The sequence below is a fragment of the Indicator indicator genome, chromosome 2, assembly GCF_027791375.1.
Source record: "Indicator indicator isolate 239-I01 chromosome 2, UM_Iind_1.1, whole genome shotgun sequence".
Taxonomy (NCBI): domain Eukaryota; kingdom Metazoa; phylum Chordata; class Aves; order Piciformes; family Indicatoridae; genus Indicator; species Indicator indicator.
Window position 1 is genome coordinate 12,055,641 of NC_072011.1, and position 60,948 is coordinate 12,116,588.

General features: G+C 41.5%; 2 protein-coding genes across 2 annotated transcripts in view; one reads left to right on the forward strand and one right to left on the reverse strand.

Moving 5' to 3' along the window:
* The window catches only part of TBPL1 (TATA-box binding protein like 1), a 5,679-nt gene extending 2,193 nt beyond the window's left edge, over nt 1-3,486 (forward strand). Inside the window, exons 4-6 of the mRNA XM_054398165.1 lie at nt 1,303-1,406; nt 1,498-1,592; nt 3,416-3,486. Coding sequence (XP_054254140.1) covers nt 1,303-1,406; nt 1,498-1,592; nt 3,416-3,486 — 270 coding nt within the window. The remainder of the gene's footprint in view (nt 1-1,302; nt 1,407-1,497; nt 1,593-3,415) is intronic.
* A 6,885-nt stretch (nt 3,487-10,371) lies between these two features.
* On the reverse strand, nt 10,372-42,763 carry SLC2A12 (solute carrier family 2 member 12). The gene is made up of 5 exons (XM_054398890.1): nt 42,640-42,763; nt 33,462-34,784; nt 15,007-15,129; nt 12,424-12,556; nt 10,372-10,468 (listed from the first exon to the last, which is right to left on the reverse strand). Exons 1-5 carry the CDS (start codon nt 42,761-42,763, stop codon nt 10,372-10,374), a joined length of 1,800 nt encoding a protein of 599 aa, XP_054254865.1.
* Nucleotides 42,764-60,948: the final 18,185 nt, after the last annotated feature.

The window sequence follows — 60,948 nt, forward strand, 5'->3', positions numbered from 1 at the left end:
GTCTACTGTGTTAAGTGCAAGTTTGAGCTTCTGTAATTAAGGAGAGGGGGAAGGTGCTTCTGCACTGTCAGGTGGCAAGGCAGGAAATAAACCAAATAAAATACTTTGGACATGAAACCCCTCTTTTTTCTGATGGGAGGTTAACATTATCAGGCACACACCACCATTTGCATTTCATAGTTAAGGCTGAAAAACAGCAACATGAATGACTTAAAATGACACATTTTATTACCCTAAAACTTCCTGGCAGTCAGTTGTGCTGTTTATGGACAGGTAGTTAAATAGACACAGTGCCTGTCCTTTGGCAGGCAGGGGCTAGCTGTGGTTGTAGTAAATAAAGGCAGTTGTGACAGGCATCCTGGTAATGCTGCATCAGACCCAAGCAGAAGTTAGACACTCTTATGAATGCACACATGAAACCTAGCCCCTTGAAGTTGGAATGGAACATTAAATCAGTGAGGTGAACAGTGCTTCCAGGGTTTGCACAGAGTTTATAATAAAAGTGAACAGTTTAAGTGGAACATGCTTTGAAGATGAAATTGATAGTTGACCTTTTATAAGGATAAATTGCTTCTGCTGGTAGTATCCCTCTAAATAAAGTTTTGACTGAGGAATGGTCATTTTAAGTTCAGGCAATCTCAGAAAATGAACAAAAGTTTCTTAGAGATATCGCCAGCACTAACTTCTTGTTGGTTTAGGAATTGTCTGCTTTATTGTCATCCAAAATGGAAGTGATAAAGAATAATTGAACGCCAGTAGTTCTAGCTGGGTTTCAGAAAGTCATGGAGTAGAGAAACAGCTTGATGTACTGGCCACTGGAAATTTGAAACAAAATAATTATCACCCTTTTTCTTATTCATTGGGTTTGATAAAATGTTATATAGCAATAAGGCATTGAAGAAGTTTTCAAATTGTGTAGGATTCTTGTAACAACTAAGTTTAAGCTTTTTCTCTGCTTATTTCAGTGTTTCGTGAGCTATTTAATTTAGTTTGTTTTTCATTTGGAGGTGTTTAGTACAGCAATGTGAGCTGTTTCTCTCTCAGGCTGTACTATAACCATGTAATGTAACAGTGTAGTATCTACTTCAACAGTTACTGTACCAGAGAAGGATAAAGGAAGCAGTTGGAGTCTGTTAAGTACTGTTGAGATTCCTATTTGAAATAAATCAATTGCTTTTTCATTTTGAAGTGTCAGCAAAATAATTCTAACTAATACGCTTCTTTTTTTTTCTGCATCCCATATCTCTGCCTTTCTGTAAGCTGAATTTCTAATGTCTTTTTTCCCCCCTCTCTTTTGAAAAGGTAATTTTCACAGATTTTAAAGTTGTGAATGTTTTAGCAGTGTGCAACATGCCCTTTGAGATCAGATTGCCAGAATTTACGAAGAATAACAGACCTCATGCTAGGTACGGTAGGTTTTATTGTCTTGGTATACTTGTTAAGCTTTTCATTTTCAGTTCTAGATCTATCTTTTTTACCTTTTATTTTGTTTTCTAGTTATGAACCAGAACTTCATCCTGCCGTATGTTACAGAATAAAAAATCTCCGAGCTACCTTACAGATTTTTTCCACAGGCAGTATCACAGTTACAGGTATTTTGATGTCAAAAATAAATATTTAACTTGTTGGGAATATTTAACTTTAGAGTCAGTAGCTTTAGGAAAGGAAGATGTTGAAAAGAGATATGTTGAAGAGAATTTGTTTCCCAGTGCTAGCACTTAGTTTGTTTTTGAGTGCAAGTTCTGGAAGAGTTGTAGGGAAAGTGTTGTTATTGGTAGGTTGAAAAATAACTGGATGTACATAGTCTCTTTTTTATAAAAACAAAAGTGAGATAGGACTTTGGAGTGCAGGTATTTATTGTTTATTTGAATATTAGAATTGTCTTTTTTTTTGCTTTATGGTGCTGTAAAGTACACTGCAGGTAGCATTAACATACCTTTCATAAATAGATGTGTATGACTGGAGATTTATGAAAACTTTAAGGATAGCATAGCATTTTGTCATAAGTGAGGTTAACTAACGCTTGAATTCTTCAGATTTGTGCTTTCTTCTGTTAAGACTCAACTGAAAGAGAACCACCAGATGGTTCTAGTCATCAGTGATTTTCGTCATGTAATGAGAGATTTGATTTTCCTGGGTCTTGGAGATGCCATGCCATGTTTTTTCCCCTCTCTTAATTTTTGTTTTCCACTCTTTGCTATGTTTGCTTGTGATGTGTCCACCACAGGTTTCCAGAAATGAAAAGTCAGATTTTTTTTGAGAGTACAGTAACTGTTAAAATGATACAAAACAAACCCCCATATATATAATTTCTACAACCCTGTATCTTTCTCTAACACTTGCACTTCCAACATAATAGTAGCCAAATTTAAGGAAGGTGCAGTATCTGCACAGAAGGCAGGTGTCTATCACCAGGCTTGTTTTAGGCCAGTGTTTAATCAACTTGACAGGTTTGAAAATAGAGGAAGAATCCTATTCCATTCCATTTCCTGACTGAGCATGTAAATTAAAACAATATTCTCAGAATCACTTAAAGCAATTTATAACTTATTTATGATTTTTGGGAACCATTTAGAACAGTTCTCTATACTTGGAATAAAGTTTGGAAGTATTAACATGAGGCAAAAAATCCCTGCAAATCACAGGCATCAAAGCGTGTGAGAAATTGCTATTTTCATTTATCTGTATCACCAAACTACTATCCAGGATGAATTTCTGGCATGTCACTGCTTGCTTATTTTCAGTCATAATTGTTCATTGCATAAAACGCTGTAGTAAGTTCATTCTTCTTTTTCTTTCCCCAAATGCTTGTAGATCATATTAGATAACCTTCAGATGCTTCATCCTGAGACCATAACCATTCCGTGACTTGCAGGTTTTACCTTAAGACCAATGGTGAATCTATTTGCAAAATCTAGACTAAAGAGTTGGAGTCTGTACTCTTGAAAAAAATAATAGTTTAGCGTAAAACATTTGGGTTAAATCAGGAGTTATTTAGCAGTAGTTTTTGTTGGTAGGCTTTTAAAACAATGTACAAAAATGCCTAGGCTTTCAGTAATAAAAATTCCTAGAAGATTAGCTTAAGTATTTATTTTACCTCTGCTACTCAGCCTCTGCCTTCTGGGCTGACTGTTTAAGCCAGTAAATCAAAAAGCCCCCAAGTTGTTATGAAATTAAATTACAGTATTATTTTTAGTCTAATTGACTGGTGTAGAACATCTTGCAGAGTCTTTTCTTGGAAGTAAAAGTGATCAGAGGAACACTTTAAGTTGAGAGAAATGGGGGAGAAACTATTTATGTTTACAGTAAAAAGTAGCTAAAAATGTTAATGTTATTTTGAAGATATTATTGGTTTAATTTCTGTTTCCCTAATTTTTCTCTTCCTACTATTTTTATTATTTTTAATATGTCTCAGGGCCAAACGTAAAGGCAGTTGCCAGTGCCGTGGAACAGATTTACCCATTCGTGTTTGAAAGCAGGAAATAAATTTTATAATTCACCACTTGATGGTTAGGTTCCCTAACCAAGCACCTTTAAAGACTGCTGCACATTGGACTAAAAGCAAAAAAGGAAAACTGGACCAATCATAGCAGAGGAATAAGGACTTCTACTTGCTCATGGCCACAGTGTAGACTCCAGTTCTTTTGGATTTTACTCTTAACAGTGCTGTATTGTAAAAATGGAAGTTTACAAGATAGGAAATTGCTGCTTTTAAAAAGACATTCTATTTATTTTTGCAGTAATTTCTGTGTATTCATAAGCAAAGCTATCACGATGTGCACTACCTTTAAAACATTTTTTTTTTTTTTTTAGTTTGAGCTTGTGTTTTATTTGTGAATAGTCTTTTACATTTTTGTATGCTGAATATTGGGCACCAAAGAAGCTGTAAAAGTTATCTTTTTCACCTGATGAATGTGCACAAATAAAAGTTTGGAAAATATTTCTCTCCATACCCGTTATATTCATTTTCCCTTTTTCTATTACAGTTAAAATTGTATAGTTGCAAATTAATTTGAAACAATGTAAGAATAGTCTTTTGCTGATAACTTCTGTTTCTATTCGTAGTATGTGTAAAATTTTGTGTGTGGGTTAGATTGAAATCTCTAATAGTTATGTATGTTTATCCGAGGATGAAATTTGGTTTGTTCCCAGTTCTCCTAACTACTTGCCAGACTTCGAGTATTTTCTTGCTGTTACATGACAAGAAGACATTTCTAGATGTAAAGATCTACAGCAAGTGTTTTCCTGTAGATGATGAGGAAACCTTATCAACTAAAGAAGCTACTGTAGAAAAACCAACTGCCTTGTCCACCTGCTGGATGCAAAACAGAAAAAGTTACAGTGTAAACTTCAGTTTTCAGGAAGGTGGTGGTGTGCTTCAGCTCAAGAAGATGGTGTGGTCACACTAATCCAACCCCAGCCTATTGCTGAATGATTAACACAGACCTTTTCTACACTCTTCTTACTGTATATTTTCATGACAGGAGCTGCCAACAAGCAATGAAGCTTGATTGTGGCATGTATTATTGGTATTAATCTTGGACTTGGAAGCCAGTAGATGTTTCTCTCAATAAGTGCACATTTGAAGCAACAAGAGAGGTGAATGTTGAAAAATAACTGCAAATGATACTTTTAAAAAGTTACAATAAATATGTATAAATGTATGTATGTCTTTTTTTCCCTATCTCACTGAAAAGAAATGTTACACTTTTATTGTGTGCTGCAAGTAATTTAGTGAGTATAAAAATAGTAAACCATGAGCTGCTACTGTACTAGAAGTCATAGCTGCAAGAGAAAGGTGAAAAAATACCCTGAAGAAGCAGATGCCTATGATAATGTATTTGACCTGTCTGAGGTAATGGTTCAAATCTCTCAGAACAAAAAGAAGCAACAATTTGCTACAAGCCTTAAGCGATAGATTCATAAAAGCCCTTTTAAGTGAAGTGTAGGCAGCGTAGGAAAGAGAACATGCAACCAGGAAATTACTAAGTTGAGTTCAAGAGTCATGGAATTCATGATAAAGAACAGGGATGCTTATGTGCAAGCTTTCTAGTTTGTATAGAAGAGAATGTGGACCTCAGATTTTATGAAAAGTCAGAGAAAGCAAGGGATAGACCACCATTAGGGAACGCTGTTATTATTACAATTTAAGAAAGGAAAAAGTAGAAGGTATTTGAACAATGAACAAAGTTGTAAGGGGTTTTGCAGGAACAAAGTATAGTCCTAAATGAATGAGGATTTGGCCACTATGACAATAGGATTCTTATATTAGGCTTGCCTCTTTTGTATCAAATTAACAAAGCACTAGAGTGCTACCAGTGAAATTCTCGAGCTTCTATAAAGCATATGTCTCCTAAATTTATCTATGAAGAAAGAGGAGCATTTTGGTTTTTCATTAGCACTGTCACTTAGCTTGAAATGTGCCTGTTAAAACAAAAATGAAAGGTAATAATAAGCTGCAATGTATTAAAATAAGAACTGTTTCTTTTGACATGCTGGTTAGATCCATGCTAGCAGTTTGAGGCCTTTGTAACAGTCTGTAAGGGAGCAAAAAAAGCACAATACTAAACTTGCAGGGTAGTATTGAGAAAGAGAATAATAGCAAATAAAAGATTCCTTGAAATGTGTGCTCATCTGTCCCAGCTCCAAGAGAACCTCAAACTGTTGGTGACAAATACTCTTTAAAACCTCTGATGAGGAAGGGCGTTTGGCAGTGTATGCTTAAACTCAGGGATATTGCTCCTATTTCCTATCACTGCTCTACATCAGTAGGTCCCCACCTCAGTCTGAAATAAGCCTTGCTGCTAGTGATGGTTTTTACATGCATACACACAACCCCCTCTCCCCATCTTCAGAGACTAGTCTTTGTTGCTTTGCCATGCTGTGCTGCCTTTACCTAGGCTTTAGCTGTTAACTTCTGCAGTCATCGTGTAGGCTCTAGGCCAGGCAGCATGCCCTGGCTTGCTGGCTCTCACCTGCAGTGTGAGGAGCAGTGGTTTGGATTAAACTTACCTGTCAATCAGTGAGGTCTTCCTCAATTACCATGTTTTCTAGAGCACTGTTCATCTGTCCCTGGATTCTTCTGGTGGATCCCATGCAAAACTGCATGGTGTGCATCTATGGCACTAGCAGTGCCGTTAAAAGTTCATGTTTCTTGAAGAGAAGAGTTGATTCTATTTATACAACCTACTAAGGGCTCCTTTTTCCAGCAGAATGATAACTGACTCATTGCTAGCTTGTGAGTTGTCATAGCCGCTAGGTCTTTTTCTACAGTTTCAAGCTCCTTTTTTCTTTTTTTTTTTTTTTTGTATCATTTTCTGACTTGTAATTAGTGTTCCCAAAAAGTTTGCACTTAGAGAATTGCATCCTGCTTTTTTCAGACTCTTCTCATGGATTTGTGAAGCTCTGAATTCCAGCCCAGTCTCTCCCAGTTTAGTATTGCCTGCAAATTTAATAAGCATATTCTGTAATCCAGTCCATTAATGAAGACAATAATTTTAAATCTGGGACAAATTATTTTGTGGAATGCTTCAAAGATCCAGGGATGTGACTTGTAAGACATGTCCTTGTTTCCACTTGTATTTTCAGTTGAGGTTGTGATTGCTGGTTGGATGTCATCAGATGTACAGGCTTTGTTATGAAATATCAGTACAGCCAGGGCTGCCTTTAGAGAGTTAAATCTGTAGGACTATGTTTAAAACTATAGCTATAACAATTTTAAAAGCTCTTGACTACAGCATCACCTTTTGGACATAACTCAAGCTAATAAGGTCACTACAGTTAAACCAGTGTTCTTTCACTTACTTATTTCTGCACTAAATAGATGTGGATGGGGGGAAGCTTAGAAGAGGTCACAATCAACCCAAAACCTGAAAGGTGGAGAGACAATTTCTATGATACTACCTGAACTAAATTTAGTTTTAAAGAATGCTCACAAAATTCATTACAGCAGAGGTTGGTTTGGGAAACTGCAGTGCTGAGAAAGATTTTTCAGAAACCCTTTTCACTAAACGTGATGGAATAGACATTGTAAGCCAGTATGGTCTTGGCTTGCACTTGCAAAGATCTGCTGTCTAGGGGCAACTATCAGAAAACGGGACCAACAAATGTGGATGCCATTTGGCATGCAGGTAATCCACTAGCTGGTAACATCATAGAGCAGGAAACTGATACATTTCCTGTAATAGAATCCTTCTAAAAATACATTATATTGTTAGATTTAATCTCAGGCACTTGTTAGTATAAGAATGATATTGATAACCTAACAACATATTTGGAAAACCTCTCAGTCACCTTGGTATTTCTTGTTGTGAAGCTTAATTAGCAGAACATGTGGTAGTGGTAACTGTTCTCCAGCCCAGATATGAAGCAAGTGGAGAAAATTCAGTAGACAGCTATGCTGAAAAACGGAGGAAGATACTAACATGCAGGAACCCAGAAAATGGTGGGCTCAGGCTCCATTTTTTTTTTTGACAAGATCATTTTACAAGTGTTCTTACTGCATGAGGTCCAGCCTGCAGCCCTTTTCTGGCACTTGAGAAGTTCTAGATATTTTGCTTTTCTTCAATGAGTGTTTGCCAGGTTTCCAGGCTTGACACATACTCATTAGACAGCATGTGGGACTGACCACATATTCTATACTTTATTATTCTTTCCATTTCAATAACAGAATGTGTTGTTTTCTCTAGCAAGAAGGATTTTATATTTTCAAAACTATTTTCTTTCTTTGAGCCTACTACATTAAAAAAAAAAAGAAAATCCATCACAATAAGAGCAGATCCCCAAAGTTCAAAAATCGCAAACCCCAAACCTCACAGAATCTTGTCAGTTTTGGCCATGTTCTTGTTCTTGATTTCTTCATGCCTCCAAGTGTGAAAATTTAAGGTAACAAATTCAACTTTCTATGCATGAAACATGAAGGCTTGAAAACTTCAGTCCCTTTCCCCACCCCCTCCAGAGTCAATCTCTGATTTCACCTCTTTTGCTTTCCTCATCCACAGCTTCTTTCCCACCACTTCAAATCCAGCTCTCCAGCTCTCCCTATTTCCCACTGCTATGCAGCTTCTACATAGTTGGGCTCTAGTGCATTTTACATCCTTTTTCTGATTATTTGCAGAAGTTACAGGAATGCTCTCATCTTTGTCAATTGCTGCTGCTGTAGTGTGGAGTAAACTGTTACTGCTGAGGTCAGGGAAACACAAGAAGCAAGGGCTTTTGCCCATGCAGTGGCACAGGGACCTCTTCTAGCCTCTTCTGGCCAATATTGGAATTGTGGACCTCAAACAAACTTCTAAGCAGGTCTTCAACTTTTATTGTAAAATTCAAAGTAAAAGGAACAAAAGTTTTCCATGTCTGTGGAAGCATCTGAGACCCAGCTTAGAATTTTAGCTTGGGATGGGAATCTGCCAATTTGCCATAGGGCAAAAGGCTTTCAGGCTTACTGCTTCTGATGTGGCCATTGGTGTGAGTAATTTTTGTCTCAGGTCCACAGCTCCACTGTCTCTCTATGTGTCTTGACTGTGCTTGGTCTCTCTCTGCTTAAAGGCTATGTCAAAAGGACTCAGGTGATCCGTTATGAGAAGATTTTACTTCATCTTTGGTACATTGTGTATGCCAAAAACTGCATCTTGCTGAGCCCTATGCATCCCTGTCATAAGCATTCCTGAATGCAGCCTCACAGGTTATTGTGAGGATCAGGACAGAAAAAAAGAGGGCAGATATAAGCTGACTAATTAGCCAGTGGCCTAGCAATTCAGAGCTTTATAGATGGCACGAGATCTGCATAGTTAAACATTCTGCATTGTGATAAGTCCTTACCTGACCTTTGTACCAAAAGTCCAACAGGATTTTTTATATTGGTTCCCTTAAAGCTTACAATGCAGGAATGTTGTGGCACAGAGTTGGTCAGTACACTTCCATCCTGAGATAGCTAAATTTCCAGTGACTTCTGGCAAATCATGTCCTCATGCTCAATAGTTTCTTTTCAGATTTGAACACATGCTCACTGTCCAAATAGACCTCCTATAAATCTACAGTGTTGCTCCTATAAGTTTACAGTGTCAGTATCTGGAAGTGTGACCTTATGTGAATCTGACCAGAACTGATCTGCTCTGCTCAGAATTAAAACTTTACCTGGATCAGTAAGCTACTGCTCCTTTAGTGCAGGACACAGTCATGTGGTTTTGATGTTATGAGACAGCAAATAAAGTGAGATCATGTGCTTAGTGAGGAGTAGTATCTGCACTCCAGGTGACAGTGTCAATCTCAATTATATGCTGGACGAAATGCTGCTGTGTGACTGCTGAGATAGCCAGCATGTTTTCAAAGGATGCTTTTTTTTCTTTCTCTAAACAAAGAACCATTTATTTATATATTATTAATAAATATTTATTTACTGATCATTCTAACAAAATCTATTAACATTCTAAGAAAAAGAAATGGTTTCTGAATTCTCTTTGTGCTGCCCTGTACCACGCAGTTCTTGCTTTCTGAATCCAAAAGTCAAAGTCTAGTGCGCCCTGTGTTGAGAAATAAAATTATTTTGGCATCAACTCTGGTACCTCCAGCTTCCAGGTTTCCTGGGACTGGGAAGCCATAGAAATCTTATCGCTTCTGTAAGACCATCCTCAGTCCAGAGTAACTGATTATGCAAATAGCTCATTAAAAAATTCAACTGTTTTCTGAAGAGTATTTCCTAGCTCACTGAATTCTGACCTTTCCAGGAAACTGTATGAAAAGTTTCGTTTATGAGCTGAGCATGCTCTGTGTTACAAATAATTAAGTTCTGATGAACAAGATCCTTTTTCAAGTCTCGTTAAGCTCTGAAGCCTAAATTATTTTGTAAGGAGTTCATACCGAGTGCTGCATTAACACTGTCCTTTACACTCCATAGCTGTCCAATTTTCTTCCTAGTGTCTTCCCAAGGGTACAAACAAAGAGCTGCTGACCCTTTTCAGCTCCTCCCTGCCCTCCCCCCTTTTTTTTTTTGCTAGGCTAAACAGACGTGTCCCCACAAGTCTATTCCTTCTTGGTACCCCAGTTGTTCTTTGCACCTTTTCCAGGCTAAACTCTTCTTGAATATTAGTAACTGGAATTGTGCACCTCCTGTATATAAGAGGTGAGTAACCTCAGGGGCAGTGTGGGATAGTGGTTTGAATCAGAGAGAGCCTAGGTTAAAAAAAAAAAATTATAAACTACAACAATCTTTAATATTTGCTGTAAACTGCCACTGATAGAAGCTCTACTAAGATATGAAAGAAAGAATAACTTGTGTATAATAAAGATAGCGTGTGTCCCATCAGAGAATGAAAATCACTGAACTTTTTTTTTTTTTTTTTTTCCCCAGTGAAGGCTGTTTTGATTGTCCCGGGTCTAGTAGAGCTGCTCTTTCTCTCTCTTGGCAAGTTCCACCGGCACCAATTCCTCTCTCCGCTGGTTCACCCAGCACAAGGGGCTCTTCCGGTATTTCCTGGAGAATCACAAGGGGAAAAAAAAGCCCACAGAGGTTTACCACTGAACACCGCTGGCAGAGCGCTCTCCCTGCTGCTCACGCCTGCTTCTAAGGGCACAGCAGGACGGCTGCGTGCACTCCGCCGAGCTACCCGAACGTTCCGGGGATGCTCCGGAGACCGCGGCGCTTCCCCGCCTCACCGCGCGGGGGCGGCCGTCGCCGCCAGTTCCCCCAGCTGGGCCCGGCGCCTCTGGCTCCCCCTGTTGGGCCCGCCGCCTCCGGCTGCTTCTGCTGGGTCCGGCTTCCCGCGCCGGGGAGGGCTTCGCGCTCTAGGCCCGGCTGCTCTCCACTCGGCCGCTCCGGCTGCCTTTAAGCGGATTTCCTCCTGCCTTTAAGGAGGAAGGCGGGAAGGGTGCCCGGCGGGAAACAGCACAGGCTGCACCAGAAAACGCCTGTTTCTCAGTCCATGAACCTGACCTCTGCCAGGGAGGGCTCTGGGGCTTCGGCTGTGCAATTGTCTCCGGGCTTTCAGCACTGGGATAATTGTTCTTAATTAGCCCGTAAGCAATCTCCCTCAAGCCTGGCTGAGCTGCGTTTTACCCTTTAGAAAGTGTATTCTCTGATAATCCAAAAAACCCCACTACAGGATGGCCCATCACACTAGGCTGGTCACATCACTGCCACTCTCCAGAAGTCTGTCTCTTTCAGATTGAACATTCCCACCTGTGCCTCCTTTCTCTGGGTGCTATTTGTCTTGCCCAGCGGCCTGCTCGCAGGCTGTCAGCAGGGAGAGGGTGAGGGAGCCCTCCTCGTCCACTGTGTGGAGGAACAGGAGGGAGGCTGCCTCCCCTCTAGCAACATGCCTCCAGCTCTGCCCAAGCCTGACTCCCACTCCAGGCTATCAGCCCTGCGAAAATTTGACCCACTACATTATTTTCCCTATCATTTCTTTATTTTTTTATTCATTATGCTATTTTCCCTATCATTTTGTTCTTTTATTCATTATGCTGATGGCTTCTGAGACAAGTCTAAAAATGCAAGTAGCAGCTAGAAAGTAGCTCTTGAACAGATCAGGAGAGTACTGCATTTTAAAAAAACTTAGCTGCTTAGGGTTTTTTTTCTATATTTTTTAATGGCCAAGAAAAACTGAAAGTGGGCAGTAGCAAATTGACAATAAAAAAATGCTAGTTAATTTGTGGTCAATGACACCTGTGTTTAGAGATTGTAAGTAAACAGCATGTGTATCTGCACACCATTTAATGCTGTTCTCCAAATTGATGTGCTACTTCTGTTGAACACATGTAATTCCAAGGGCCACTCTGTTTCTGAGGGATGAGAAAGGACAGGTAGAGTCAAAAGACACAAACCTAGTCAAAATAGACCATATTAAAGGGGCCAAATGGCATTCAGGCGTTCATAACACCAACAGTGTCTGTCCCTCTCATTGCCCCTTCTACCCTTTTTATGTGTTGAGCTGGGGACATAAAACTCATGCTGGAAGAACCTTTGTTTAGTATGATCTCAAAGAGTCTACAGAGACACATATTAAATGCACACAAAAATGCCCTATCTAAAAGAGCTATCGAAATGCATACGGAGCCTTGAAGTATTTGAGATAGGGTTCCACTCTAGCCCTTTCGCTGCATGTGAGCCAAGACAGATAGCCCTAAGTGAGGGAACACAGTTTCCCTCTTGTCTGGGAACACTGGTCAGCAAAAGTGCTGGGGAGACAGATCTGTCTGCAGGTGTTCCTCACAGGGATGCTGGAAACCACCATCCCTTTAGGGCCAGTCCTTCAACACCAAAAAAATCTGCTCATGGCCACTGAAGTCAACATGTGCATACTCAAGCCTTGAGAGAATCTGATTTTTCCAGAAAAATATCAACACAGTTTCCTTTTTTGTTAGCAGGTAGCTTTGAAAGGCTTTGTCCCTCTGGCACCAGGGGGATGCAGTCACATGTTTGGTACTTACTGTTTAGCTAGTTCCATGGATATTTGCTCCAAAGAGCATCCTTTGGTCTCTGGTATAAACACAATGACAAAAGCCAGAGATACTAGGCTCATTATTGTGTAAATGAAGCACACCCAAGACAAGCCAATGAGCTCTAGAAAGGAAGAAAACATCTCTTAATTTTCAAATATTATAAATTTTTCCAATGTTGTATTTTCATAGAATACAGCCCCTAATGCACAGGAAAAGTCAGAAAAAAGTTAGCCTGTTATTCTTGACCCACTTATTTGTGCCTGGCCATGATTTGAAAAGGAAGAGTGGGTTTGTTTTTTCTAGCACTCCTTATGAAAGAAAATCGATGAGCCCATATTGACCTATTTAGCATGAACAAATCAATAGATTTGTTTTGCTTGTCACTCTGGAGTAGAGTAGCCATTGCTACTCCTTAGTGCAAAGGCACTGAAGATCACAAGTGCCTTGAATTTTCACCCATGTTTGGTATTGTTAAACCAATTCCTGCCTTATTCCTGCATTGAACAAAACTAAGCGTTTTTCCACATTGTTGCAGTTCACAATATCACAGTATCACAGTATATCAGAGGTTAGAAGGGACCTCAAGAGATCATCGGGTCCAACCCCCCTGCCAGAGCAGGATCACTTAGGGTATTCTGCACAGGAATGCATCCAGGTGGATTTAGCTACAGCTAAATTCCCCCCTGTCAATTTCCAGCATTTCCAGCACAAGTCACAGGGCTAGGGCTAGAAAGACATTCAAGACAGCCAAGGATAAGTGTTTTTCTGACCTACACTCCAGGAGCAAGAAGGTCCTGAAGCTGAGGGATGCACTCTATAGCCCCTGGCAAGTAAAGTGAATACAGACCCAACAGGCTGCTGCAGCCCCCTTAGCCCTTTTCCCTGCTAATACTAAGCTAGACAGTTGAGGCATTTGACAGTTATATCATGAGCTGCTAATTTAGCTGATATCTTCTGCATCAGATCCTAAGTGTAAGTGCTGCTAGCCACCATGACATCCACATGTATTCATTTAAAGATGAAATTTCCAATTCTGCCTGTCTGCCATAGACTAGCAACACATATTCCCTTGTAGTTATCCTTTCATAAATGCAGATTAGACCCAACTAAGCCAAAAGACTTACTGTGGATTTACATTCCTTGAAGCTTAGACCAGAACAACATCTGGGTGTTCATGAACAAGTAATGCTGCGTGACAGGAGGAGGAGATATTCAGGTGAAACAGTTGAGGCTAAGGACCTCAGGTCTGCACTGTCTAGTTTTTGGGGACGTTTCCATAGGAAATAGATATAGTGTTGGTCAGTGTGGCCAAGAAGGCCAACAGCATCCTGGCCAGCAGGAGTGGAGAAGTGATTGTACTCATCACTGGTGAAGCCACACCTCAAATACTGTGTTCAGTTTTGGGCTTCTCACTACAATAAGGACTTTGGGTTGCTGGAGTGTGTTCAGAGAAGGCAACAAAGCTGGTGAAAAGTCTGGAGAACAAGCCTTAAGACAATTGACTGAGGGAGTGGGTTATTTAGCATGGTGAAAAGCATGAAGAGAGAAGACCTTGCAGCTCTCCACAACTACCTGAGAGCAGTTTGGAGCAAAGTGAGGGTCTGTCACTTCTCCCAGTTAACTAGCAGTAAGGCTAGAGGAAATGGCCTCAAGTTGTGCAAGGGAAGATTTCTTCACTGAAAGGGTTATATAGCATTGGAACAGGCTGCCCAGGGAAGTGACTGAGTCACCCTTCCTGGAGGTATTTAAAGACTATAGATGTGGTACTTAGTGACATGGTTTAGCAGTGGACTTGGCAGTGCTGGATTAATGGTTGGACTCAATGATCTTAAAAGATCTTTTCCAACATAAACATTTTATGATCCTATGACTTTGCCTGCCTCTATGGAAAGTGATACAGCATTAAAGGAACCGTTGAATTTCTTTTCCCTTACATGTTTTGATTTCTAGCAGATATTTTCCTCAGAATAAACTAAAAACCTAAAGTTTGCAAAATGTTTTATGAAATATAATTACAAAAATATTTGCTGATCACTGAATTTCAACATCATCATTTGACTTTTTCCCTTGTTTATCCCTTTGTATGGTAGTCTACTTTCTCACATTAAAACATGAAATATTTTTACCTTACAAAGACACATTTTCCTAAACGAAATGTTCTCAAAGCCAGGTCAGTCCCGTGGAAAGGAATTGTTTCCATGGGAATGTCCTTTAGTCCTGTCTGATCTAGTGCAAGATTTCAACTGACTTCAGAAGATGCAGGACAAAATCCTAGATATTTTGTATTTTCAACCTACTAAGACTGGTGGTTTTCAAGAGCTGAGGTTCACAGCCTATGGAGATGATGTGCAAGATATTCTGATAGGCAGCACTCTGAGATTGTAATTACTAGCACAAACTTAGAAAGATGTGGTAGAAATGGTGAAGTTACAGTAACAAACAGCACTTAAACGGAGATCTGAATTTAGCTCCTGGGGCATCACAGTTGCAGTTTTAGCAGTATTGTTTGTACAATTAATTTTCTTCACTAGGAGAATATGATGAACTTGGAAGGAAACAGAGAAATCTTACCAGTTACAGTCAAAAATGTCAAGGAGATGAGGAGATTTATACCCCAGTTCATGCTGGATGTCAAAGCCATGGCCCGTCCTCTGATCCCACCAGGGAAAATTTCACTCAGGACCAGCCAGGACACTGAAATAAAAATAAATAATAATTTAAAAACCATACATTGCCTTTAAAAGGATGACTTCCTTTCCTGTAAATTGAGGTAGTCCATGAATTCAGATGAAGCCACCTGAAAGAATAAGGTCATTTCCAGGGACACTAGATTTGTGGGAGTCCAAGCCCTGGAGGACCACCCATCATCTTCAAGCAGCATGTGCAGCAGTCAGCATCAGCCTGGAGGCATCATCCCTTCCCTGGATTTGCCAGAGCACATGAAACTGGGGAAGTGAGCTCTGACTGCACATCTGTATATGAAAGGGAGCTCTGACTAAATAACTCTCAAGTGACATAACACTAATGGAAGTAGGGCAGCAAACCAAAGTAATCTTCAGCCTTGGAGAGGCCCTGTGTGTTTATGTCACCTTATAAATCAACCTGACACTCTGAAGTGTATTTGCTATTCCAGCTCTCTGCTCCATATAACTGAGATTGCTGAGGTATAAATGAAGAGAGAGGACCTGATTTTTGGCTCCTTCATATCACACCATGCCACAGGTGATCTAAATGCTGGTATTGCTAGCCCACAAAAACAAATTCAGACATGAAGAGTGGGCTGTGTAACCACTTCAACAGCAAGAGAAAAAATTTTAAAAGGGAAAAAAAAAGCAGCACATTTCTGTGTGATTCCTGATTATTAGAAAATAATTTAAAAACTACAAACAAGTAAAACCAAACCAAAAAACAATACCACCATCTTTAGTTCAAACAAGATACATCAGCAAGAGGTTGCTGTGTGAAGAGATTGTGGGTTAGCAGATGACCAGCACAAAAGCAGAGAAGTACACATGGATGAACTGTGTCTTCAGACCCTTGGACATGGCCATTATGAATTGCTCCTGTGAGATGTTGTTTCTGCAAAATGACAGAATGGAACTTCCTCAGGACACTTGCACTGAGCACTCTTGAAGTCACATTTTAGAAAGAGGCTCGTCTATGTACATGTGTGTGTGATGCTGCAGTATCCCTTCAGATACTTAGAGGATCCCTTTGTGACTGGTAAAGATAGAAAAGAAAATTGTGTTGCAGAAGAAGGCTAGAAAGGACTAAGTAAAAGGGGACCAAATAGTAATCATAAAAAACCAAACAACAACAGCAAAACAGCAAGTCTTCAGTTAACAAGCAGATTTGAGCAAACTCTAGATTTCTTTGTACCACAGAGTTGAATTCAATGATGTTTCGTGGAGCTGGCCCAGATTTTTTTTTTCTAAGAAAGAAAGGAAAAAAGAAAACAAAAAAATAAGAAAAGAAAAAAAGAAAAGAAGAAAAGAAAAGGGAAGAAAAGAAAAGGGAAGAAAAGAAAAGAAAGGAAAAGAAAAGAAAAGAAAGGAAAAGAAAAGAAAAGAAAAGAAAAGAAAAGAAAAGAAAAGAAAAGAAAAGAAAAGAAAAGAAAAGAAAAGAAAAGAAAAGAAAAGAAAAGAAAAGAAAAGAAAAGAAAAGAAAAGAGAAAAGAAAAGAAAGAAAAGAAAAAAAAAGAGAAAAGAAAAGAAAAGAAAAGATAAGAAAAGAAAAGAAAAGAAAAGAAAAGAAAAGAAAAGAAAAGAAAAGAAAAGAAAAGAAAAGAAAAGAAAAGAAAAGAAAAGAAAAGAAAAGAAAAGAAAAGAAAAGAAAAGGAAAAGAAGAAAAGAGAAAAGAAAAGGAAAGGAAAAGAAAAGGAAAAGAAAAGAGGAGAGAAGAGAAGAGAAGAGAAGAGAAGAGAAGAGAAGAGAAGAGAAGAGAAGAGAAGAGAAGAGAAGAGAAAAGAGAAGAGAAGAGAAGAGAAGAGAAGAGAAGAGAAGAGAAGAGAAGAGAAGAGAAGAGAAGAGAAGAGAAGAGAAGAGAAGAGAAGAGAAGAGAAGAGAAGAGAAGAGAAGAGAAAACCGAAAAATAAATCCCCCAAACTCTTCACTCCCACAGTGGGAGTGACCTGGCAGAGTGGTGATTTAATTCCGGAGAATCAAGACCACACTAACACTGTTGCACACAGTCTAGTGGCACTTGGTCCTATCACAGCTGCAGCCGTGTCTAACAGCAGCTGTAGAGAGGCTTTTTTTAAATTATTTTTTCCTGACTTGGATCACAGCAGAGTTTAATACACTCACTGCTGGCAAGACAAACATTGCTCTAAAAAAATGCCCTGGGTGTGTTCTGTAGGGTGTCTGCACACAAGGTGGAGGAGCAAAGGAGGAGAGAGCTGGCATCTCAAGCAGACACTTTCCCCTATGTGGGGTAACTGCCTACTTTACCCTGGGACGTGGAGGCAAGTTTGATTTAGCACACTTCAGGACCAAGGTCATTTACAATCAGCAGGAGTTTGTGTTAAGTGAGGATCTGTGAAGCTGGCCTGCCAACCACCAAGGGAGTCTTGTGAAGATAAGACAGCCCTGTTTCGGCTAAAACTGACGAAACAAGGCTAAAATAGCATAAACACCTAACTTCAAAACAGACTTGGAAGGCCAGAGTGCCCAAGCAAAGATCTTTGCCTAATTAACTGAAATTTTAATGTGAAAGTTCACATCACTTGCTCTGCTAATGAGCCCAAACGAGTACACGCTAAACATATATGACTATATTACTCAACTCTCCACCGAAATCATGATAAAAGTCACCTAGAAGAAGGGGACAGCTGGGGCTAGGGCCCCGGGAGGGAACATCTCTCCAGGGCAGCAGCTGCCACAAGTGTGTGCAAGGGCACTAACACCAGCACCAGGAGCAGGAAGTGCAGAAGGGCCAGCAGCAAGAGGTGCATCAGCAGCTGGGAGGGAAAGAGAGGTAGGAGGACAGACTGTGCTCCTTTTCCTACACCCAAGACAGGGACACCTTTCTTGGCAAGAATTGCACCTTCAATGTACTGCTGAACTTTTGCTTCATTACCATTATATATTAGAGATACTGAAAAGTTTTGTTTCCCTGGCTTTGTTGGATATTTCCTGGGATTAACTGATCCTGAGATCAGTCATCTTGCATTTATCACCCTCAATCCCAAATCTGTTGTATCTGTTGCTTTAATAAGTTAAACAATTTGATCGTTTTAACTTTTTTAACCTCTGTCAGTGCAAGTCCATACTGGGGCACTGGAAAAGAGGGGCAAGGGTTAATTTTATTAAATAGTTCCAGTAAGAGTCTTGGACTCTCAGAGGCAGGCTTCAGGATCTTATCTGTAATGTGACACCCTGCCAGGCCAGCTAGCCCTGCACCTGAGCAAAATCAGGCCCTGGCAATGCACAGGGATCTCATGATTATGTTTTGCCCCTCCTCAACATGAGGGCTATTGAAACCAGTCACAGCCGATAAAATATGTCATGAAAGGGAGTGCTAGCCAAACCCCAAGGCAGCCAGTAAGTGAGATGCAAAGAAGCCCTAGTGAGCTGTGCATGTGAAATCCTTGGAGTTTGTCCCCACAGGGTATCTTGGCAACCAGCACCAGAATTCTTCTGGAAAAATGATTATACACCTAGACTAGCAAAAGGGATGTTCATAGTCACCTTAAACAGAATTCAAATCTGCTTTCTGCCCAGCATAACCCAAATACCAAGGGTACTTGAGTCTGTATTTGCTTCTTCTAGAATATTCTTGCATTTGAGCAACTTCCAGTGGCTGCCTAGAGAGACACAAAGTGAGGAGGAATGAGTCCTGTGCACTGACACAGCAGTCCTGCAAGGCTGGGTGAGCCCCGAGCTAAACAAGCTTCAACAGCCTTACAAGTGCTAGCAGACAGCTTATACCATAGCTGAAACGTGTGGCACTGCAGCAGCTCCAGTACTATTTTCCAAGGACAGACTTCCCTTTCAGGCTAACTGTGATTTGTCTGGAGGCTTGAAACATACCATTTTCCTGTTCAGAAACCAAAATACACGAGGATCTGCATTATCTGCACTAGTGGTTAGCTACTCTTCTTTCAACTAGTTAATTTATTCAGACAGATCCCACTGACACACCAGATCTGTTCTTCATGTCTGCTAATGGTAGCTACTTCCTCTGGCACGGCCCTGACCTCTGCTTAGCTGGCAAGGAGTGGGTAGGCTTATTCCCCGTGGAGAAAGAGCAGTTGTAGAAATCTGATATCTATTACAGTATGTTTATCCCTTTCCCCAAGCTGAACCAGCGATAACCATCGATTCTTTGCTTTTAGCACCTCTCTGGGCTTGTTTTCACTATTTGTGTCTTTGCCAAAAAGCAGCAGCTGCTGTAGGTACAGTGGGGACATGGCTTTCTCTTGGAGAGCCAGTAATGAGGTTTGGGCTCCCGTTCAAAATGACTGCTGCTACCCTGTGTGCTGTTTGCACGCAGCGCTGCAGAAATTTAACCTGCGCGCTCCCAAAGTCACTGCCAAGTCAAACCTGTGCTCTGCTTTCACCAGCCTAAGCAGCGGCATTTTGCAGAGGAAATCCTTGAAAAGAGGGTCCACATAACCTCTTCCTCACCTCTCCTTCTGCTGTGTAATCTAACATTATTTCAAAAGGATGTTGTGGTAGTAACTCCATTGCACACACTCAATATATTTCAAGTGTATGCTCCAGCCACCTTTGGCTGGTGTTTGTGGAACGGATGGGGAAAGAGCTAGTGCTCTTCAGGCCAGATGTGGGTAAGAGAGGAGGCCAAGGACTCAGCATGAGTCTTGCTCAGATTAAAAACTGTGCAATTTGTTCTTGCAGTGGCTGCAAGTAATAGCTCACCTTTGCTGACCTGTAGTGTGTTGCATGTTGACAACAGTTAGGAAAAATTGTGTAGGTGAATAATCTTTCATGATGGTACAACCTGGAGAAAAGAACACCTATTGCAAATGCAGAAGAAATATTGCGTTGAATCAGAAAAAGCTTAACTGTTTCATTAAGTATCCAGAAACTCAATGCCCTGACATTCCTTGCCCAAACAGGGCAAGAGGATACAGGTATAAAAATAACCCATTGACCAGGATGGTGGCATTCACCTCTTAACAAAGTCACAGGAGCTGTAAAGGCAGAAAACAAAATAATAATGGATGATTCCAGCTGCTTCCATTGAGGCTGAATAAATTGCATAATAGTTCACAGTGCTGGGACTACATTTTATATGCCATAGATGACAGTTTCTTTTAGCACTTTCCCTGATACTTAATGAGCAAAGATTAAAAATCAAATCTTCAGTGCTGAGCAGAGGTGGTTCAAGATGTACCTGTCACAAAGATGCTCTGTTTCATTGGCTATAACATTTCAAAAACAATATTCTTGTAGAAATGGACAAGCCAAGCGCCTACCATGTTTTGTTTTGGAAGGAGAGCAATATTAGAATAAGCCTGCTTTCTATAGAGAAATTAAAAGCACAGTTAGGGTAAATGCTTCAATGGTTTTATGGGCAATATTTAAATTATCTGATTAGAGGCATAAAATACACATACAACAAAACAAAATAAAAATAGTTCAGCACAGATAAAAAACTGGATAAGAAAGCTGTTAGAAATACAAATATACCTTCTATAAATGTGTAAACTGTGTCCAAACAAAGAAAACACACTGTAATTGTTGAAAAGTTACTTTTAATCACATCATCAGGCAGACAGGTATTTTGAGAGTCTGATGGCCAAAAGGATGAGGCCAGGGATGGAGGAGGTGAGACATGCCAGCATTGAAGAAAATATTCCATGAGGATGCATGAAGGGGTTACCCTGCTAGACTCTGTACCAAGCTACTGGCTGGAACTAGGATTAAACTAAGTAATCTCAGCTGGAAAATGGAAAGGAGGGGTATGCCTAGTTTTTGTCTAGTTTTCACTGAGAAAAAACACATCTCTTGGAAGAGCTAAGGAGCATGGGAATCAAAATGAATGAGCTACTGTGCTTTTTGGTTGCATAGATCTTTGGTGAAGTGCCATGGGATAGATAAGAAGGTATTCATAAAGGGAGGTGAACACACATGTAAAACGTACTGATGGTACAAAATTAGTTGAGGTAACAAAAAGAAGAAGGATCATAAAGAATTTCAAAAGAATCTCAAAGTACTGAGTACTTAAAAAAAAAAAAAAAAGACCCATAAATTCCACACAAAGTAACATGCAAGGAGAAAATCAGCTACCAGTACACACACACCAGCATGTCAGCACTGTGTGGGACAGAAGTACTGGAGCCTTCACGAGCAGTTCAGGGACATCATCAGTTCCCATAAGGAAGCAGTCACGGATGCAAACAGAGGCTTGGTAGTTATTAAGAAGGGAGCACTGAATGTGCCACCAATAATGCCTGTTGTGCCTCTGTGTTTGTCGTGCTGCATGAAGGTTGGGTCAGCTCAGAACTGGGTAAGCCACAGAGAAAGAGCAATTAAACAAGCAAGAACTCTTCAGTTTAGATGATGTACAGGGGAGAGAAGCAGTTGAAGTGAAGATGATGAGAGAGGACATTTTCACTGCATTTTTAAAGATACAAACCAAGAAAATCCAAGTGAAGTTACTAGGGACAGCAGTTAGGCAAGATGAGAGGATTTTTCAGACTGTGTGTTTCAACTGTGGAACTCATTTTCACAAGATGCATCAGGTGTGAAAAATATTAATGAGTTGCAACAACTAAGTGCTGATTTTTAAAACATTATTTCTCTTTATATGTGGAAAAAGATCCACCAAGAACTGTTGTTCATGATAGTAAAAATAAATCCCCAACATTTTTCTTGACATTCCCTGAACTACAGATAGGCTGAAGGACACACTCTGCATGTTGCATGGGCCTTTTCTCATATATTTTCCCTTAGCTGCTGACTGTTGTTGGAGGCAGGGTAAAAGATTGAGTAGCCCTTTTGTTTGAGCCAACATGTCAGTGAGCTTTGTGTTTGGGCCATAAGCAAAGAGATGTCTGAAACTTCCTTACTTTACAACTGTGCAGTAAATAAAAAATTATTTTAAAAAATTAACAGAAATCAGAGAAGCAGAAAAAAACTGAGAATGTCTGAGAAATACTATGAGGTTGGGGCTACTAAATATTCAAGTGAGATACATGAATGAAAAATGTCCTTGCTTTGTTTGACCTTATTCCTGCCAGGAGGCAGAAGCAAATTGGAAGCTGCTCAGCAGGTCTCATTAATGAAATATTAGATTCCCTTGGTATTCATTTGCTGCTTAGCAGTTTTTTTTTTTTTTTTTTTTGCTTTCCTATACCTGTATTGTGTGAGATCAAGTTCTTTATGGTGAGATTTAGAAAGCAGCCATTGCAACACTTAAAAGAATTCAAGTTTCTGAGGTATGAACACTGGAAAGAGATTAAATGGGCTTAGAGCTTAGGAGGGAAGTAAGCAGAAGTATGTAAGACTTTCTAAGAGAGGACTGGGTTGTTAAAAACACGGGGTCCAAAGGAAGATAAGGATGGGATTATCCCACCAGTAACGCAGGCAGACCATCTAAGAATGTGTAACAAATTTTCAGTATTGGGGAAGGACGCAAGCAAGCCACTGCGAAACTACCATGAGAGGAAAGAAGTCAAAAGACATGGCTAATGACTGGCTTTGCCAAGACCAGATTTTTTTTCTTATGAAAACCCACAGATTTTTCATTTGGCTGATTTCCTGTTCTTCTGGGGATGTCCCTGCGGACTGTGGGGAGGTCAGACTAGATGACCTTTGGAGGTCCCTTCCAGCCTGGACTATTCTATGATTCTGTGATTAACACAAGTAGCCAGATGGCCAGCTACTTCTTATTAAAGGCTATTTTCAGTTCTGGTTTGCTTTGATTTCAAGAGGCACATTGCAAGGGATGACACAAGCCTTTGTGGTGTGCTTGTTGGTGAGGTGTGTACCTGTGAGGGAACGCAGCACTGGGGCAGAGCTGAGATTTGGGGCAACAGGGGACCTGCTGCTGTGGTGCACCAGCACTACTTGCAGCACTGCTCTCAGCACCCACACAATGTAACTCATGCAAAGGCTTTGCAGCAGCTCCAGTAAAGCAGACTGCCCAGCTGGGAGTCTGGCAGAAGTGAGGGATGCTTAATTTGGAAAGAGAGAGTGAATTTGTCCTTTTCCAAAGCAAGCAGAAGAGATATGGTGCACTAAAAGTGAACTGAAATTCTGCCCATGCTTTTGTGCAAGAGGCCAAAGCAGATGATTGTCACTGATGTTAAAATCAATGACTCTGCTTAATGAAAGCCATTTGTCTCTCTGGCTCTGCCCCATAATATGAGACCAAAGTGGCTGCTCAAAAATCAATAACTGGCAAATACAGAGCAAATGAGCATCTGTATTGCTTTGGAGAGTGTGTAAACTGCCGGCAGAATGCCAACCGGCCAAGGGTCAAATCAAACCCTGTGTATACACATTAAAAGGAACGGAATTGCTCTATTCCTGAGCCATAGGGTATCAGGAGAAGCCTCAGCTAATCTGCCTCTGACTGCATCCTGATCAGTGTGAGGGAAGGCAATACGCAGTTCCTTCTGCAGCTTTCAAGGCAGTTCTCTCTGAGCAAATTTATGGCTACCAGTTGTGAGCTACCTAATACCTTTGGTATTAGGTATCAGCTCCTAAAAGGAGCTGATGTGGTGTTGCAAATCTTATATTCTTTTTGTTCTGTTACATTGCATTTCTGTTTCTAGTGGTTAATCCTTCAGGCAGACGCCTTGAAGTAACATATGTTAGGACAACTGGGATGTAATCTTTTATCTCTGATGCTGTATCAGAGTGTATAAAAATTCTTGTACTATTTGCATCACTATCTACTAGACAGGCTGAACACTCACATGTGCTTTTTTAAAGAAGCTTACAGCACACCATGGAAATCACACTTCGCTCATGCCTCCTCCATGGAAATCACACTTCACTCATGCCTCCTCCAGTTTACTTTAGAGCAGCAGGAGGGTTTTGTGGGAAGAGACTTGTGAAACCAATGAATTACCTCCTTCCCCTGTTTTCTGGGCCACTTGAAAAGGAGAGCAGTGAAATGTACTTCACCTTTGATTTTTCTCAGCCATCTTCTCACCACTGTGAGCTTGCATTTTAACAATCTTTTTTTTTTTACTGTTGGAATTTTCGTCTCCATGAATGCGACAAAAGTGTAATGCCTGGTACGGATTTTCCTTTTTTATGCAAGTTGTTCAGTATATTCTTAAATTTATTTTCAGTGATCTTCAATTAATGTTTTCAGTTTGAAAGAAGAACTTTCTCATAAATGGTGATTCCTGTCTGAAAGATTACTGGGCAGGAAGTCACAGATATAGTTCAAATAATGGTAGAATTGTCTTAGTTAATATGATTTATGATCCATCTTGCCCAATAACAGTACTCAGCAGCAAATATATCAGCAAGTCGTATCATAGCTTTACTGTAGGCAGGTATGTAATAGTCTTTACTGCTTTTCAGATCCCCTGACAGAAGTTGATTTGAACAGATAGATGAGATGATACTGCTGTTTGCAACTGTATTTCACAACCATTGTCTCTCTTTCTGATCCTTTTTTTATGTAGACAGTCAACCTGTGCTATCAAGACAGAACAACTTGCAGGGCAAGCAAAAAGAAGAGAGAGAAAAAGAAAAAAAACACCAACCAAGAAGACCCTCAAACTTTCAAGGGAGAATGTGCTTATTATAATAAATCACATATTGCTATCAAACAAAACAGAACTAAAATAAACAAAAAAGACTTTTAATTAAAACTTTAAAAGTGTACTGCTGTTTGTAGATGTTTATTTGTTCAGAATATTGAATCCAGGATAATCCTCCAAGGCATTTGCAGAGGAATGACTTTAGAAGCCAGAGGCTCCAATTCGTGAGGAAGCTGTGCATGAATTAGTTTAGATTATCACATAGTTCACTTGTAAAAAGTATGGAAAGGAGAAATTACCCAGATAGGTGGGGTAAATGAACCTGGTTTTACAGTATCCAAGGGTCCTTGAGGGGGTGCATAAGAGAAAAGAGCTGTTGGGACACAGCAACTGGGGGCAATTTAAACCTTTGCTATTGCAAAATAGATGTTTGTTTATATGCTTTACAAAACTCCCAGTGGAGAGGATAAGAAACCTTTTACAACAGTGACTTAGTAGGAGGCTTGCAGTGATCTATTTTTTTAAGTCCCTTTCTGGTCACTGCTGCCCATACTTTGCTTTGGTTTCTGCTGGAGTCAGCCAGGAGGAAGATGTGAAGACTCTGGGTACTCTCACTACGAAATGCTGGTTAGTTCTTCTCCTTTTAGGAGAGTTTTATGCACTTAGGGTTGATTTTCAAAGGCAACAGAAGCTGGATGCCCTATTGTATCCCCCCTTTCCCTTTGAGAAAATCTTCCTGGCTTTCTTCCCAGAGCTCAATGTGACAAACAAACTCAGAAACAGTTTCCTGACTCCATGCGCTGTTAACCATGAGGCCATTCTCTCTGCATGTGCAGTGCCAGTCAGTTACATGGTTGCACATTTTTACCTTTGACTGTTTGATTTGCACAGGAGTAAGGAACTTAATAAATACTGGGAGTGTCACATTCAAACCACATGGAGGCATGCATCAGAAGATGATCCAGTACAATGAACAGTGCTAGGAACCTTGTTATAAAATAAAGAATCCAAGACAAAATTTTAATTAGCTAAAATAGGACTTTCTGTACCGATCTGCAGTGAAACATGCACATTTCCAAGGTTTATTATCCTGGTTCAGATCCAACAAAGCATTTAAGCACTTGCTTACTTTCAAGTGCTTGATTTAATCCCAACCCCTATCTCTTTTTCCAGACTAAACCACAAAACAATGTAAAATTGATGCTGCTCATTTATCTGAAATTTAAGGCCAGGCCAAGCTAGTGCAGGGCTATACAGCTTACAGTACTTCACAACAAAGGATCAGCCAGCAAAATCCATGGAAGGTCAGAATTTCCACACTGACAGTTCTCTTTCCCGTAAGACTTTCTGGTAGAGTATTTGGTAATTAACATTAAGTCAAAGAGTATTTTGGGGCAGAGAAAAAGCAGCCCTGTGCAATCAGGATCATAGGGGTAGTAACAGGTGTGACCTCTGTAATGAAGTCTCTGGGCTGTTCCCAGTCATATGTGAAACCAAGTGGTTTGGGATTTGTTACAGACCCATTTAGTGACTGAGGTGAAAGACACTGAAAAGATTCTGCATTTAACTGGGCTAATGAATCATGCTTCAACTCAGGTAGCCAGTTGATCTAAGAATCACAGGAGCAAAGTCAAGGGGACTAAATTTGTCTCCAGTGTAATTCTATGGACTTAGGGGAATGTTCTAGCTCTGGGTTTTGGCTTGTATAATCCAGTAAAATAAATAAGGAAAGGTGCCCACAGACTGCATAAGACTGCATAAGAAGGACAGTGATGGATTGGAAGAGGGACTTATTTCCTTCCTCACCTCCATGGTTTTTACTTTTCTTGTGAATCCACCCTCCTTGATTGTTATTGTCTGATCCTTCTTCCATCTTCCCCACAGTCCAGAACATTGGTTTAAAAGTAAATTTAAATTACTTCATCAATACACAATCAGACTAGACCAGAGTAGACTAGACTAGAAGAATAGGATAGGATAGGATAGGATAGGATAGGATAGGATAGGATAGGATAGGATAGGATAGGATAGGATAGGATAGGATAGGATAGGATAGCTCAGTTGAAAGGAACCTACAATAATAACCTAGTTCAACTGCCTGGCCAGGGCTGACCAAAAGTTAAAGCCTGTTATGTATGGAATGTTATCACACAGACTGATTTACCTTCTTGATCCTCCTAAACTCCCTAAACAGTGAAGAAAGGAGGGCTGCACCAAAGGAGGAGTCAGAGAGCAGGGGTCTGAAAGCCCCCCTTAGACGGGGAGAGTATTTCCCTTTGTTGATTATCTGAGAGATCTGGCTCCCACATGAGTTAAATTTCCAAATATGTTAAAACATCTGTTCCATTTTAGCTATAAACTAGCTAAGTTTTAAAGCATTCATTCATGCTGATAAAAATTTAATATATTCAATACGACAAACCTTGTGAAGTTTTAGCTAGAAATGGACTTCTCTCATCCCAAATTAGTCTTTCATCAGTAAAAATTTGGCCTTGAAATTTGACCTCACTAGAGACTTACCTTCACTGACCTCCCTGCATGAGTTTTTCTCCTCACAGAGCAGAAGAGTACATTGAGAGCTCCCACTGCAGCAACATGGTGCATCACAGAAAGGCTTACTGGAGAGTGTAGTCACTGCCCACTCTTGGGGGGTGGGATGGGGTAAAGCCTGGGGAACACAAAGCTGTAATCCCAGGTCCTTCATGTGGGAGGAATTTCATCAATATGAAACCAGTAACCCAAGGGTGGCTTGGTGGCCTGCCACCCTTCCATGGACTAGGATCATATAGGTGCTCAGACCTGAAGCCCAAGCACTCAATTTAAACTTGTATGGAAAGCAGAGGCAAAAAAAAAAAAAAAGTCGTTAGCAACAGGAAACTCCTAAGGGATGCTCTTCTGAGTCTTGGCTGTGACACCAGATTTTCTCATAAAGAAAGTGGCTGTAGTGAGCACAAACTACTAGTTTGTTAACCTGTGTGCACACAGGTGAGGATTTGTCTGTCCCTCTCACATGCCAGGTCCAGCAGCTTTGAATGTGCCTACTAACATCAGCCAGCCATTGTGCCTCGACACCCACACACACAGCAGGGAGGTGTTAGGGGGCTCCAAATCCAGGAGGAACCTGTGAGTCAGCATCTGAGAGTCCACTGGGGAGACACTCTGGGGGGAATCACTGTCCCCAAACTGCCCCTCGTTTTGTAGGTCCTGTGCTTGCTCTCACCTAGTATATGGTCCTCAGATATACTTGACAACCACTGCAGGTCTGAACTTCACAGATCTGTCCCATGTCTGAGCTAGCTCTTCCCATGTCTAAGAAGGCTTGCACTGTTTAACAGGTTTTAATCAACACCAAAGCATTGTTGGTCTTACAAGCACAGGATCTGTGCTTCAATGGGACTACAACAGCTATGTAGAAAAGCAGCGCTTGCACTAAGTTCTAATTCCCTCCTCCAAGACTCTATTCTATACTTATTTTTGTCAATTTTGTAAATTATTTGTCAAGCACAAATATGTTAAAAAGGGTTTAGATTTTATATCTAGATGGATTGGCATATGTGGTGTTTTTTGTGCAAAGCCCTGAAACCGAGAAGATAATTCTCCAGCTGCAGATACTGATCTGCCTTGGTTGTGTTGTGGCAACAGCCATGTGTGTGTATGCCAAGCAGGCTCTGAGTGCTTGGAGCTGGGGTGACCCTGCAGCTCTGACAAGTCTGTGATGCACTCCAAGAGAAGAGCTCTGAGAGTTCACCCTTGGCTTTGGAGAGCAGCACAGAGTTGGAGGCTGCTTCAGGACATGTAGAAATAGAATATCTTCCGTCTCATGTTTTCAGAGACATAAATACCTTCAGATTTTATACATCTAAAGGGTTCTGAGGATGATTCATGCGATGAAATTGCCCCTCAATCCCACTTGTAGGTGCTTTCATTGATTTGCATCCACATGCTCAGCATAAACTGCTGTGACATCAGCAGAGGTGATGTGACTTGCACCGAGAGATTGTCCCAAAGTTCCTTGGTCAAGTGCCTAAACACCTTTGCAATTATACAGAAATGTGTTTACAGGACTGACAGAGGAGGAAGAGCTCTTTGTGCAAGGCACCAATACCATACATTCAGTCCAAATACATGTATCCAACATCCCTCTATCAATCAGTGTTCCCCACTCCACAGCAAAAAAATCTCATTAACATGTGTGGATTCCATTGACCTGCACTCTCATAATTTGAAAAGAGATACTGCCCAAGTCCTGTTTTTTTCTCACTTGCTTTTTATTTGCTAGAACAAATTCAGACTGGGAAAACAGATGCTTTTTTGGTCCCTAAGGAGTTTGCATTACTTGCTTCTAAGTCTAGGGCTTGGAGCCCCTCTGATTTTTGTTCAGTAAAAAGATTGCCTCCAGACCACACTGTATCCCTGTAGTACTGTGTATTGTGCTACTGTCTCTCTTCTGGCTACTTGTTGGTGAGATCACCCAATGATCCTCACTCAGGGAAAATATAGCAAAATATCAAGGGAAGTTTTCCCGGTTTAGTCTTTGATCCTAAATCACAGAATCACAGAACTGTCATGGTTGGAAGGGACCTCAAGGATCATCTAGTTCCACCCCCCACCTTCCATGGACAGGGACACTTTCCGCTAAACCAGGTTGCCCAGAGCCACATCCAGGCTGGCCTTAAAAATATACAGGGATGGGGCTTCCACCACCTCTTTGGGCAGTGCAAAAGGAAATGATCATCAGAGAAGCAGAGCTTTGATAACAGATACCATCTGACACCTGAGTGAGAACTATGTTCATCAGGTTCTTGAGGAAAACAGCAATGTTCTGGGCACCCACTCTCTTTTGGAAAGGCTAGAGCTGCCCTGCAGTTGTTAAGCAAGGGAACTCTCTTGAAAATGTTCCATCCCATCCCAAGAGCCACATGTTTACAGCCTTATTTTGGAAAATAAGTCTGATATTCGAGGAGTTTGTCTTTCCTGCTTTCTGCATCTCAACATGTTGCATCACACAACAGTGATGAGTGAAGGAGGTACCACCTCTTTGTAAGAAAGGACCACTATATTTTGCTCCTCGAGTGGTTTGAACAGAGCATCTGGCAAATGAGATGCTCTATTTCACTTAACTTTGTATCATTTAGTAAGTGGTCATGTGTGGTTGTGGCCCTGACTAGGATTTCTTTGTGTGTCCTTTGTGATAAATTATTTTCCAGGGTCTCAACAAGCTTTCAGCTTGGGTGACAAATTAGTGATCTTCCTCCACACTCCATTCATCTCATTAACCTGCACTCACTTACCCCTGTGCAAGGCATAACAGCATTTCTGCAAGGCTCAGATTCTTCTGCAGGCATCTTTCTGCAATGAGAACAGCTGATCCTCATCTGACCTTTCTGATATACAGACAAAGGTAACTCAAGACAAAGATGCATGCCAAGTAAATCCCCTTAGCTATTAACTGCTTTGAAATGCCTCTACAAACATCTCTGGAGAGACAGCATGTGCTGTTCTGTGATGTGATGCAACACTGATTTGTTGCACCTATGAAATGTCCTCATAATTGTGTGAAATTGAGTGTGAACAAGCAACTGAATTGCAAACCATCAAACATAATTAATCCAAAACAGAACAGCAGAAGTACTGCTTTCTTCTTGCCTAAGTGTTGGTGATATAAATACAAAGCACCCCAGAAGCAAAAAAAAAAAAAAAAAAACAAACCCCCAAAACCAAAAGAACTAAGCAGATGCTTAGTTTCTGAATTCTTTCATCATGCAAAAATGGCTTTTATCTCTTGGTGTTTCTTTTTGAGTGCTCATCACTGTATTGCCTGGGTGCTTTGATAAATGGCAATAAATATATTTAGCAAATGTATAGTTCATTAAAAAAAAAAATCCAACTACTTCATGTAATGTGGAGACAAAAGTGAAATTGTGGGGAAATACATTATGTATAAAGGCCTGCTATACAGATCTAGATGGTAACTAGCTCTTTGACCAGAATCCCAAAAAAAGAAAGGTGGAGGGGGCAAGACAAAGTACTTAAAAAGGTGATAGAGCCCAGGTTGCATGATCTGCACAATGAATCATAGAATCATAGAATAGAATGGTCCAGGATGGAAGGGACCTCCAAAGGTCATCAAGTCTGACCTCCTTGCAGTCAGCATGGACATTCCCAACTAGATCAGGCTGCCCAGGGCCTTGCTGAGTCTTACCATGAATATCTCCAGGGAAGATGCCTCAACCACTTCCCTGGGCAACCTGTTCCAGTGTGGAATTTACAAGGAAGAGGACTGCACAGCTTCTCTGGACAACTTTCATATCTATGTGGGATTAGCAGAGAAAGGACTAGTACAGCATTAAATGGGATTATATACCTGTCCTAAACTGAATGTCTATTTGGCACCATCTATCATCAAAGAATCCCTAGACTTGAACTTTTGACATGGTCTATAATCTGATGTTCACTTTCAAGTGAATCACAGCAGTCTTGAGCTTTCAGTATCAAGCATAATGAAATCATTGTTTGAAAGGAACACAATTTCTCCCTCAGAATAGCCCTCTCATTTCAAATGTCTGCTTCCCAAAATGTTAGTATTCTCCAGGAAGAGTGTGCCATTTTCCTAATGACACTACACAAGACTCTTCTTTACCTCCACAGAACATTATGCAGTGGGTGATTTTATTCCAGAAATGGCCTTGTGAGATGGAAGGAAAAGCACAAGATCCCCTCTACCCTTTGTACAAAAGAATGATTTGATCTGTAGGTTACAGACACATCCTCAGAACCACCTTCACCTCTGCCAGCAGGATGGGAAGATATTGTCTGGAGTATGAGATTTTTGCATTGAAAATATGTTGGTGCAGGGGTTACAGTGCTTCTGTCCCCAGGCACTGCCTGGCCACAGCAGCCAGTGAGTGCAGCCTTGATGCCTCCCTGTCATTGCAGAGTAGACAATACCTAATGGTCTGGTACAGACCACAGACTAGATTTAGAGACAAATAACATAAACATGTTAAAAATGTTTACTTTATGTAAGCAGAGGGGCTCAGGTTTTTTCTTTACACTAAGAAAAGCACACTTAGGATAAAAAAGCTAGGCTTTTAAAACATGCTAAAGGATTTGGAGCCCAAGGAGCAAATGTTTAAGGTGACATATGAGACACAAATCATAACCTTGCATCCCAATTCAGACTATTTAACCACAACAGATCCTTTGCAGATTCCAGCAATCTCTTGATTCTCTGACCCTTGTAGTTTACATACATTGTCAATTTTACCTGAATTGTGTACTTTTAAAGGCATGGAAAGGTTTTGAAAGTGCTTAACTGCAATTCAAAATACCTGTATCTCTCCTAGACCTGGACTTCACTTGCACAAATGCATTTGTCAGTTTAAAGTGCCTCACCATGGCTTTATCTTATGTGATTTCAACATGCTGGAACTGAGATGGTGCCTGCTTGAAAGCATTTGTGGTCTCAGTCAAGAAAGAGGTCAGAAAACAAGCACAGGTCTCAAAGACTTCTCAACTTAGCCGAGCAAATATACCTCAGTTTCTGTAGCCCTCGAAGAGGTAGATGTCATTACTCTTAACTTCATATGTTAGGCCAGCTCAAAGAATCAGCCAGGTCCACAGGAAAGCAGTTTTCAACAGGAGTCCAAGCCTGAATGTGTGCTCCTGCCTAGAAGGTCATTTACTGTGCATTCAAAACATCCAAGCAAAAGCTCAAGGAACATTTTCTTTTCAGGGTTGCACCCTTGGTCTTGAACCTATGTAACCGAAAGCAGAATCCAGCCCCAAGATGGTCTACAAGGGAGGGAATGACACTGCAATAACACAGTCAAGCTTGCTGCCCTGGCAATGAATGCTTATCTCACACTGCTCTCCCAGCAAGCAATGTTTAAAATAAATAAATACTGCAGGGGAGTTGCTGTTAGTGCAATTGTTGGGTTGTATTCTTGTGGAAAGCTTTTTATCATAATAGTGCAGCAGGAGTACGATGTGTTTGCAAGGCAAGTTTGAGCCAGGGCACAAAAGCACGTGAAGTCAGTTAATAAATAATGGGCTCCATGCATGTGAGTTCTGCAGTGTGGCTTTAAAAACCAACCCCTTCAAAGTACAATAATATGAAAGTGCTATTGAAACAAAATCAAACAAAACTAAATGGAAGGATTTAATTGCTAGTACCTGGGAATGGCATATTGTTCTCCTCTGGTGAGAGTGGGAACCATGCAGATCTGATGGCAGCTGCAGCAATCCCTTGGTTGTATAGGGACATGCCTTTGTGTCCTTCCACTTGTGCTGTTCAGCACAGGTAGTGGTGATGATACCACAATTTGTCCATGACCTATGACACCTTGAATGCCTTTCCTACATCTGAAAACTATTATATAGTCAGGGGACCAAATCCTAAGTGGGAGTCAGGCATACTGGCATTTCATGGATTTGATAGTGTAATACCATAGAGAGGTCTGGGGGGTTATGAGTTAGCATTGGCAAATGCCTACATGGTAACGTTCCCAGTGTAAGGACACAATAGACTAGGAAGAGGAAAGAGAGCCATGGGCCAAATCATTTTGCTGTGCAAAGCTCACAGCAGTTCTTCACTGAAGAGGAGCAGTTAATTTCACTGAATTGAAAGGAGATTAGACGTTGACCTTAACGGACAGAATCTCTTCCTAAGAAGCACAGCCCAGGCTCACAAGATGGTATGTGACAATGCAAGCACACATTAGCAGAAAATACTGCCCAGCTTGGGAACTCTGATGCCAAACTGGGCATGCCATCCCAGCATTTAATCCCCTTGTAAGTAAATCATTACAAAGAGATGGAAAAGTGAAACACTTACTTGGTCCAAGACCTATGGAAAACGCAGCAACATATACAAGCAGGCTGGCCAGTGAGAGCCATTTCAGGACAACAGGAACCTCCTCACTTTCGATGAGAGCCCCTGTTTTGCTTTTGCCTCCTGCCAGGGCAGTCCTGTTCAGTTCTCCTGTCCTGACAACATCTGGTCTTCTCTGTGCATCATATGACAATCTTTCTGGTGAAACCACGCTAGCAAAGAGGTCCTTGAGACTCCCATTGAGGACACCAGTGAGGTTTCCTGTTCTCTGGAGAAAGAAATCCTCAGGAGACTGGCTTCTGCAGACATTAGTGAGGTTCACATCTATGTTATGGTTCACTAAGCCCATAGTGACCAATGAGATTGCCATAACAGAAGAACCAATACAAAGAAAAGTTTTACTTCCAACCTGATCCACAAAAAACGTGGCTGGGACTGTGCTGACCACTTTGACCACTCCAACTCCAGTAGAAGCCAAGCTGGCAGCTTCGTTGCTCTGGAACCCCACTGACTTCAAAACTGTCGACGCATAAAATAAAATATTGGGTTGCCCAGTAGTCTGCACAAAAAAGACTAAAGTGAGTCCTACCAACATTCGGGCCCTCATGTTGTTCTTTGAACGAAACAGGTCCAAGAAACTGTACTGATGTTCCTCTTTCAGGGAAGACTTGATCACAGTAAGTTCTTTAGTAGCATCTGATGTTTCCCGTAGCCTCTCCAGTACTTTTCTTGCCGCTTCATCGTTGTTTTTCATGACAAGAAACCGAGGACTCGGGGGAAGGAAGTACATGGCAATAGCCTGCAAAGCACCTAATGGAATCACAAAGCTAAACATGTATTTCCAACCATGAGGTACACTGGCAAAGGTGTAATTTGAGATATAGGCCAAAAGAATGCCTATCACGATCATGAGTTCGTTCAGGGATACAAGGAGGCCTCTCCGGTGCTGTGGGGCGATCTCGGCAATATACACACAGGTTGCAATCGATGACAACGATATGGAAACACCTATGGCAATCCGCCCCACAATAAGCATCCCATAGGATTCATAGGGCAGTAAAATCAGACTCCCCAGCACAAGGAGAGAAGATGCAATAATAATAGCAAGTCTCCTTCCAAATTGGTCTATTAGGAATCCACCACTAAGGGATGCAAATAAGGCCCCAATAAGCAGGGAACTTACAACGATTTCCTGCTGTTTGCAGGAGAGTGCTAATATGCTGCTCATCTGAAGAAGAGCTCCAGAGATAAGGCCCAGCTCATAACCCATTAGAAGTCCACTTACAGCAGCAACGGCAGAGGATAGAAATGTAAATGTTCCGCAGCCTGAAATAAGACAAAAAGAAAAAAAAAAAACAAACAACACAAAAACTTGAAAGTTTGACTTCTTCATCATTATAGCAACTAATAATAATGCAGGTTTTTTACCAGACTGAAAAATCTTTTTGTAACTTTTAGGCAAAGCATACAAACCCAGCAGCAGTGATGATATAAGAGGCTATTTTTGAAAAGAAGAAATAATCATGTATTTATAACTTCCCCTAATTTTAATATTTTGGGGCTCCTTATCTTCCTGAATAGAACTTAATCAGGTTTCATAGACTCATAGAATGGTTTGGGTTGGAAGGGATCTTAAAGATCTAGTTCCAACCTGCCTGCCATGGACAGGGACGCTTTCCACTGGACCAAACTGATCAGGCCCTAAATAAGTAAACCTTCCAGATCAGAATGGTGTTGCTTGCAAAAGGCAACACTGGCAATACAACCTTTTGGTAAGAAACCAGTTTGTGCCTTGAGATATTCTTGGTGTTTTTCCTGTACTGAACTGAGGAAGTATTGTCTGCCTAACCAGTGCACCATGGGAAAGGAAAGCAGTAATTTTCCAGCCAGATTGCTTCAGTCTTAACTTGAATAAGTAACGAGTTTTCCTCAGCACTTACTAGTTGTCATGGGTTGAGTTAGCCCTTGTGCTAAACCATTACACTAATTCTTTTATTTTACATGAGGATACCATGAAGGCCTCTGGTACCAGTGTTTTTATTTTGCCAAATGGAAACTTATCCACTGAGCACCAGATTGATCCAGATAGCTGGGATGTTCTAGGGAAACCAGTCTTTGAGGGACAAATTCATGAACTTTATAGGCTTTGTTTATCGCTAATCTCAGATTCTTTGGAATATCAGGATCAAATATTTTGCATAGTTTATGGCAGCCATGATGTCAGGAATAAAAAACAGATGGCAAAACATAAGCCAAATGAAGATTATACATGCCTTTTAATGTCCACTTAAAAACAAACTCATTTTATACAACTATGGTTCACTGTTTATTGTTTTAAGATAGATTTGACTGATTGTGTTCTACTAACTGTGAAGCCTTTTGCACCCTAAACTTTGAGGAATATATCAGTTTGTTATTGTTGGTCTTGTTCTTTCTCCCAGCATGATTTTTCTCTCATCATGATGTTGGCTGCCACACAACTAGGAAAAGAGTTAATTGACTCCTGATTCTCCGGTTAGTTGGATATATGGGACGTGTCTGAGGAGAGGCATCTTTCACAGCATAACAGAGTCTGTATTTCAATTAATTCTCCTGGAATAAGTACTTTCCAGCTTGGCTTGGAAAAGTGGTATGTGGTCTAATTGAAAATGATACATAGACTTTGTTTACTTTTAGCATATTTTTCTAAGTCATTGAGGCTCTTTGATCACACCAACTGCCTGAAGTTCTTTGCCAATAAATTTTGAGCACAATGGCAAGGATCGGTCCCATTTGACAGAAGATATTACATTTCTAAAGCAAATTGTGAAGAGGGAGAAGGGCAGCCCTAGCAGTAGATTTGCTCTACTGAAAGAAAGAGTGTGAGACCCCAAGCCCAGAGTCTGGCATGAGGCCATGTATGCTACTAAATTGCTGGTATGGTCCCTGGCATGACTGTGCCCCAAGCTATCTTACACTCTCTTGGCAACTCTGGGAGCAATTTGGCTCACCTGTGGGTCCAACCATCATGTCCTGCAACCAATTCACAGGAGACTGGTTTATTCTGGAGGGTATCAGAGTATAACTGTGTGAGTATAAGATGCATCTTCCTACCAGGGGAGATGTGTAAGCTCGTTAAGTCTGTTAAGATAAGCATTGCCTAGTAGGTCTCCTGCCTGGCTTGCAATTCCTTCCATCTCAACTAAGCAGAAGCCAAGTGGAAGAAGCCCTGAGCTACCAAGTGCACCCACTGTGCCTCAGCCCACTCTGCTTCTGGGCTTGGATGGTTGGCAAGCCAGAAACAGACAAGAGATGGTCTTGTTATAATGGGCTGTAAAGGCCTGGGGCAAATGAGAGTATTGTGAGAGGACTTTCAGAAGCTGGGGGTGGATGGTAGATTTACTGTGGTGGAGGTGAGACAGAAGAAAATGTCAGCAGCAAATTTGTAAGATGCTCCAGTGATGGAACAATCTTGTTTTATATTGTTGCCCATGTCTGTATATATTTAAAGCTTTTTCTTTATGGCTGCAGCATCCACCATAATTACACTTATTTTAAATGGAGATTAGGACATGGATTACGGCAAGGTCCTGCTGTACTTCCTTCACACACTGAACAGCACTTCAGTGGATGTACTACTGACTCCAGCTAAGCTGCTTTGTGCTACATGTGCTCCATTTTCCAATGCATGCACACAGTATACGTTTTGTCACTGCAAAACCTAATTTCTCCCCTCCTTTATACTTTTTACTTGCCTAGTTGCTATATGTTATTAGATCTGGAAAATATATCCCTCCAGTGAGTCCTGCATGGAAATTAGGGCTCGTAACAATATAGTGTTGTGATGAATGAATGAGCCTAAGTGTCAGAAAAGGCAATGCTAATTTGATCAGAGTGCTCTGCCCCAACTATAGCTCAGTGCTGATGCTTGTGCTTTCTTGGATATCTCTGTATTTTATATCATTAAGCCATGCTGACTTAACCTAAGACTTTACCTTAGTTTATATATTATTATGTCCAAAATTTGTGGTCATTGTGGTCATCCATTCTGACACTCATGAACATCACAACATAACCCTTCAGACACATTTAAATAACATTTCATTTGAACTAGGCCATTTAAATTATTCATCTTTGATTTCAGATTTTCTAGTGGGTGAAATCCAATGACTTTAAGTTGTAAGTTGTCCCAATGGTTATTTGCATTCACTGTAAATTATTTCTAGACTTAATTTCTGCAACTTCAGCTTCCAGCCATTCCCCATTTGCCTGCACTTAGCTGCAGTTCACTAAGTACAAAATTATAGCCTGTCATTGATTCCTCCCACAGATGTCCTCTTAATGCATTACTTAGCCTGTAAGGCTTTGCAAGTTCCTTAAGTATTCAAAGCCTTGTTCTCTGAACTCTGTCGATACTACCAACTTCTTCAATAAATTCTTCCTCAGTAAATTGTGAGCTGGACTCAGTGCTTCTGCAGTGGTTGCACAGTGCTACATAGGAACTTGACATAATGGTCCCACTCCTCGTGGATATTTCCCCCCTTTATTTGTCTAAGAATTGTCATAGCCATGTACAGGAGCTCATCTTCTGCTGGTTATTCTCCAAGACAACCAACTTATTTTCTGACTGGGTTATTTCCAAAGCACTTCCTTTCCTCTGACTATGGCCTGCCTTCCCTGGGAATGCAAATCACTTTATCTATATTAAAACACATAAAATGGGTTCGGCTCATGCAACCGTGGGAGAACTGCAGCACCTCTAGATTTCTTCTGCAACTGCTTGCCAAAAAAATCCCAAAACAGGTACTTCTAGATGTTTGAAGTAGGTCAGATGCCTATTTCTCTCCATTGCCTATAAAAGGAATCTCTGTGGCTTGCTCAGATGTCTAAAGTTAGAAGAGAGGAACCCTAGACCGCAAATTCACTTACAGTCAGCAAGCCAAGCCATATGAATTGCATTCTTCCAGTGATATAACCCATTTATTAATCACCTATCACCTTTATCATCCACAAATAATCTGTTGTCATCTCCAGACAACTGAGATTAAATGTTATGTAACATAGGGACAAAACCTGAGTTTCAGGCAGAAACACAGCAGTGTGGTCAGTGTCTCCTATTAGTACTTTGAGATCTGAGCCCTGCATGGCTTTTAATTCTTTAAATGTGCAACTGTCAGTTTTGTATGGTTCCAGTTTCTGACTCAACATGACAGTGCCAAGTCAAATATCTTGACAGAGTCCACCATCAGCACTGTTCTTTACAACCCAGGCCGTGCTGTCCTCAGCCTGTGATCCTCAGATCAGAGCAACCACAGTGATTATTTGTAATCCAAGAGGCTCCACACACTGAATGTGGAGCTGGAACACCTGAGAAGTTGCTAGAGAAGCACTCAAGTGCATGTATTTCTTGCTTCTCCAAGTATGGCAGCTTGAACAATGTCTTAATATTTCTTTGGTTTGTTTTTCTTGGGTCAGCTGATACCTTTTTGTATGTGTCCAGTGAGAGAGACTCACAGTCACAAAGAAATAGTGGAGGACTCTGTGTAAAGCAAGCCCCTGAAAGAAAAGCAGGTTCTGATGTGGTGCAGAGGGAAACACATCATCTTTCTGCATTAGCAGCAGCAAACTCAGCAGTTAACTTGATGTCTCTTGTCCCTCACAGACACTGTTGTGCTGAGGAACATTCTTACATCACTGTGAGGTTTTGTTTTAACTGGTGTACCCTAAGGTTTGCTTGCTCAGAACTGCCTACTGAGTTAAACCCTGAAATCTCCACCTGGTTTTCCTTCATGATCCTTTTCCAGACAAGAATGTCTCTGACTTCAGCATATGTTTTGCTTTAGCATTTCCAGATAAAGCTTGGTGCAGTAGTTGTACTCGCAGTCCTTGTACGTGTCACTTTTAATGATGTTGCTGGCAGTTCCTAGGCATTCCTTTTTCTAAAAAAAGCTTCTTAAAATGTATATTCCTCTTATTTTTATGAGATGCTTGCAAAATACATGGCAGTATGCAGTCCAAGGGAATAAAATATTGTAGTGATGGCTTCCAGAGAAATTTTTCCTTCTGCCTGCAACAAACACCATGGCCAACGAGTATGTGGCTGGTATGTGACCAGTGATTTGAAGTCTATTCCTTAGTTTTACCATGTAAACAAAATGGTTTCTTGCAACTATTACTCAGGTCAAAAGCAGCACTACTTGGCAAACAAACTTATCTTTAAGAACATTCAATGGAAATGTTTGTGCTTTGTTCCTGAAAAGGATACCAAGCACAGCTGTAGTAGAGCACAGTCCGCTGCCAATGAGACTGGATGGGGCCAAGTAGTAAGGCTCTGCCCCTTCATTTATGTTTAAGCACATATTTAGGACATATTCCAAAGGCAAATTATTTGATCTGTTCATGCATTTTATGAGTACTAAGGATAGACGATCTGCATCAGGGAAGGTCTGCAAGCAGGCTGAGCTGGGCAATGCCACTCTTCCCCCATTTCATGCATGGGAGAGCTATGGGAAAGGTGCCTGGGAGCCCTTTCCAGCTCACCTGGGCAGCACTACATTCCACATTAGTCCAAACACTGAGATTTCTGTGATGTGTGTTTTCTTTCCTTTCTCCCAAGAGAACATGCAGTGTGTGTAAAAAAAAAAAAAAACTAGTGGGATGGAGCGGAGAATGAGGTCAGCTCTTCATGACCTGTGCAAATCCATCTGTTTTAATAGGAGGACACTTGACAGTCTCTTCCAGCATGGTGCTTTCTTCTGTGGACTTTAATTTAATCTGAGGTGAGATAGGTCTCCCATTTGGGAGGAAAAGAAAGTATTTTCCTGGAAGGTCAAATATATATTCTTTAAATCCTTGGGGATTCTTTGATCTATTTAGCCATTTGAAAGGTGAGATCAAGCTCTAACAATGCTTGGTTAATAAGCACAGGTTAGAAAATCACAGTGAGTCAAGTGCATTGCATAGATGTGTATTCACAGTGTGAATTGTGGTGAGACATAGCAAAGGAACAGAACAAGGTATCTACTTCTATCTATCATAAATCTACAGCATCTGTATCTGAAAATTGTAAGCTTTCTTTAGCAACATCTTTCTTCTTTGAGCGCTGTCTGATGTACAAAAATAATTACCTTTGCCGGGAAATAGTGTTTAAAATTCCCGTTTTTTTTCTTTAGAGGAATGTTTTTCTTGAAGATATAGTGTGTGGGTCACATAGTTTTGTAAGGTAAATATTTAATGGCATATGTTGGGAATTGCTGCATAATTAAATCATGATTTTACCTTTCAGAAATGAGAATGCAAAATCATTCTCTTCTCTGAGAAAATGGGGTAATTATTCCATTTTCATACTGTCATGATCTTTATTGCACTGTCACAGTTACTTTCTCTGCCTCATCCTGCTGTCTGCTGTAAAGAGATATACATTTCCCTGTTCTATTCTAATGCCTGTGATTTCTTTAGATCCAGTAGCTGCTCAATAGATGCATTTCTCCTATTAGTTAGGACACATCTGATCTAACTGTTCCTCGAGAAGTCTGGCATGGGATTTAAAACAGTTGCCCAACAATATCCTACAGGATGAAACAAATGTTGCAATCAGAGCTGAGAAATCTCAGAAAATATTATATTTACCCCAAAGTAGTGTGAGGGCCATGTGGAATCACGCCCATTTGACAAGTGTGACTCTTCTCACCCAAGCAAGAAAGGCAAAACTAAAAGCAATATTTTGTAAATTGGACTAAAAAAGAAGGCAGGAGGGAGACAACATATCACACATTTTCACACATCTACATTCCAGTGATGGTAGGAAGTATTGTATATTTTGTGTAGTGTAAGCCCAATGTATGTATTGAGTGAGTAGTATTCATATTTCATGAACAAATGCTCCTTGGCACGGATGGAAAGACTGGGAATGCAGATCCTGGACAGGTTCATGATGAATATCCATCTCTCCATCTCTCTCAGTGCTCTGCCATGTATTTTCATTCTATCAACAGCCAGCCTGCTCATCATTACATTAAATGGGATTTGGATTTTGTTCTCTTACATCTAGTAAAAATCAACATGTCCTTTTAATTCCTAGCTAGGTAATTACAAATTCCTTGAATTACTGCTTTAATTTCTGAGGATAAGATCAAGTGTGTAATTTGCATGTGCTCCTCTAACGATAACCCTTGTGCTACAGTAATTTTGCTGTCTGTTTATTGTAACTGCTGTGTTTCCCTTTGATAATGCTATCCTATTACCACCTGCATGGCTCCTCTCATGCCCTAAGGTAAAGTTAAATATCTCACATTGTCTGGATTTCTATTCTTGATTAATCTCTGCTTTCAGATATCATTAGATGTTGCTGGACTGGTCACTAGTACACTCCAACAAAGCATTTGTGCCTGTGGTGTCTGAACATTTCTAGCTTAGTCAGTTCATCCATTTTTAAGTGAACAAAACCTGCTTTGGACATAGTAATTTCTAGCTTACAAATCTGCTTTTCTTTTGGGTACATTTCTCTTGTGAGTGAGACATGTCATGACTGTGGGTCATTTCCCCTTTGATCTTATCATCAGTGAAAGAGACTCAAGATGCAAAACTATGCTGAAACTTAGAAAAACTGGCTGAACAGGACATAGCAAAGGTGGGAAGCTACAAAATCACACCTCAGCACTCAAAACTCCTTCACAGAAGAAATTCTACAGTTGATTTTTTACAGCATAAGCACAGAAACCTCATTTCTTCCTGAAAGGCTAGGGGAGAAAAGACAGGAGAGAGTCCTTATCCTTCCACCCTGTTCTTTCCCACTGCCTTAGGAGGTGTAATGCTTGCCTGGCCTCCCTACACTTCAGTGAAAAAGGCTGAATTGCTCCTATGTGTTCAAGGACTGGAGCGTCATTGTTATTTCAGATGGCTGTGGCTCCTCCGATTTTTCAGGAGACTGAACTTCATAAAGCAAAAGGATTGACACCACAGACAGCACAGGCACTAACAGCAGGACCGAGGCCTTTTGGGAAAAGTATCACATAAACCTTCATTCAAAATTCAAGCCAGCATTTCTTTCCTTCCTCACATCGCCCCCTCTCACACTTTTAGAAACTGAGACAGCGTGTCCCGAGAGCCTTTGGCCTGGCGGGGCTGTTTGCCCCCAGAGCCGAGCGCTGTCTCCATGGGCAGCTGCTGGCTGGCAGCTGGCTCTCAGCTCTGGCCGCTTTACCTGCTGCAGCTGGGAGCCCGCGGAGGTGGCGGCGGCGGCTGCCCCGGCTGCTTTCCTCATCCTCCCCTGCTCTCATCGTCTGGCTCTGCTGGTCGAGGTCCTCCGTGCCCTGCCTAGGTACCATGGCCACCCCTTTTGCTCTTTGGGACTGAAGCACTTCACAGGGCAGCGGTCCTTCCCCAGCAGACCAGGAAAGCACAGGTTGCTTTCCTCATGGCAACAAGTTGCTGAAGGTGGCTGAAACAGAATGCAAACCACAAAGTGGTTTGTGAACAACTTTGTTGCTATTTCAGAGGCTTTGCCCTTTGCAGTGACACAGGCTGTTGCTATTCTTGGGAGCCTATTGCAGGCGAGGGGAGGGCCGTCTGTCGGAAGTATTGCTTTTGCCTTTTAACAAATAGTTGGAGACACCAGACGTCCACCCTCGGTGCACATTCCTTACCCGTTAGCTTAAAGGGTCTCTCTCGCTCTCCCTCTTTCTCTTTTCCTCCCCTCGCTGGTGTTTGTATCCACCAGTTTTTCACAGCGAAGGCACACAGACGGAGAGGATTTGAAGCGTTTGCTGTGTCAGCTAAAATTAGGGCACCGGCGACATACACGTGAGTTCGCTTCATTCTTGTAAATTGTGAGCAAATTGTGGTGAGACATAGCAAAGGAAAAAAAAAGACCCATGGCAGCCCATTGCAATCTGCAGCATCAGGAGTCAGGATTTTTCATGGCAGAGATGCACATGCTATTTTGCAAGCAAATGAAGGACAGGCAACCCTCTTCCCAGTGTCAGTTTTTCGTGGGAAATTTGTGACTGTCTCAGTTATACTGAGTGAAAGACTTAATTTTGAGGGCCACTAGAAGTCAGTCCATCTCTACCCACTTCAGTGGAAGCAGTGGCCAGAAGCTGGACTGCAGCAGTGTAGAAAGTTAGAGTGAGCGTAGGCAAGCTGCCCACCAGAGCTGTCTGCCTCATCCTGGTCCAGGTTCTGGTCCAGGTCCTGGTGTTGGTTCTGGTCCTGGTTCGGGGCTGGGTCCAGATCCAAGTCTTGGTGTGGAAGCCTCCAAGTGCTCTCAGCAGAACTGTTGGCCTCAGTAAGGCAAGCCGCAGAAGCTTGTCCCAGTGGGAATCACTGTTGTATAATTTGGCAGTGCTTCAGGCTTCTTGTTTGTGCTCTTTTTCATCACTTGCTATTTTGTCTTGGGTGTTTTTGTTTTAATACACTAATGCCTGCAGATAGAGTGCGAGGGAAGTCAGAGCTGGGAAGTTGGTGGCTTTTGCAATATTTCCAAGAAACAGAATTCCTAAACATTTTTTCCTTAAGCAGAGCAGGAATAATACACTCTTTATTAGTGTTTGACAAAGGACACTGTTACTGCCCCATCTGACAGCTGCCTCACTGTCAGCTTCAGAAGCTGGAGTGCCATGGGGACACCAGTTCTGGTGGGGAGTTTTGCTTTGGCAGTGCCTTTGGCATGGAGTTAAATGAGTCAGCCTAGCTCTGCTCTCATGTGTAAGCTATTTTCCATGTAAAACGTCCACCTGTCAGGATGCTCTGAGGGCTGTTAACAATTTTTTGCCACATCCAGAGAGACACTGTTTCCTCTTGCAGTATGTGCAAGAATTAACGTCAACTTTTAGAGAGACTATACAAATATTTTGGAAAAAATGGAAGTCCATTTAGGCTGGGGAAGGAGAGGAAATCTTTTCATGGGTTAAGCTGACCTATGACAAGATTCCTCTGTTATAATGTGGCATACAATTGACCTCTTCTCACAGCCTACACCTCCTGTAACACAGCTCTGCTTAAGTGCCTGCTATCTCTAGCTCCAGAGCTACACACTTGTCCCACCTCCCAAATACCTTTATATGCAATGGTCCTGGAGAAGTCAGAGAACCTGTGAGATGCCTGAGGCAGCTCACCAGAAGGTAAAGCCATGCCCCTAGACATGTGCATGAAGGATGCTCTGGAGTTCACTCTGCGTGCCCAGAGCTGCTGCCGAGGGAGGGGTGACCTTAAGACTGTGACCCTGTCGCCTGCTGAGGGACCAAAAGGAAAACAAAATTCAGTTAATCTTCAGTTGAATGACTGAGGACAGAGGCTCTCTGGCCTTTTCGTGAGGTCTGGCAGAAAGGGGGGAATGCTTTTAAAGAGGAAAACCTGGTGGGAAGTGAGGCATCCTGAACAGCCTGAACTGATGATGGACTTCCCCAGTCACAAGGCTCTCTTTGCACCAAGGTTATTCAGATGTTTTCAGCCATCAGATTTGTACCTGTGGAGCTACAGAAGGTTTCACATATAACATCAGTCCCATCCTTAGGTAATTATATATGCAAGAACTGACTACTTAATTTCACTATTTGTTTTTGCCATCCAGCTAACAGGAGGTTACTTTGCTAAAATGGGGACTGCTGTGTGAAATTACTGAGACAAATATTGCTGACAGCATGCATTTGTGGGACAGGAAGCATCCATCACTCCTTCTTGCATTTGTGAAGAATTTTTGCAGCCTCCCTTTGTCCCCTCATTCCTCCAGTTCCACCCAGAACTGACTCTGCAAATCTTTACGAAGACAGCCTGGCCAAGCATCTCCTTATAGTGTCCTTCAGCTGTGAGTTGAATTGGACTCATCACTTACAGGGTATTATGAATTTTGATGGAAATAAGAGATGTAATGTGACTGCAGCCCTTTTTGTAAAAAAAAAAAAAATCTCCTAAACTAAATGTAGTCCTCTAGCTAAATATATTGACTATGGATATTTCCTGGCACATATATACTTTGGGAGAACTTAAAAGCTTGTCAGGAACTGTAGCTTCCCCTGAACCAGAAGCATACTACCCCAGAAGTAAGTAATAAAAAGAAAACACTGCTTTTCATTGAGTTCCCAAATCTTGCAATTAATGGATTTTAAATGATGAATGTTAAGTGAATACAGGAGTGATTTTTTTTTTTAGTGAAAAGAGAAAAAGAAAAGAAAAGAAAAGAAAAGAAAAGAAAAGAAAAGAAAAGAAAAGAAAAGAAAAGAAAAGAAAAGAAAAGAAAAGAAAAGAAAAGAAAAGAAAAGAAAAGAAAAGAAAAGAAAAGAAAAGAAAAGAAAAGAAAAGAAAAGAGAAAAGAAAAAAAGGGAAATATATTTTAGACAAATAGTGGGATTCCTTTCAGTTTTGTTTAAACCTGGAGTTCAGTGCTACCTACATTCACAGAACCACAGAACACATTCAGGCTGGAAAAGACCCTCAGGATCATCAAGTCCCACTCACAACCCTACAAGGTTCACCCCTAAATCATATCCCCAAGCACCACATCCAAATGACCTTTAAACACATCCAGGGGGTTGGTGACTCAAGCAACTCCCTGGGCAGCCCATTCCAATGCCTGACCACTCTTTCTGTGATAATTTTTTTCTCTAATGTCTGGTCTAAATGTCCATTCCCCTCAGAAGCCAGAGCCTAGACTGATTTTTAAATGTTTACCTACTTATTTACTCAGAAATCCAGCAGACTAATCTTCTCCTGAAAATAAAGGCTAAGTAACCCATTTTTCCTGCCTAGTTCTGCCTTTATTTCACAGTGTCTATGCCAGTTCCAATACCAGTGTCTCCTGTGGTAACCCCAGCAGGCTTTTGGCTTTACAGATGGTAAAATAACTAGTATATAGCACAAACCATAACAGACAGACAAAAAAAAACTTAAAGGAAATATTATTCTGTTTGGGCTGCCCAGAGGGCAGTGCATCCTGGCCATGCTGAACTGTGCTGCAGATATATCAGGGAACTTCCTGGGTTTTGATCTGCTCCCTAAGCTACATCCCATGCCAAAGACACTGAATCAGAATGATAAAGTACAAGGGAAAAATTTCCTCAGTAAGTAGAAATGCCAAATATTTTATCTTGAGATTTGCTGCTTGGCATGGCATTGATATGAGAGATGTTTTGTGGCATCATTGGTAGCCAGCTAATAGTGAAAAGCCACAGCTCAGCAGGTGCAAGAATTTCACAAATGTAGCTGAAAAGTGAGGCATTGCTGTTTTTGATGTTAACTGGCATTAACTGACATTCCAGAAAAGGTAGGAACTGGAAGAGAATTGTCTCCAGCCAATGGATGCAAACAGTGGGAGGAAAAGCAAACAGTCTGTGCTGGTTCTAAAGCCAAGGTAATTGTAAAGGTATCTTGTGAAATGCAGCAGCTGTGAAACCCTTGCTAACGGCCACAAGGACCTGGTCCCACAGCCCTGTGTCCACTCCACTTCCCAGCATAAGTAAATCTGCAAGCAAGCAAACAAAGCTCCAGTACAACAAACATGAATGGGATAAAGAGAAAGAAAAAATGGAGGATGCTTTGCTACTTTATGATTCTCTGCTCTTTTGCTCTTACTGCCTTGCCCCTGCTTGCTGTTGAAACACCCTCTTAGCTCACACTGTGTGCCCAAGAGTGAGAGGTGTCAGTCAGAGCTTGACTTGCTTTCTCTGCTCAAACAGGGGACTGCTGGAGGTTTGGCAAGGTGGGAAAGGATCATGCCTTCTCTGTCCCTCTCACTGCTGCTTGGGAAGGGAGTCCTGCTGAAACCAGGGCAGTAAAGAGAAATGTTCCAGAAGGCAAAAATTCCAAATGCCAGGATAGGCAAAGAACTTACTGATGCTCTGAAGAGAATGAGCTGCAGCTCCACAACATGCTCTTTGAGGCTGGGCAGAAGGTCTTGTGCTTCAGGAGAAAGAAGAGAGGAAAAGATAAAAAAGCCAAAAGCAGTAGAGGGTCAGGAGGCAAGCCTGTGAGTGTAACACCATCATGAGATGCGATGCGATGCCTCTGTCAGTTTTGTCCCTCTGCAGTTGGCAAGAAATCATTTTTTCTGATATTTTCTCAATTCCTTGCTTTCAAAACTGACCCATTTACAATTAGAGGTATGACTAAGCTAGGGCAGAAAAAAATAAAAAAAGGTATTCATATCAAATTGCTGAATAATGTCTGGAAGATCTGTGATGTTGAGGTAGGTATTTCTTCTGAAACCTCTGGTCATCATTCATGTATGTCTGTGTTTCCAGTGATCTAATAGCTCAAATTTGGGACTATGGAAATATGGGAAACTTGATGATAAGCCAATAAGAATTAATTAAGAGTGGAAGGACTTTCTGAATAATTTTTTCCAGGCCATTTTTATTAGAATTGGAGTAAAAAAAGCTTGTTTTAGTCCCCTGTGGAATTTGTGACTTTCAGAAAGAAGATTGTGGAACTGTCCTAATTTATTTATTCTAGCATATGGAAAAAAATGTTTTAGCAAAAATATGTAGAGGATTTCCTTGACACATCTGAAGTTATGTTGCCTGTTAACAGTTAACAGTTTGCAGAAGAGGTTCATAAGACAGTCAGCACAGGACAACATAAGGGGGGGGTAGAAGGATGAGAAAAGAAATACAGACAAAAAAAAGAAACTGAGTAAAAACACCAAGAAAGAATTACCATTTATTCCATTAAAAAAGTAACCATCTAAAAGTACCTATTAATATTGAAGCATTGACACCCACATACAAGGGGGAAAATATGCCAAAATTCCAGGCACAGAGCAATGAAAACTAGATGAAAAAGACAGAGCTGTCTCAAGAAAGGTAAATGATCCATCCTTTAGGAACTGTGAATATAGAGAAGATAATTGTTATTTCTGCTGTGCAGCAAATGAATTGTAATTTAGGAGCAGCTTTACAAAGATGCTTTTAATAAATGTAAGATAAATTTCATAAATACAATATTTAGGCTATGCCATTTGTGTCATTTTGCAAATTAATACTAAATACATAAATAAATTAATAACACTAAGAAAATTAGCAATGTAATATGATGCCATGTACCAAATTCATGACAGTACTGATGAAACAAGTTTCTTCTTTCTGAGTCCTGTGGTTTCTTGCCAAGACATTCTTTGTGTTTTGTTCTTACTTTTTGAGAGGCATTGATTTATACCAACGTATTTTTGTATGACTTTTAAAAAGTATTTTAGAAAAGTTCTTGACCTCTTTTGATAGAAGTAATAGATGCAGTCCAGAGCTCATCATGTTTCACAACTCCCTCTAGGGTCTGAAGAACACCTGCTGACTCACTGCACAAGTATTTACTCCTGCTGCTCTTCTGTTGGCATCTCTTTTAAAAGTGTTTTTTAAAAGTGCAGTGTGGCCAGGGTCAGTAAGAGTTATGTTTTGGCAAAAACTTAAAATCCACCAGAAGGTAAGAACTGGAGTTTGGAAAGTACAATGCAAAAATAATTGAACTGAGAAAACAAAACAAAAACTCAGTTTTACTTCAGGATTCCACTTTCCTGGCATTGTAGCATTTCTATCAAATAAAAAGAAAGGTCTTCTGGCTTCTGGGTAACCTGAAGGGCCACTTGTAATAGTTACTGAATAACATATCTGTGGTTTGCCATCACACACTCTTCTTCCCTGTTTGCTTCAGATATCTTGGAGGTTCAGATGACCTTTGGAAGTTCCAGACCATTCTATGATTCTATTTCCCACAAACCATTACTAACACAACATATATACAGCAGCTCCATACATTTGCAAGAAAATTGTTCATCTGAAATAAAGTCAGGAGGTAATAATTAATGAATATCAGAAGGTTTAGTAAAAAAAGCCTAGACAGATTTTATCTAGTGGGAAATGAAAAATTGCTTTCTCTGCTCAAACAAAATTTTTTATGGGCTTGATTTCTTTCTTACCTACTTTTGATAATAACTTTCTGGAATAGTTGGAGGAAACTCAGTGTGAATCAGTAAGAAGTGTATCAGTAACAAGTGAACTACATTTCAAATGTCTTTATTAATACCCAGTGTCAGTGGGTTGAGTTGAATCTGCTGCTGTTATTCATACCATGCTACAGTCATGCCAGCTTCAAAAATGAAAGTACTGGCTTGTGTGGTTGGAGTAATTTCAACTAGTTATTTCACTGACAAAGTCTGAACAGTCTGGACAGGCTGGAGAGCTGGGTGCAGGCAAACCTCATGAATTTTAATAAGGACAAGTGCAAGGTCCTACATCTGGGGAGAAATAACAACAGGAACCAGGACAGGTTAGGGGCTGTCCTGCTGGAAAGCAGCTCCACAGAGAAAGACCTTGGAGTGCTGATGGACAGCAAGTTCTCCATGGAATAACAATGTGCTCTTGTGGCCAAGAGAGCCAATGGGATCCTGGGATGTATCAAGAAGGCTGTGTCCAGCAGGTCTAGAGAAGTTCTTCTACCTCTCTACTCTGCCCTGGGGAGACCACACCTGGAATACTGTGTCCAGTTTTGGGCTCCCCAGTTGAAGAGAGACAGAGACCTGCTGGAGAGAATCCAACGGAGAGCCACAAGGATGATTAGGGGACTTGAGCATCTCCCCTATGAAGAGAGACTGAGATCCCTGGGGCTGTTTAGTCTGGAGAAGACTGAGAGGGGATCTGATCAATGTCTATAAATATCTGAGGGGTGGGTGTCAAGTGGAGGGGGCCAGGCTCTTTTTGGTGGTTCACAGTGATAAGACAAGGAACAATGGGTTCAAACTTGAACATAGAAGATTTCACCTCAACATGAGGAGAAACTTCTTTACAGTGAGGGTGACAGAGCACTGGAACAGGCTGCCCAGGGAGGTTGTGGAGTCTCTGGAGACTTTCCAAACCCACCTGGATGCATTCCTGTGCAGACTACCCTAAGTGATCCTGATCTGGCAGGGGGGTTGGACCTGATGATCTCTTGAGGTCCCTTCCAACCTCTGATATACTGTGATACTGTGAACTCCAGCCTGAACTTGGAGGAAAGATGGAGGGGGCAGGGTGGGGAACAGTGACCATGTGTCCCTGATTTCTCCCTTCTGCTGTAAATGCACTGACAGCTATGTAGTGTGGTGCCTGCCAGGGCAAGAGCCCCCTGACTGAAATCAGGCAGTTTTTAGGATATTCCAGACAAGGTGACAAAATTGGAAACCCTTTAGATCACTGCACAATGGAAAAAGAGTTTTCCTCATGTGATGAATTGTTAAAAATGTGTAAGCTGAAATTCCCTTTGCCTGTTCCAATTAAGGAACATCACCCCAGCTAAGAAAAATGTAAGCTGCTGAAATTTGTATTATTTTGTTGCTGGGAAACATTTTCTCCCGCATGGAATATCAGTCACACAGGAAATGCAGACATTTTTGTGGTTTTAATTATTTCCACTGAGAAAGTGTTTTGTTTTCCCCTGAAAATCTTGTTGTTGCAAAAATAAACAACTAAATGTCTTTAATTCTCTGCTTTGTTTTCTTGCCTTTTTTTTTTTAACCACAGCTGGCAACTTAAAAGCAGTTTTACATGCATTCATTAGTACCAAATGTCAGGGTAAAGCTTTCCAAAGCCCATTAAAATTTTCTAATCATTGCAGGCAAGCAATGAATAAAATCAGCCTCCAATGCACAGGCCTTTTTGCATTCATCCAGTGGGCACAAACAAATAAGCCTCATACAGTCCTGCCATGCAATTAAAGCTTTAAGTCATTAATTCCCCAGAACATTTGTCACCTGGGTTTGTTAACAGGTAGCAAGGGCAGTCTTCAATAGACAGGAGGTGTCAGAAGAAATTCAGTTTGAGACCATCATTTTCCTTCAGCAGGAGACACTGAAAGCTCAGCACGTGGAGTGACAGGTCTGGTGTCACCCAGGAGAAAATACCTGGAAGTAATGGAGGGTTTCTGCCCTGGAATACTTCCCTGCCTATGTAGTCACCAAAATCCCATCCTTTGAAATACAGTTAAAAGAAATACTATGCTGGCAGCACTCTAACAGGGAACTACCAGAGAAGTTTCCTTTCACCACTGCATCAGCCATGTGGGGCAGGTATGCACCTTGCTGGCAGAGAGACCAGGGAGGAGACAGTTTGCTTCCCACTTAAAAAACCAACAAACAAACCCCAAAAAGCAAGCAAACAAACAAAAAAACCCCACCCCAGCATATTGTCTCCCAGTCACTTTGAGGAGGGAGTGTAGGCCATTTAGCTGCCAACTTTCTGGCCCCCTCATACCCTCTGATATAGTTCCTGAAGGAAGGCTGTGCCTGTGTGGACAGTAGTGGCTTTGTTATCCAGCACAATTCAGTTGGGTGTGCACCTGCAGGCCCCCTGGGGACTTCCTCAGGGAAAAAGCCCTCATGGCCTCAGAGTGGATCCTTGACATGCATAGCACTTGGTGTTGGTTGCAGCCCACTGCAGTTCAGGGTCTGGCACTTGCTATTCAGTTCTTTACATAAAGTTGTTTGATTTTTAAAAGACTAAGATGCACATCACCTCTGGGAAAGATGATTTAATGATCTCCAGGGTAGAAGCAAAACCTGTTCAGTAATTTTATGTTTACCTTACCAACATGAATTTTGCAAAGTCGCCCCTGGTGCTGCTGGGTACAGCGACCTGGGGGCTAACTCTATGTCCTTCCCCACCACTGGCACAGACAAACACAGCCATGGAAGAAGGCCTGCCCATCACCAAGATCCTTGTCATCCCAGCATAGCTGCTTGGCTGAGCTACTTCTCTTTTAAAAAAGACTTGGACATCTCCAAAGAGTGCAGGAGTCCTGGTGCACTCATTTGGCTTCTCTGTGCACAGTGTGGACTGCCAGCCTATGAGCAGCTCCATTCAATAAACGCCCTCCTCCCTCCCTTCTCATTCAGATTCAGACTCCATCCCTCTCAGTTTGGCTTAAACTTCTCTATTTCAGACTAGTCACTAAAGCATTAGCAGTTTAAATTCACACTGATGAAACAGGCGTTGGCAAAGGCCAAGGAGGTGTCAGTGGTACAGCGTGTGCTGTGCAGGAGACACATGGTGCTCTGAAGAGCCACCAGACTGCCTCTAAGCCAGAATGTCCCTGAGGAAGGGATGTCTGAGATTGAATTCAGGGCACACAGGGTGCACACAATGCTTTAGCCTTCCAATACAGCTTCTAACTTATCAGCAAACCTTGCCAAAGCAGTGTGGAAAAAGCACGGTTTTGTAGGTATCTGCCATGAAGTTTAGCTCTCAATGAGAGTTTTCCTACTGTGGACATAGTGCACAAGAAAGCTTTTTTGTCAATAAGCAGGAGTTACTGACTTGGCTAAAGGTTATTTTCACACCACAAAAAGTAATCAGAAACTCCAGAGCAGCACCTACTTTTGAGGACAAGGGAACTTGTTAGTCTGTTCCTGGCTTCTTTGGGAAACTGACAGACCTGTTTTCCTTCTCGAGCCTCATCAGAGAGAGATCACACCAATCTCACTGACTTTTGGGGAAGCTGGTGAGGAGTTTTTGCACTGCCTTCAACTTCTTCCCCTCCAGACAGGGAACTTCAAACATTTCCCTCATGCTCCACTTCTCCAAATCTTACCCTTTCCTGGGTAGTGACCAATATGAACTCCACCATTCAAAGAAAAATCTCTTATTCCCTGTCTGTGACTCTCCTGAATTGCAGCTTGGCTTTTTGCAGTGGGTGTCTGATCTCTCCTGATGGAGAGCTCCGAAATTCAGTTGCAATTAGTGAATAAGCTTCCACATCCCCCCACCACGTACACACTCATGCTTACTGACTCCCAACTCTCTGACCATGTCTTCTTTCTCTCAACCCACCCAAGGAGGCAGAGTAGCTACAGCACTGAAGAAGGAAACTCAAACCTTCTATTCCCTTCTGAAGGATGTCCCAGTTCACTGCAAGACATCTGACTTTGAAACATCTTTCCCTGTGGTTTAGTAGGATTTTGTGACTAATAACATGTTTAGACATATATGTCCTTATTTATTGTTGTAGGGTTTGGCTTCCTTGCCAATTCTAAAAGCAAATACCCTTAGGACAGCTCTGAAACTCTTGGATACGTACCACTGAAATTAGAGGCAACATGTTAAAGTGTCTCATTCCTGCAGTCTTATGATCATCACATCCACATGATCTGCCCTCTCAGTTGTAAAAACTTGAAAGCCTGAGTTAGTTGAGCTTCATTCACAGAAATTCAAGAATGAGAATATGAATGTAAACAACTCTGTTTTTTTTTTACTTTACTTTTTCAATGTCATGTTTTCTAAACCAGTCTTTTAATTTTCATTTTCTGCAAAGCATATGAAGCGTTTAATGTTTCATCTTCCTCTTCAACACACAAATTGAAGAGGAGAAGCAATTTTATGCATAGAAGAGATTTAATCCTTCAGGATTATGACAACCTGATAGGGACCATGGAGCAAGAGAAGAGTCATCTTCCTCATCAAAGTTTCAGTCTTTGTCAGATACTGCTGCTTCCCAGATGATGGGTGGCATTGAACAAGTGGGATTTGGAGGGAGCTTCTTGGAGAAGAAGTAGAGGAGCTGCACTTGTCATGGTAGGACCATGACATGGCCCAGTACAAACCCAGGCAGGTGTTAAGATGTCTAGACAAGGTCCCTTTCTCTCCCTTTCTCTCTTTCTTCCTGCAGAAAGACATGGTAACACAGGAAAAAGAGCAAAGGGGACAGGCCCCCTGCCTGTCCGGTAAACAAGTTGTTTACCTGGGATAAGAGCACGTATGCTGACCACTGCTCCCCCAGAAACAAGGCCTTTGTTTCTGCCTTTTATGGTTACAGCCTGGCAGAACGCCTTTACATTGGGCAACTACACATTAGCTTCAGTGCCCCATTGGACCAACTGATCTCTGGCAAATTGTGTATATATACAGGTTGACTTGGTAGTCACCTTTGCCTTGCTTTAAGCCTTGCTCAACCCTTGCTTTAAGCCTTGCTTAAGCCTTACTTTGCTCTTGAACCCACTTGGACCCGTCTTATTGAAGCTGGCTTGAATTGCCTTGCCCTGCCTCGAGTGCCTGGTCCAGAGTCTGAGATAAAGCCATGAGCCCATACACAGCAAGCCAGAGAAACCACAATCCTAGAAGGCAGATCCACCTAGCCTGCTTCTCCTTGCCATTAGAATCACGCTGTGCCTCAGTTTACCCAAGAACCAATCAAGCGCCCATCGCGAGAAGCGTCATTAACTGCCTGCCGTCCGCTGAAGCCAGATCAGCCTGGGGCCACGCAGCAAACCTTTCTTGCCAGCAATCTGCTGTGCCAGTGCCGTACAAGAGTGCCTCAAAGCTAACACAACAGCAGCAGCAGCATTCCCTGTGTGGGTAGAACTGTCTGTGAGTCATTAATTCATTGCCTTTTGGGTTTAAAGGTTCTGACCAAGTCTGCCCCCACTGTAACTGAGCGCTATCTGCTCTCAGGGGCCTTCTCTTTCCAACTTATTGCCTCCTAGTTTGCATAAAATTGTTGTATTTTGCCCTAAGACTGTATGTTCCCATTGTAAATATATATTCCAACTGTACAACGATCCTATTTAATGAGTTTTGGCACTTTTCATGTTGACAAAGGGTTACTAATATTTTTATTAATACCCATTTGCCATATTGTCTATTATTATTGTAAGGATAATTAATTAACCCCTTCTCAACAGCACTGCACTGCATTGTTCTGCATGGTAACTGCAACTGGCCAGGTGCAACATTATGGGCTTGCAGCCAATGCATGGGCTCTGCAGCCTGCAAGAGCCTCACAGGCTGCAATTACAGCAGTACAACAATGATTTACTCTCAGATTTGGCATGGCTGGTTTTGGAGACTTCTCACATCGTTCCATCCCTTCAAGTTTTATTTCCAAGTGGGTGGTGAATCAAATTGATGTTTGATTGCTGTAGGTTGCAGTGAGTTCAGAGAGGAGAGATGTTAGGGCAGCTCACTAGGCCAGACATGCCTAAGACCATGCAGACATGGTTCCTGCCTTGGCTGTACCACTCTGGGAAAGAGGAAGGTGAGAAGCAGCTCAGCTGTCTCAGCAACAGCTTGTGTTGTGCTTCCCCCTTCAAGCCCCCTAATAAGCAGGGAAAGGAAGCAAACACCTTCTGCTTTTAAATCTAGTCTTCTGATAACCAGACAGTTTTGTCTTGATGGCTATTATATGTGTGTGTTCTTCATGTTTGAGTATTGCATAGTTTATTTTGTGAACAGGAGCACCTGGAAGCACTATTACAAGAGGCAGTCATGCAGAACTTGGGAAATCCCAGAAAGCACTCATGCCTCTGTAACTCAGATCTTTTGTCCATATGCACAATACAGTGTTTAATATCTTTATTGCATACTGTTTCTTTCACATGCCCTCACCTTTTGTTCAGTACACAGAGCAGATAATGTTTAGTTAACAATGATCTGGAGGTCTGTGTCACATTGGAGCTGAGACTACAAAACCACAGCCATTGCTGCTCCCCATGAAACCTACAATGTTAGTCAATATTTTCATTTTGTTTGGTTAGTTCCTACCCTTGGAATTGGACATAATCTGTAATGGAGAGATGGGTAAGAGTTTGTCTATAAAATGCTAGATGGTACTGTGATATATAAAAAATTAATAAACCTGAATGAATCCATTATCTCAACATGCCAATAAGATGAGTAGATAGAATTATCTCTGCATTAGGGTTGAGGATTTGGGATGTATCATTTTAAGTCCAAACCCCTCCCCCCAACCTTAAATTTGGATGCTGAGTTTGAGAAACCTAGGATCTGTCCTCGTCATTTAGCATTCATCAAGTCTTAATACATATAAAGGCAGTTACCATTTATTTTATTTGCAGTCAGGAGTCTGGAACATAGCTGAAAATAAAGAATCTCAGATCATACAAAAGGAAAATATAAGTTTGACATCATCATCTTTGGCCCATCTAGTCCATCTTCCTGTGCTAAGAAAAGGTCATCTGTATATGTCTTCCCTGGGTATCCTTATTGCTAGCTTGTTCCTGTCTAACATGTTCTTAAAAATCCTTAAAACCAGAGATTTCACTGCCTCTTGAGGCAGCTCTCTTCCAGTGCCTAATTATGCTCGTTGTTAGACTGGCGTTTAGACTAAAACCTCTGTACTGCAAGTCCTCCACCTTTCCTTGCTTTGTCCACAGGGGACAGGAAGAACTGCATTTTCCTCTACTCTTTGAAAGTGTTGGATATCTGCTGTTGGCCCCTGGAGGCCTCACTGGCTCACACCCCTCTTTGGGGAATGCTTCCCAGAACAGAACATGAAACTCAAGCAGAGGTCTCAGGGGTGCTGTGTAAGGCAGAAACATTTCTCTGTGCTTCCTGTGTGTTACTCTTCTGCCTGTACATCCCAGATGTGATTCTTGCATATCTTCACAACAGCACTGATGTTATTGCTCATTAATAACTTGGGGAATGCTACAACTGCAGGTCCTTTTCTATAGAACTGTCATCCACCCTGCCAGGTCCCATTTCCTAAATTTGTAATTAATTACTCTTATTTAAATGTAGACCTTGGTGATTTTCCTTATTGAATTATTTCCCACTTTTTTTTTTGACTCACTACACTGATCTGTGAGTCTTCTTCCCTTCAGTGTGCCCGCAGCTCCTCTCCCAGATGGGTGTTGTTTGTGGGCCCCCAAACAAATACAATGTGCACAGCCACTAATGGCATGAGCAGTGGAGCAGAAAGCACAAAAGGGAAGCAGAAGCAGAGCAGACCACTTTGGAAACAACAGTGGATTTCTTTCCATTTTAACAGTGATTTGTAAATAATTATTTAAGTAGAGGTCCACCATAATTATTTTCCAAGCATTTAAGAAACAAGGCATCTGCAAATGAACAAACTACTGTGGAAAGTCTGGCCTAAGTGAATTCCTCAGGTAGCAACTCTGTGTCATAGGCTCAGACTGGAGCTCAACTTTCACTTGTCTCCAGGATGAGGCACTTCTTGGGCCCCCATTCCATTCATTGCTGCTGTGGTGACTCTCTCCTCCTAAGGAGAGAGAACGAGGTGCAAACTTTTGGCCACCAGGAGCTGGGAAGTATGGACACAGTCACTGAGGATAGCACCTTTAGCGACTTCATCTTTTAAGCTCTAGCATGCCTGCACACATCCTAACTACTGATTTAGCCAAACCTGGACAGTTTTGTGCAGGAAGAGGAAAGCATACATTCTTGGCACAAAAGTTAGACTGAAAAAAAGAATGGGGGCATAATTTGAGCAGTGATCTTTTGGAAAGCAAACATTTTTGAACACTGGCAAAAGCAGAATTTTCCTCTAGCATTGTTTGTGGAAAGAGTGTTGTTTGCACTGAGCTTTGCTGTAAGCAGATCTTAAATGCAGTGGACCTACTGGCCACAACAGCTGTGGCTGGAGCAAGGTTTCCAGAGTCGGGGCAAAGGAAGGTGAGGGACTGGGCAAGTTGGGTGCTGTACCAGTCTGTCTTTATGTCCAGGAAACATGAAAATGACCTTGTCAGGCAGTCAGGGAGCCCAGAACAGAATGTTCAGCTAGAAGGAAAGATGCCAGGAATTAGTCAGTGCTCAAAGTGCCTCGAAACAGTAATGCACAGTTGTATGTGCTTTTAGTAGTATTTTCTATAGCCACAGGTAGCTACTGAGATTGCTTCATACATCCATGGATGGAGGGAAAAAGGCAATTTCTAATTCTTTTATTAAGTATATTAACTGAATTGCTATGTATTTAGTTGACAGGAGCCCTGACTGTGGCCAGCTACCAAGTGGACACTCATAGTCGCCTATGTTCACCTCAGTACAGCTCTTCTTTTACATTCCCCCCCCCCACCCCCTTAATTTCAACCAAATCTGTTGGAGTTAATGAAATGATAATCACCTTGAAACAAGGTACCTCCTGTAAAGCGGTGGGCAGATTTATCAATACCTAATTGCACGTACTGGTTGTCTTTAGAGACCAGCTGCCCTCACGTTCTCCACCTTCAGGTGACAGGGAAGAACAACAGCAGACCCAGAAGAGACATTAGAGGCTCTTCACTTTCACTCGGCTCTGCACTTAAATGCTCTGCACTGATGTCATGTCCCTCCTTTACATCAACAATGATATCATGATCTTCTCTATCATGATATCTGTGACCTCACAGAAGCAGGATTTCATAGAATAGAATCATAGAATGTATTGGTTGGAATGGACCAGCAGGGGTCATCTTGTCCAATTCCCCCTGCAGCGAGTTGGGGCATCTCTAACTTTCAGGGCCCCATAAAGTTTGACCTTGAATGTTTCCAGGGATGGGGCCACCACCACATCTCTGGGCAGCCTGTTCCAGTATTTCACTACCCTCATTGTGAAAAACTTCCTCCTCATGTCCAACCTAAATCTACCCTGCTCCACTTTCAAACCATTGCCCCTCATCCTCCTTCCCCAGCCTTCATGTAGGTCCCTTTCAGATATTGAAATGTAGCACTAAGGTCACCCCAGAGCCTTCTCTTCTCCAGGGGGAACAGCCCCAATTCTTTCAACCTGTCTTCATAGGAGAGGTGCTCTAGCACTCTGATCATCTTTGTTGATTTGGGTTTCTTCAGCACAGAGAAGCAAAATAAGTATCTCTTTTTTGGAGGTTCAGATTAATACTGTTTTAGGGAACAAAAAATCCTTTTTTTTGGGGGGGAGGGGGGGAGGTTCTGGTTTTTTTTTTTTTTTTTTTTTGAGCTATCTTAAAAGACTGTAAAATGTCTACTCTTCTTCCACTAGAGGTCGCCAACATGATAGTTTTACAAAGAAACTGCAGAAACGAGCATGGTAATTTCAATTCTCAGTTCTGGAATAACACTTTGAACCAAACTACTTTGAAGCAATTTCTCACACAGATTTCTAGTTTGGGGGCTGAGCATTTTTCTGGGAAAAAAATGTATGTATGTGTATATATGTATGTAACTAGATAGAGTGTTATCACCTTAAAGGATAGCTGAGAAAATGTTAGATCATGCCAAAATAAGTACATCGAGCAATTATTTTGGAGTGGCTAGGCCACAATTAAAAAGTGGAATATTCACTAATAAGAGAACAAATTAAAATAAGGATTTGAAATTAGATTCTGTGCTCTTTCTGTCTGTGGCCAGCTCAGTAAATGAGGACCAGAAAGGATGTTTTATGGCATGATACCCTAGCCCCACAGCTACCCTGAAGTCTGTAACACTTGGCAGTGCACTGGCAGGCTGCAGCCATGTAGGGATCTAGTCTGTGGTCACAGTGGCAACTTATTTCATTAGGGACATACTCAGCCAGGCAATGTTTTTGCCATGGCACTGTGCACCCCACCTCTTCCACTGCGGCTTGGAGGCTGTGCTCAGCAAGTGGTTGTCACAGCTGCAAATGACATTGCAGCTGGCTAATACAAAATTTGCTGTGACATGCTATGCAACATATAGGTAACCAGAGCCAGGGTTGGCATCAGCAGTTCTAAATCACCCCCATGTCTCTCACACATCTAGCAACAGGAGTATCCCAAAGGGAGCACCAACACTGCCTTTCTGCTGTAGCAATTTGAGGCTTCTCAAAGTTCCCCTCTTGTTTCCCCACAGCAATGCACAGCCCACTTTTATTCCCCTAGCCATCTCTCTGCAGCAGTGTCAGGCTGAAGCCTTACCTAACCTATTATCCCCAGGTCTTAACATGGCCTCACATTGACACCTCATGCTATAAAAGGGTGAGGGTCATGCAGCAGAGACGCAGGCTATGTACATCAGTTCAGTTGCTGGAAGGCTGTATTTTTCCATGAATTGCAGGCCTCAGTGTGCTTTTCCAGAGGAGAATATGGCAATCATACATCCTGCTGGTCCGGGAGATAAGGGAACACAATAGCTGAGAGTTGTAGTGCACAGCCCCTAGTGCACCACCAGGAACTTCACCTTTGCTGACAACCAGGTCAGGGGCCATGCAACAGGAAACAAAAAGAGTCTCTTCCCAGAAAGTTGTACATTGCTCGTGAATCACCTGATCTCAGTGGCAAATGTAGCTGCCAAACATTGTGCAGCTCCATGAGCAATGGCTTACCTAAACCATTTAATAAGTTCATATGTGCCTTAGCAGGTGTTTTCCTCTTCCATATTCTGCCTGCAACTCTTTGCAAAGCCTTACCCCAGTTATCTTGTTCTTCTGTCCACTTTTGGACTCATCCACCTTCCTAACCTCAACCTCTCTATGGGCATCACCTTGGCTGTGCTCTAGCAAAGGAGGTCAGGAGACAAGAGGCTATCCACCTGCATGAAACTCAGAGCCACCACAATCTCCATCAGCTATGGAGCAGTTCAGCTTCTTCCTGTGAGAGAAAAGGAAGTGTCAGTGATACATGACCGGGCACCAAACGTGTTGACTATGTTGTCACTGGACAATCTGAGTGTTTGCCAAAATACAACAAATGTCCCTCACCCATCTGTGAATGAGGCATGGCAGAGAGCTATGTAAGGTGGCTGCAAAAGTTTCAAATAATTCTGGCAGCAAGTAGTGGTAGAGAGGTATCAGAGACAGCAAAACCCCCACCTGTTTTGCTGGGCCA

Bases quoted from the DNA above. Each gene is read 5' to 3' on its own strand.
- SLC2A12 (XM_054398890.1), bottom strand. From the start codon at position 42,763: ATGGTACCTAGGCAGGGCACGGAGGACCTCGACCAGCAGAGCCAGACG. The intron at 12,557-15,006 runs GTAAGATTTCTC...CTTCCTTTCTAG, and splicing joins GACATTTTTGACTGTAACTG to AGCTCATTGGCTTGTCTTGG. The intron at 10,469-12,423 runs GTAAGTACCAAA...GTGATTCTCCAG, and splicing joins TCCATGGAACTAGCTAAACA to GAAATACCGGAAGAGCCCCT.